The 72,089-nt window shown below is 36.9% G+C and overlaps 1 protein-coding gene across 1 annotated transcript; it reads right to left on the bottom strand.

Annotated features, from left to right (window-relative positions):
• Positions 1–14,156: 14,156 nt before the first annotated feature.
• LOC127074925 (alpha-glucan water dikinase, chloroplastic) lies at positions 14,157–43,885 on the bottom strand. The gene is made up of 34 exons (XM_051016345.1): positions 43,624–43,885; positions 43,243–43,524; positions 41,729–41,770; positions 41,520–41,629; positions 41,324–41,402; positions 41,118–41,209; positions 40,858–41,011; positions 35,796–36,050; positions 35,310–35,669; positions 35,102–35,212; positions 34,884–34,982; positions 34,653–34,790; positions 34,462–34,550; positions 33,409–33,543; positions 33,015–33,177; positions 32,822–32,911; positions 32,548–32,733; positions 31,987–32,049; positions 31,832–31,894; positions 31,680–31,739; positions 30,285–30,437; positions 30,091–30,174; positions 29,311–29,487; positions 29,132–29,238; positions 28,776–28,989; positions 27,724–27,827; positions 27,398–27,536; positions 27,106–27,231; positions 22,230–22,340; positions 21,250–21,348; positions 20,747–20,920; positions 20,534–20,626; positions 15,093–15,208; positions 14,157–14,649 (listed from the first exon to the last, which is right to left on the bottom strand). Exons 2-34 carry the CDS (start codon positions 43,492–43,494, stop codon positions 14,445–14,447), a joined length of 4,443 nt encoding a protein of 1,480 aa, XP_050872302.1. The 5' UTR covers positions 43,495–43,524; positions 43,624–43,885; the 3' UTR covers positions 14,157–14,444.
• Positions 43,886–72,089: the final 28,204 nt, after the last annotated feature.

The following is a 72,089-nucleotide window of genomic DNA, read 5'->3' as shown; positions in this document are numbered from 1 at the left end:
GATGAAGTGTTTGATCGGAGAGAGCAATCTCCCATACCTCATATGTCCCCTCATCACCCTTCACCACCACACACCGCACCATCTTCCTCTTTTGCAGGTTCTGCTCCTGGATTCTATATTACAGAGGAGATGTGGCGCGACCACATGGCTAGAAAACAAAGGTGTGATGACCTACTCTCTACCATTCAGCAACAACTGGCAGACAACATGAGCTTCATGCAAGAATCGCAGCGGAGGACAAATCGATCCTATGAGACTGTTGCATAGACCCTACTTGCAATCACAAACGAGCAATCTCGTCAGCAGAACTACCACCGTCAACATTTTACGCTGATGGAGGCCACTCAGGGTTCCATTTTAGGCAACCTTCGAGAAGTGAGGACTGCTCAGGATGCATTATCGGCCAGGATGGATCAGAGAGACCGTCGTCGCAGCTGATCCCGTCGTCCACCTCAGGATGGCGAAGGGACCAGTGCTCAACAGTAGTATGACAGGTTACTCTCCCCTTATCTTATTTCGAAACATTGGGGACAATGTTCTATTTAAGTGTGGGAGGAGATTTTATCGCTTTCTATTTTTCTTTGCTGCTTTTAGTTAGATTGTTTATTTTTATTGCTTTTTAGTTTTTTTACTTTGTTTTATTTTGCTTTTAGTTAGAGTGTTTTAGAAAATGCACGTGTCTGACGAGTCACCAGTATAGTGTATCTTTAGCACATCCTAATCTCCCCATTCCTTTAGCCTTACCAAAAATTTTTGCAAAAGAAAACGGTGTTATTCTGAAAGTTTTTGGGCTTTAAAGACAGGTTTGAGTTAGGATGTGGTGACTTGGGAGAACTTTTTGAAACATCAGTATGGTTTTAGCCCCATAGACTTCATGAATATAGGAATCACTCCCGAAACCCCATATACCATGGCCTTAATTATCATTTCAGTATAGTCCTCAGTAGTTTATTCCAAAAGTCAGCTCCGGCCTAAGCATCCTCTACGTAGGGGACCGATGAACATAAGTGAATGATCCAGTGAAATAAATAAAAGAAAAAGGCAACTCCGGTATAGGTGACCCTCACAAAGTCATTTAAACCAAAAATTTGTAAAAATTTGCTGAAAAAGAAAAAGAAAAAGAAAACTCACCCGCTGTTAGTTGGTTCAGAGGTACCTGGCGATGAACTAGGTAGGGCGGATTATGATCCGATCCCCCACAACTGCATTTGGGTCAAATAAAAGGGTTACACAGATTTATGTGCCAGAAACCCCATGTTTAGGATCAGAATCACTAACCGGTCACTCTGATATGAAGCATGTACGGATAACGGGCTTAATGTGATTGCGCCTAAATGAAAAGGACCCAAAAAGAGATGAAGAGGTAGGCCTAGGTATTATGGGATAATATGGGTTGGTTAATATAGGAATGGAGTTTATGTTCGTATCTGCGGATAAGTGTCATCACAATACCCTTAGTTCACTCAGTTAGTACCTATCACTGCATCCCGACTTAAACCTAGAAGCCTTTTTAGCCCGAATCACTCGGCGACACCAGTCTTTCTTCTTTGAGCTTTTAAGTGTCTTGCTTGAGGCAAGCAAGGGTTTAAGTGTGCGAGAATTTGATGACACTGAATTTCACTGTATTTTCGATTCCGATTTCGCATGCATTTTAGTTGTTTTATTGTTATTTTGTTATGTTATTACTATGTTTTTCTTTGTTTTCAGGTTTTCAGTCTAATCGGAGCCCCGATCGAGAAAAGGAGTGAAAATGAGCTAAAAAGCCTAAAAATCAGCATTTTACACTTGTGACTCCCACTGTGGTTGGCGCCATAGGTCCAGCCATGACGTGTCCCAGTTCAACTTCTCCTCAACTGCCACATCTTCCACTATCTCCACTTGGGCGCCACAATTTGCTCCTATGGCGGGCGCCATGATGTGGTGGTGGACGCCACAAGAACAAAGATGTTTCCCTCCCAAATTCAAACTTAGGGGCATCTTTGTCATTTCCATTATTTTCCTTGCCTATAAATAGAGCCTTGATTTTATTTGTTTCTTTATCCAAACTTAGATCAAACTTAGTTATAACTAGGCATATATCAGTATTGTAAAAGTGGTAATCGCCTCACATCGAAGTATTGCCACAACTGTGTAATCGAGTTTGGAGCACTTTGGAAGGAAGTTAATCCTGCCGCCATTTTCATTTCTGTTACGCACTTTATTCGACCCTCCGATTGGAGCAGGTTTTGTTGCTTTACCTTTATTTTGTTTACTTTCCCGCACTCGCACTTTACTTTATTTATTTCCCGCACTGCCTTTACTTTGTTTACTTTCCCACACTCGCACTTACTTTGTTTATTTCCCGCACTGCACTACTTTTATTTAATTTCCGCACTCGCACTACTTTTATTTAGTTTCCGCACTCGCACTACTTTTATTTACTTTCCGCACTACTTCTATTTACTTCTTGCACCGCACTACTTTTATTTAAATTAAAACACATATTTACTTTACCATGTCTAGCTAAACATATAAAGGTTAGAATGTAAGGATCGTAATTGAACCGATAATCCATACAATTGTTCGTAGAAACACTTAAGGGCTATTTTGACTTTCAACCTAAGTTTTCCCGCACTTAATTTCTGTTGGGTAAGATCGAAAGTCGTCCAACGTCTATTTAAACTTAGTTGTTTTTAACTATTTCAAATACAGCGAAAGCGCTTTGTTTAGTTCATTAGGAGTTTTTAACTTAAAAAGAAAAGTGATTTTAAAACTATTTTTGGACGCGTTTATAAGTTTAGAGTCTGGTTCATGAGAACCTCTTTTGGTTAAGAAAATCCAGGTCAAAATACTTTTCAACTTAGTCAAGACACTATATTTCTTAAAAATAGGTTTACTACTCTAACGCAATGCGCATCTTTTTATAAGTGACAATAAGAGGATTTGATTAGGGAGTACAACTCGGTTCTGAATACGCGAAAGCGACAGTTCCCGTTAAATTGGTTCTTTTCAAAGTAGGAAACACTGCCCATAAGTAATTCTATTAGCAAGTACTTGGATTATTAATTGATTATGTGAATTACATTCGAACATGTATTTATTAATTGAATTTAATTTAATACTTTATTTTTCATTGTGCACTCTTAAAAACCCTATTTCGATTACCTTAGATAATCACCGTAACAATAGATAACGATAGATTGACATTTGGTCTCTATGGATTCGACAATCTTTTATATTACTCTGACGCATTCGTACACTTGTGAAAAACCACGCATCAGTTGGCAATGGAGCAAAGGTTGTTGCTTTAGCCGTAGGAACTTATATATTGACTTTACCTAGTGGTTTAATAATTCAGTTAGAGAATTGTTATTATGTACCTGCAATTAGCAGGAATATTATTTCCGTTTCTTGTTTGGACAAGTTTGGTTTTTCATTTATAATAAAGAACAATTGTTGCTCAATTTATTTGAATCATATATTCTATGCTACTGCGCAAATGAACAATGGACTATATGTCCTTGATCTTGAAATGCCTATTTATAACATTAATACTAAAAGGATGAAACCTAATGAGTTAAATCCAACTTACCTTTGGCATTGTCGATTAGGCCACATAAATGAGAAACGCATTTCCAAACTCCATAAAGATGGATCTTAGACTCTTTTGATTATGAATCACATGAGACATGCAGATCTTGTTTAATTGGAAAGATGACAAAGTCTCCATTCACAAGAAAAGGTGAAAGAGCTAATGATCTTTTGGCCCTCATACATACTGATGTATGTGGACCACTGAACATACCAGCCAGAGGAGGTTTTCAGTACTTCATCACATTTACTGATGATTTCAGTAGATATGGTTATGTGTATTTAATGAAACACAAATCAGAGTCCTTTGAAAAGTTCAAGGAATTCAAGAATGAAGTACATAACCAACTAGGTAAGAATATTAAAACTCTTCGATCAGATCGAGGTGGTAAGTATTTAAGCCTAGAGTTTGATGACCATCTGAAAGAGAGTGGGATCCTATCCCAACTTACTCCTCCTGGAACACCCCAATGGAAAGGTGTATCTGAGAGAAGAAATCAAACCCTGTTAGACATGGTCCGATCCATGATGAGTCACGCCGATCTTCCAAACTCCTTTTTGGGACATGCACTATTAACAGCAGCTTACACATTTAACCGTGTTCCATCCAAAAAGGTTGAGAAGACACCATATGAGATATGGAGTGGTAAGAAACCACATATGTCTTACATGAAGATTTGAGGTTGCGAAGTTTATGTGAAACGACAAATTTCAACAAAGCTTGAGCCCAAATCTGACAAATGCTTATTTGTGGGGTATCCAAAAGGAACAATAGGGTATTACTTCTACAATCCTTTTGAGGGCAAAGTGTTTGTCGCTCGAACTGGAGTTTTCCTAGAAAAGGATTTTATTTCCAAAGAAATCAATGGGATGAAAGTAGAGCTTGAAGAAATTCAAGAATCACAAAGCATTGATACACCTATGGAGGAATTAGAGCAGGAAACGCAAGTAGTTGTGGAAGAGCAACCTGCTCAAGTAGAACAAGACCAGCGTAGGTCAAGCAGGATACGTCACCTACCTGAGAGATATGGATATCTCATAATTGATCAAGGTGATGTATTACTCATGGATCAAGATGAGCATGTGACCTACCAAGAGGCCATAACTGGTCCCGAGTCTGAGAAGTGGCTAGAAGCCATGAAATCTGAAATGGGTCCCATGTACACAAACCAAGTTTGGACCTTGGTTGAACCTCCTGTAGGAGTTAACCCTATAGGATGCAAGTGGGTCTTCAAAAAGAAGACTGGCATGGATGGTAAGGTACATACCTATAAGGTAAGAGTGGTTGCTAAAGGATATAAACAAATTCATGGGGTTGACTATGATGAAACCTTTTCACCAGTTGCAATGCTTAAATCTGTTCGGATTTTACTTGCTATCGTTGCATATCATGATTATGAAATATAGGAAATGGATGTCAAAACTGCTTTCCTTAATGGGAATCTTCTTGAGGATGTGTACATGACACAGCCTGAAGGATTTGACATACCAGAAGAAGCCCAAAAGATATGTAAGTTACAAAGATCAATCTATGGATTGAAGCAAGCTTCCAGAAGTTGGAATCTTCGTTTTGATGAAACAGTAAAACAATATGGATTAATCAAGAACGAAGATGAGCCTTGTGTCTACAAGAAGGTTAGTGGGAGCATGATCGTTTTCCTGGTATTATATGTAGATGACATATTACTTATTGGAAACGATATCCCTACCCTACAACAAGTAAAGTCTTGGTTGGGAAAATGCTTTTCTATAAAGGACCTAGGTGAAGCATCCTATATATTAGGAATCAGAATCTATAGAGATAGATCACAAAAACTACTTGGCCTAAGTCAGAGTACATACATAGACAAAGTGTTAAGACGCTTTAATATGCATGATTCCAAGAAAGGATTCATACCTATGCAACATGGTATGTGTCTATCAAAAACACAATCCCCTTCAAATAAGGAAGAAAGGGATCACATGAATAAGATTCCATATGCATCTGCAATAGGATCTATCATGTATGCCATGTTATGTACTCGATCAGATGTCTCGTATGCTTTAAGTGCAACAAGTAGATACCAATCTGATCCTAGTGATGCTCATTGGGTAGCTGTCAAGAATATCCTTAAGTATTTGAGAAGGACTAAGGACTCATTCTTGATATATGGAGGTCAGGAAGAGCTTGTTATAACTGGATACACCGATGCTAGCTTCCAGACAGATAAGGATGACTTTAAATCGCAATTTGGTTATGTGTTTTCCTTAAACGGTGGCGCTGTGAGCTGGAAAAGTTCAAAGCAAGATACAGTTGCTGATTCTACAACCGAGGCCGAGTATATTGCTGCCTCAAGTGCAACAAAGGAAGCTATTTGGATCAAAAAGTTCATTAGTGAACTTGGCATAGTTCCTAGCATTATGGATCCCATTGGTCTCTATTGCGATAACAATGGTGCTACCGCACAAGCTAAGGAGCCTAGATCTCACCAACAATCCAAACACATACTTAGGCGTTATCACCTCATTTGAGAGATAATAGATAGAGGAGATGTGAAAATATGCAGAGTACCTACACTTAACAATATTGCTGACCCACTGACAAAGTCTCTTGCGCAGCAAAAGCATGATGGCCATACTAGATCTATGGGCATTATGGGTATGCCTGATTGGCTCTAGTGCTAGTGGGAGATTGTTGGTGTAAGCCCTAGAGGCCAATACTTTTGGTACTTGTATCGAATTATTTATTAATAATAAAAGTCTTTTTTCTTTATTATGTTTGTTTAATAAAGTCCCTAGAATAGCTAGTCCGTTTAATGTATCAAGTTTGACTTAATCATGAGATCACATTAAACATAAGGACACTAATCTTAAAGTATTTGTAGTCGATCTTTATTGTGAAGTGGGATAATATTAAAGCATTTAGACTATTATGTATATAGACTGATGATCACATCTCATGGATCATGGATAAGGAGTTATCAAGTCTTAAACATAGGTATGAATATTAAGAGTAATATTCATACTGGATTGACCTGCTATGAGAATACTATATATAATGTTATGCAAAGTGTCATAAGTTATTCTCATGGTGATAATGGTGTATACCACCCTTCGACCTGAAACCACTATGGACCCTAGATGTAGAGTCGAGTGCCTTATTGCTGATCAAACGTTGTCCATAACTGGATGACCATAAAGACAGTTGATGGGTACTTCACGAAGCATGCTAAGGGACATGAGTGACCTAGATGGAATTTGCCCATCCTGCGTAACAGGATAAATGTCTATGGGCCCAATATTGAACTGGACAAGGATGACACGGTCTATGCCTTGTGTTCAATATAGACGACATAAGGGCAAAAGGGTAATTGTACACATAAGTATTATCACAAAAGGATTTGTCAGATCACATGACATTTTCGTGTCTTGGGTAGCAGTGATGTGTTGCTAGATACCGCTCACTGTTTATCATGTTAAATACGTGATTTAATATAATTGTCAATGTCGCGAAAACCTACAGGGTCACACACAAAAAGATTGATTGATGAGAGATAGAGTAACTAAGGAACACCGTAAGGTACGGTATACTTAAGTAGAATACGAAATATGGTAAGGTGTCACGCGCTTAAGTGATTTTGGCATATTATAAGATATGGGCCACATACACTTAAGTGGGCTTTTTAGCTTGCAGCCCACACAAGTGGTTCTATAAATAGAACCCTTGTGCAGAAGCATTGGTGTAGTTGCAATTTCGTTTCTCTCTCTCTCTCTCTCTCTCTCTCTCTCTCTCTCTCTCTCTCACTCAAAGCCTTCATTCGTATCAGCTATCACTGAGATTGAAGGAATCCGTTCGTGTGGACTGAGTAGAGGCGTTGTCATCGTTCAACGTTCGTGATCGCTCCGTAGATCTGCATCAAAGGTTACAATCTCCACAAGAGGTAACGATTCTATCACTGATCATGCTCATTCGTAAGGATCACTAAAGGAGAAATTTTTAAATTCCACGGCATTTTGGATTGCTCTTCTCCTTCAAGTCATCCTTGATATGTTTACCCTAACCGGTAATGAATGTCCCTCTATCTGAGTGTATTATCTTCTTACCCAGTAACTGGTAATAAATAATACTATTTTACTGGTATGTTAAAGTTTTTCTTCCCCAGTTGAGTTTGAGGTCGTATTTCTTTATGAAATCGAATTTACTTTTGCCTTGAGTATTTCAACTTTGTTCCGATCTACTCCCATCTCCTGCAGGTTCTTTCTCCCTAGTCCGAGTTTTTCCACTGATTTATTTTCATGGAAAATCCCCTCGTGTCTCCAGTAGTCTTTCAAGTCGTAGCATGGCTTACGCATAACTTTTATCCCCAGAGTCTATGTCTCCCCCAATGAGTTTTCCTTATGGAATTCATTATACTCTTGAGGACTTTCAGTCTCTCCGAATTCTTTTCCTTTATGGAAATATATTTCCCACAAAGATTATTTTTGCATATATATCATATGCATCATAAGGTCTCTTAGAGACCAAAATTTGTTTCTTGATGTTGTTATTTAAGTCCATTCTACTTAGTTGATACGAAGATTTTAACCTTCAAGTCCTCAGCTAGAATGTCCTTAAATAGGGGCAGTTGTAAGACCCCAATTTTGACCATAAGATCCCTCATGTTATCTCATCATTTGCATTGGCTTTGGGAACACACCTTGGTATCCTCCTCACCCCTTATTCATTGGGTTTGCATTGGAAGATATCACCAAGCACATTTGATTGTATCATACTTTATTTTTCTTTTTTTACTAACCAAAATACCAAAAATATGTCTAGCATAGTTTTATTTCTTTTGTAGGTAGTGTGTGCATCCACATATGCCTCATCAAGTTCATATCTAGGGTTTGAGACCCTCAATGAAAGAGATCAATCAAGGAAAGGTTCACGTTGTTTCTAAGTATCATATATGGATTCCCATGTTCTTTATTTGTCGTTTTGATCAATAATTCATCAAGAGCTTGAAGCTTGTTTGCCTTAGGAGCCCTAATTCATCTGGGTATCTTGTGTGACTTCCTCAGTAAGCTTCTTCATCATTTGGTCAAGGATATTAAGGGATACTTCATCATGCATCATCTCAAGCTTATATGATTCTCCATGAGCCCCAAATATCAAAGGAACCTCAAGTTTTCCAGTTGGTTCAAAGAAGTTGACTAGAGAAAGTCAACTAGTCAAATCTAGGGTTCCCTAGACCCTATCTCCTACAATTTTTGTCATATGAAAATTATTCCAAGAGAAAAGTTACTCTTTATGACACTTCAAACAACTTTCATGTTTGAATAAGGATCTAAGTTTGCTTGGAAAGTCATTTTTTATGGCGAAAGATTATAGGTCATTTTGTCTGTGCCCTAGATGAAAGGTCAACATCCAAGAACCATACCTTGCTCAATGTTTATGATATGAAGGTCATCCAAGTTTCATGATTAATTTCAAGATGTCTTATCCAACTTTGATTCTTTGAGAAATGTCAAAATCCACTTGCAAGGGCATGTTCCAAGAGGAAACATTATAGGTCATTTTGGGTCATCACCATTGAACAAGCAATTTTCCTCAACTTCTAAACTCCATAAATCCCTCATGCAAGATTAAAATGGTGTCAAATTTGTGACAAAATTTAAGAGGAATGAAAGAGCTACAACTTTGGTGAAAAAAACATTTTCATTTGAAGCTCATAGCAAAGGTTATTCAAGGTTATTCAACTGTGGTTGTGATAGAATTATTAGAAATTACACAAAATGGATATGGCATGATGAAGTGACAAAAAAAGACCTACGTCACATAGAGTTGAAGATGATGAATTTATGAATGATACTCTAGAAGATATGTTTCGTGATATTGGAGTAGGTGCTTTTAAGAAAGCATGTGTGAAAGATATTTTGAAAGGTTACATGGAAGATTCGTTATATCCAGAATTCAAAAAATTTACAAGATTTACAGATGTGTTAAGACTATTTAATCTTAAGGCAAAAGGTGGTTGGATGGATAAAAGTTTCACTGAATTGTTGCAAGAAATTCTTCCAGAAGATAACACGTTGTCGAACTGTAGTTATGTGGCCAAAAAGATATTGTGTCCAATGGATTTAGACTATGTCAAAGTACAAACATGTCGTAATGATTGTATATTATATAGGAAAGAGTATGAAAACTTGAAGGATTTCCCAAGGTGTAAGGAGTCACACTACAAGAAGAAGGACAATGGTGTTGAAAATGATGATGGTGTAACTAGAAATGATATTCCTTCTAAGGTGATGTTGTACCTACCGATAATTCAAAGGTTCAAGAGTTTGTTTGCTAATGTAAATGACACAAAGAATACTAGATGACATGCATATGAAATTTTATGTGATGGGAAATTTTAAAACTGTCAAAATGGGCTTAGCCCATATAGGCCGGTCCACCAGACCCGAAAAATTATAGGGTCTGGGCCTTAAAGTTAGAGCCCGTATTTTTCAGGACTTTTTTAGCCCGACCCTAAAAACCCTGTTACCCATTAGGGCTAGCCCATATGGACCATGGGTAGTCCATTAGATCCGCATAGCTATAAATTTTTAAAAAATTATATTAATATTCATATTGTCTTACTCCAAAATAATACATTGATTTTTCTCACCTCACTAAATTTTATCTTTATTCAATCTTTCTCTTTCAAGTTTTATACATTAATATAATCAACACTCTTTCTTCATATTCTATTAGTTTGTCTAATGTTAAATATTGGTTTGAATATAATTATACTAATTGACATTATTATTTGATAATTTATAAATGATTCAACACAAAGTATGTTGATCTCTATAAATGGATGTATGATTCAATAAAAAAATTGTAAAAAATTAAACCAAAACCCAAACTACATTGATTTGATTTAGTATAAAAGTCAACTGAACCAAATCAAATATTTTTTTCTTACAATTCGGATGACTTTTTACGTAAAAAAATGCTCAAATTGCAACGTGAAGACCTTAATTGAGAGGATCAAACATATTGAGGTATATTGTCAATTTGTTAAAAAGAATATCATATCATATGACATCCTTATAAACTTTGTCAACTTTAATTATTAATTGATAGATGTATTTACAAAATCCTTACTGAATCACTAATTATATATTCGGCAACCTTGATACATTTAAGTTATATTGTTTAAATTTGAGAGGTCGTTGATATTTGTATATATCTTAAAATAGATGCCTAAGTTAGATTTGTGTTGGTCAGGGATTTTTCTTTTATATTTTTTGTTCTTTAAATCGTAATGAATTAGAATATCCCTTGTATTCTTTATTAATATCAATTGCTTTTAGAAAGAAAACAAAAATCTTAGAATAGGAATATTCCATCTTTAAATATAATTAATACGATTGGCTTTATGTAATTAATAGGAATAGTTGTACAATTTCCTGTATAATACATATATTTTATCCAAATGTTTATGTTTCTCTCATATTAAAATTGGAGTATTTATCTTGACACCTCCTCACTGGAACCTAGTATCCCCATTGCGTCTAAAAAGACAATAATACTCTTGCAAAATTATTTCACTCATTTTTTAAATTTACAAAAATCACGCACAATTTTGAAAAGTCTATGGCGATATCGAAAATTTGGATTACACTACTGGAAATTTCAAAAAATAATACGTTTTATATCGTAAATGTCAAAATTATAGGATTTTGTACTTTTCCGGTATTATTCTAACAATTTAACCGGAAATTTCAAAATTTCCGGTACAAAATCCCATGGAAATTCTCATAAATTTCAGAATTTCCGATAGTTATAAAAACTTTGTTTTTTACCGGAAATTTTGAAATTTCTGGTATTTGCTAATTATTTTTAATATTTCCTTCTTTTGTAGTGAAATATAGAGATAGGGACGACACTATTGCAGGCAGAGCTATTGATAGAGCGGCAGACCAGGCTAGGACTACTGAGCCAGAGTCTTTCCAGATACAGACTGGACGAGTGGTTCCAACACATTCACACCGAAAACGGTTGGCTGAGCAAGATCAATTTCGCGCACCTCGTAGCACTCGACGTCGACAAGTACGATCAGTTAAGCAGCTTAGAGATGAGGTGGCATATTAGGCGGGAGTGTCAGATGTTGTTGTTGTAGATGAGGTTGTTGTTGGGGAGGTTGTTGATGAGGTAGTTGAAGAGGTTGTTGTTGATGTGGTTGTTGATGAGGTGGATCTTGAGGTGGTCCAACCAGATGTTGATGTTGCCGATTCGGTCCCATCTGTTATTGCTGACACAGAGGTTATAACTTCTTCGACCGAACCCTCTGTGCACATTTATGGAGAATTTCCTGGAGGACCCATTGATTGATCGGTGCTTATTGAGTATGTTGACCATGTGGAGTTACGACTATGGCGGAGAGAGGTATGTGTATTTTATGTTTAACTTTAACTTGTTTATTATTGTACCATGAAAGCTAACTACAAAAAAAATTATAGTTGTTTATCATAAAACCGTCCCATAGTGAAGGTAACGTCGCACGGGTCAAACTGAAGGACTTTCCGAAAATTTCGATGCCTGAGCAGGTCAACCGAATTATACGGGATTTCGAGCTCACTGATTTTTCCCAGTGCTCCCTCACCATGCTTGACATGCCACTACTTACTGTGTTTGTTGAAAGATGACACAAAAAGACATCTTCATATCATCTTCGATTCGGGGAGATAACTATCACTCTAGATTATGTCTCCTCTTTGTTCCATCTCCCCATCGACGACAGATTCTGGACGGCTCATGTTCTTAGCATGTCGCTTGCATGTATGATTGTTGCACGAGATTTGGGAGTTTTTGAGACGGACGTGCAAAAGGAGTTTGGCATCAACAGAGGTGTTCACCTTCGTATGTCTTGGCTTCGGAAGACGTACGACGAACTTGTAGCGACTAAGAGTTATGAGGTTGTCGCTAGGTTGTACATGTTACATCTAGTAGCATGTACTCTTTTTACGAACAAGTCAGGAGTTTATATCGACACTCATACATGTGTTTGTTCAGTAGCCTCGAGGTTACCAATTGGGCATGGGGGTGTGCTGCATTAACCATTTTGTATATATCACTTGAAATGGCGATAATATTTGAGATCAAACAACTTGTTGGTTATTTGAGTTTGTTACAAGTATACTTGAAACTATTATTTGTTGTTGATTTCTTATTTAATCGTTACGAATAACATGTCTTATTTATTATTTGTTATGTCTTTATTTTCATATCAGTGTTGGATATACGAGCATTTCCCCACCATATGTGATCGACCAGTGCAACATTCTTCAATGGATGCCCCATGGACAAGGAAATGGAAGGGGAGGCAGTCACATCCAGGTGGTGTTGTTGAGTATCGGAGGAGGCTCGATGTGCTGACTATAGATAATGTCATATGAACATCATACACTGATCATAGAGTCCACTGTGAGTTCGAGGAATCATCATTATATTTAGATTATATGCAGTGGGAGATCATGGTTGCTAGACACTATGCTAAGAGGTGTCTGTGATAATATGGTTATGTTTAGAGTATCCCACGACCAGTTTCTGATATACCATATGTGGCATTGATTGGTGGTTTCATAGTAACTTCATCATCTATGGTCGTGTCATTAAAGATCGAACAGTTAGAGTTTAGCATCCCTCGCAGTGTGAGGATAATTACTTAGAGTGGTACCTCATTGTATCACACCCTTGCATCATCCAACCTGTTAAAGATACAGGTGATATTGGGTCTTCTGATGTTGGGATACCTGTTAATGACGTGTCGTCGACGCCTCCTACAGCTGACGCCAATGACCAGCAGCATCGGTAGATGATTGTAATTACTATATTGTATCGCACAGACAACACAAATTGATTGCTATGAGGATTTAATTTGTCACCCCCCATTTATACCTAACACCCCTGTATAATTTCAAATTTCCAAAAGTATCTTTGTTATTATTTACCTACCAAATTTCAGATTTCTTTCAAAATTTTCATTGTTACTAACATATCAAAAACGAAAATTATAGTAATACAACCAAAAAATTTCGTATGCATTTCTAAAAATTCTCATTTATATAAAAAAAAAAAATTCTAATAAAAAACATCAGAAATTTCAAAAAATACCGAAAAAAATCCCATATTTTCATAGAAAATTATAACCCATATCAAAAATTGTCAAAATTTAAAAATAAAAAAAAACTTCCGCAACTTTAAAAATAATCGATAATTTTGCATTAAAAAACTGTAAATTTCTAAAATTTTCGATACAAACTGAAATTTTCAAAATCTAAAAATTTTAAAACTCATATATCAGTAAAATTGCTGTAAATGGGAGGTGTCCGATATAAGTAGAGCATGGCAATTTAAATCCTCGGTTAAAAAGTGGTAACATTGACAACAAAGTGGGTCAACTATGGAACGTACCAGAGTGCTCTGGTACCCTAAATAACTATGGAACATACCAGAGTGCTCTGTTACCAGTTTGAATCTGATGTTTTCCATATTATACCAGAGGCAAAGTAATTACAATCTCATAATATTAGAATGAGATTAATACTTTATAATCAAATCTAAGGATACTGTGAAATAAAGCAAATAATAAATGTTATATCAACAGAATCATTGCAAATTTAACATGGACAATAGACCTGAAGTAAAAATACAACATCATCGACCATGAAAAGAAAAACAGAAACAATGTACTGTTTCTATATTTACATTATTCTTTTGTTACACATAAATTACTCCTTATTTTCATAAATATTTAAACCAGAGCTCTCAATTTCGCAAGAACTCACATTTGATTTGAAATGCCATGTAGTATGGTGGAGAACTTAGTTGAATTGTGTGGCTCAACTGTAATGAGTTTAGAGACCTACACTTGTGGTCTGGTCTGGACAACATAGACTTTTCCATCCTTGATGACACCTTCAATGTCCTGAGGAGTGCCATACAATTCTTCGATTGCATTTCCTGCACTGGCAATGCTTGACAAGATTTTCTGGCGGAAACTAGCATCAATCATCAGTGGATCTGACGAATAGTCGAGCACCACTTTGTCTTCTTCATCCATTGGCACACTGTTCAGAAAGAAAACTTAGTTAACTACTACAGATAGCATGATATAGAATAGCAAAACGATTACTTCAAGGGGTTCACAGGACAAATCAATCTCTTTGTGAAATACTGAAACATCATACAGAAACTGAGAACTGCTAGTGAGGCTAGAAGCTTTCAAGAATAGATTTCATTTATAGTAATCGAAGTTTAAACCGGATGTATGTAGTATACCTTTCTTTTTCACTAAGGACGAGTTATGATGGATACGTTCATGTTTAACTTGTTTGGAATACGATGGCTGCATCTTTAATATATGTTTACCTCAATTTCATATTTATTACAAGGGTCAAGATATACTGAAAGTCACTTAATTAATATAAATTAAACATGGGGTTACATTAGTTCATCAAATTCTATTAGTTCTACAAAGGATGCTCATTGAAGAATAGATGTCTAAGTTTACCTGTCATAAAGACCAGCACCTGCATAACCTTCGAGATCTTCTCCATTGGAATCAGATCGAAAAATTATTGACCTTCTTATAAATAGCCCAATAGGTTTGCTAGGATAACCCAAGACCTAATGAAGCCCAGAATCATCAGCAAAAAATGGAAAAATTATAACAGATGCATAACTGGTGAAGGTAATTCCATCCGTCCACTATGGTGTAATAATACAACCCATAATTGTTAGGATATCTGAAAATATCTCGCCACGTCATTATTCTATTTCTATCATAAAATATATTAAGAGTATCTTCGACTACCGCTTTAAAATAATTTACATTTTTATTTTCATAATTTATTTTCCTTATTTGATAGGTGTTGATATTTGTAAATACATAGTGTTAGAATATTTGTATATAGAATAGTCTCACATCGACTATATCATGTAATTAGTTGTAATCTCTCTATATATAATAAAGTCTCCGTAGTGCTTTTAAAACACACGGTTTAACCTAAATGTCTCTTAGTCTCTCCTAATTCAATATGGTATCAGAGCCTACTAAGAGACAACTTTTTGCCGTGCTTTACCCGGTTGACCCACTGTCTTCCGGTGATAATTTTTTTTTCTTCTCAAATCGTGTCATCATTCCGGTTCGCCTCTAACTTCTCCGGTTTTGCTTCTAACTTCTCCGGTTTTGCCTCTAACTTCTCAAAATTCTCAGGTAAAACCACCCTACAACCCTGATTGTGTTTCTTTAAGCCATGGGAGATGTTGATGCCATCTCGTTTACTAAAGTTCCGCTTATCCCATGTGAAAAACTAACCGGATCAGCCAACTACAACGTATGGGCTCGTGCTGTCGATATGTGGTTTCATGGTCAGGGATATGAAGATCACCTAACCACAAAATTGGTTGATGTTGCCGACGCAAAACTCGCTAAATGGAAGAAAACGGATGCCTCTCTCTGTACTGTGTTATGGTTTTCCATCGCACCCAACCTCCAAGCGCAGTATAAGAAAGTCTTCTCCAACGACGTTCATTGTCTATACAGCGTCATCCTCAAACTCGACACACTGAAGTTGCAAAATATGGATATGCAAGCCTATCTGAGTAAGCTTGATGCCTTGAAAGCGAGTTTCGAAACTCTCATGCCTTATGCAAAAGATGCAACAGCTCATTCTGAACAACAAAGTAAATTTTTCATGGTCATGGCACTTAAGGGACTACCACCAGAACTCGAGTCCGTTCGTAATCAGATTTTATCAGGTACTATTGTTCCTAACTACGATGCAGTTAGTGAACAACTGTTGCGCTTGGCTACACCTCATGCATTTGGTCCGGTTTCCCCTCCATCTATTGTTGCTCCAACACCAGGTGACACTGCTGCCCTTGCATCTCTTGGCAACAATCAGAATCGCCTTCGAGGAGGGTCATCCAACTCCAAACCTCGTCCCAAGTGTGACCATTGTAACCGGCTTGGACATACTATCGACCGTTGCTGGAAGTTACATGGCAGACCTCCACGCCAGGTAAATGCAGCTCAAATTGATAATCCAAATACTATGCAAACTTTACCTTCTCTTCAGAGCCCTACGCCAAGCTACGAGGATTTTCTCAAGTGGTGTCAGAATAATCAGACCTCTGGTTCCACGGCTTCGGTTGCACACACTGGTAATTCATCTGTTTGCTTCTCTCAATCATCTCCTATTGGTCCTTGGGTCCTCGATTCTGGTGCGTCTGATCATGTTACCGGTAATAAAGGTCTTTTTTCTTCCCTCTCTACCTCTGGTTTCTTACCGAGTATAACTTCCGCAAATGGTTCTCAAACCCGATCCCAAGGGATTGGTACTGTTCAAATTTTACCGTCTCTCTCTGTGACTTCTGTCCTATATGTACCTAATTGCCCATTTAATTTACTGTCAGTCAGTCGTTTAACTCGTTCTCTAAATTGTTCTATCACCTTTACTAATAGTAATGTTACTTTGCAGGATCGGAGTTCGGGACAGACGATTGGCGTCGGATGTGAGTCTCAGGGCCTCTACTACTTCTCTATGTCATCTACCACATGCTCCACCACAGATTCTCCACTCATTATACATGCACAGTTAGGTCATCCAGGTCTTCCCAAGCTACAAAAGTTGGTGCCTAGTCTATCTAAATTGTCCACTTTACATTGTGAGTCTTGTCAGTTAGGGAAACATACTCGTAGTCACTTTCCTGATCGAGTCAATAAACGGGCTGCGTCCCCTTTTGCTTTAGTTCACTCCGATGTTTGGGATCCCTCGCGTACCGTGTCGACTTTTGAGTCTAGATATTTTGTAACTTTTATCGATGATTTTTCACGTTGCACATGGTTATTTTTAATGAAGAACAGATCTGAATTGTTTTCTATTTTTGAACAATTTTATCGAGAAATAAGAACCCAATTTGGTTTGTCTATTCGTACCTTAAGAAGTGACAATGCACGTGAATATTTATCCCAACAGTTTCAAACTTTTATGTCATCCAATGGTATTCTGCACCAAACATCTTGCCCTCATACACCCCAACAAAACGGGGTAGCCGAACGCAAAAATCGGCATCTTGTAGAAACCACTCGGACCCTACTAATCCATGGTAATGTTCCTCTCCGTTTTTGGGGGGATGCGGTGCTTACAGCATGTTACCTCATAAATCGCATGCCCTCATCTGTCCTTAATAATAAAATCCCTCATTCAATCCTGTTTCCAAATTTTCCTCTCCACCCAATTCCTCCTCAAGTATTCGGGTCAACGTGTTTTGTACACAATCTCTCCCCTGGTCTTGATAAACTAGCAGCTCGATCACTAAAGTGTGTCTTTCTTGGTTATCATCGTTCCCAAAAGGGTTATCGTTGTTATTCTCATACTCTACAACGATACCTCATATCGGCCGATGTTACCTTCTTCGAGTCTGTTCCATATTTCGGGTCCAACCCAGTATCTCCGGAACCTCTTCAAGAAAGTACTTCCACACCTTTTCCGGCAGTTATTAATGTCCCGCCTACCATTATCCCCCACCAGTCTATGGCTCCTGACCCCCCTACGTCTCGACCACTTCAAACATATCAGCGTCGTCGTCCAACGTCTGTCGTCCCCGTCCCTGAGGTCATACCTGTCCCTGAGGTCATTGCAGACTCTCCTCCGACGCCTCCGCCATCACCGGATCCGATCCTGCAACCTGAGTCCGATCTTCCGATTGCCCTTCGAAAAGGTATACGTCAAACACGAAATCCGTCTCCACATTATATTGATTTATGTTATCATCGTCTTTCCCCTTTGCAGTATACTTGTTTGTCTTCTTTGTCTTCTGTTTCTATTCCTAAAACTCCAGGTGAAGCATTATCTCACCCTGAGTGGAGGCAAGCAATGATTGATGAAATGTGTGCTCTTCAAAGCAGTGGTACCTGGGAACTGGTTCCTCTACCCCCTGGGAAATCTTTAGTAGGTTGTCGTTGGCTTTATACAGTGAAGGTTGGTCCAGATGGTAAGATTGATCGATTTAAAGCTCGCTTGGTAGCCAAAGGATACACTCAGATTTTTGGATTGGATTATAGTGATACCTTCTCGCCTGTAGCCAAGATGGCATCTGTTAGACTTCTTCTAGCCATTGCAGCCATTCGGCATTGGCCTCTTCATCAACTTGACATCAAAAATGCCTTTTTACACGGCGATCTTGAAGAGGAAGTATATATGGAGCAACCACCTGGATTTGTTGCTCAGGGGGAGTCATTGAATATGGTGTGTAGGTTACACAGGTCTCTTTATGGTCTTAAGCAATCTCCGAGAGCTTGGTTCGGCAGATTCAGCGCTGTAGTACAACAGTTTGGTATGGTCCGTAGTGAAGCTGACCATTCTGTTTTTTATCGTCACTCAGCCCAAGGGTGTATTTATCTTATTGTGTACGTAGATGATATTGTCATAACCGGTAGTGATCAGCAGGGTATACTCCAGTTAAAACAACATCTCTCGAATCAATTTCAGACAAAAGACCTTGGTAAACTCCGCTATTTCTTGGGTATTGAGGTAGCCCAATCTAAAGATGGTTTGGTGATTTCTCAGCGGAAATATGCTATGGATATTTTGGAAGAAACAGGTTTGTTGAATGCCAAACCAGCTGATACTCCTATGGATCCAAGTGTCAAACTACTACCCAATCAGGGGAGCCTCTATCTGACTCAGGAAGGTATAGGAGATTGGTTGGAAAGTTGAATTATCTCACAGTCACACGTCCAGACATTTCTTTTGCGGTTAGTGTGGTAAGTCAATTCTTAAATTCCCCTTGTCAAGAACACATGGATGCTGTTATCCGGATTATGAGATACATCAAATGTGCTCCAGGAAAAGGTTTAGTGTATGAAGATAAAGGACATACTCAGATAATTGGATACTCTGATGCTGATTGGGCAGGGTCACCCATTGATAGACGATCCACCTCTGGGTATTGTGTACTTGTTGGAGGAAACCTTATATCCTGGAAAAGTAAGAAACAAAACGTAGTTGCAAGATCAAGCGCCGAGGCAGAGTATAGGGCCATGGCAATGGCAACATGTGAACTTATTTGGTTAAAGCAGTTGCTCAAGGAACTTCAAATTGAAGAAGCAAGACCAATGACACTTATTTGTGATAATCAAGCTGCATTGCACATTGCTTCAAATCCAGTCTTCCATGAGAGGACCAAACATATTGAGATAGACTGTCATTTTGTTAGAGAGAAGATCGAGTCAGGTGACATCGTCACAAGCTTTGTCAATTCTAATGATCAATTGGCAGACGTGTTTACAAAATCTCTGAGAAGTCCCCGAACTAATTATATATGTAACAAGCTTGGTGCATTTGACTTATATGCTCAAGCTTGAGGGGGAGTGTTGATATTTGTAAATACATAGTGTTAGAATATTTGTATATAGAATAGTCCCACATCGACTATATCATGTAATTAGTTGTAATCTCTCTATATATAATAAAGTCTCCGTAGTGCTTTTAAAACACACGGTTTAACCTAAATATCTCTTAGTCTCTCCTAATTCAATAATAGGGATTGAGAAACTATTACAAGTATAGATAAGGATGAGTAGCATACGAAATGTCATGTGCATTACTGTCAACATAATGTTATTAGGGTAATGCTAACTTGTGCCCCCAAGGGCACATGTTAAACAATTCATAAATAGAAAGTTTATATTGGAAAAAATAATGAAAATATTAATCATAAAATTTTGATAAAGACCATACACAAGTTCCAAGAAAACATTTCTACAATTAGTTCTTAACATGTGCCCCTAGGACACAAGTTAGCATTACCCACGTTATTCTCAGTATTGTTCTCGTCCCTCTTGCCCAAATAGACTGGCCCTCTAACTTCAAAAATAATCATTACAAGAATGATAACAAGCACCAAACATAAACAACACTTAAAAAGATGCTATAAAAAAATCACCTGAGGAGAATTCAAATCATGTTTTTTGCAGATAAAACTCAAAGCACGGCCGGGATAAGCTCCAACTAGTGTTTCACCTAGTCCCTTTACAACCTATACCAAAAAAGAATCACACAAAAATGTTTCTGCTTATTGCCATAATCTCTTCAAATGGAGAATATGTTTTTTCAAATGTGAGGAAGCATAGGCAACTAATGAAATTATTAATTATACCTCGGTATATATTTCTGAAGAGTCTCCGGATGTCGGATTAGTTGTATGGATGACAAAAGCATAGTCAGCATTAATCACTTCCTGGACAAGGACGGACATGGAAAGATAATCGTGATCCAGTTTTACTTTTCTTGTGCTGAAGTACGCTCTTTCGTTCCACTTTGAGCCCCACACCTTTTTGAGAGTCAAACAAATTTATGAGCTAAAATAAGATTATGAGAGTACTGCAAAGATTTTTATTTCACTAAAATTAGAAATAAGATGTCCCACTGTAACAACTAAGGAAAATTTAAGAACATCAATGAGGAGTGAGAAAAAGAAGGGGACAATAGATTGTACATAAAACTGCATGGCTAAAGTAAATAAACTTTAGTTTTATTTACTCTAACCCATAGGCCTCCACTAACACCTGATTAACTTTTATGAAACTTTTTTCTTTTTGGAGCACCCCATATATACTTGAATGAAACAGGCACCAAATAGAGTATATGGAGAGAACTCACTTTTTTTATAGCCTTCCATGCCTGTCCCCAGCGTTCTTCACCTTCATCACCCGGCCAAGGCATCCCAGAACCCTTCATCGTAGTTTTCAACTCCTCTACCTGAAAAAATAAATTCATTTGTTTCATCTATAAGACCATACACAGCAAGAGGAGAAAAATACAAACAAAAGTACTGTGTCAAGGAGAAAGTGCACTCAAGGCCAGCTTCTACATTAAACAGCTAAACTAAAAATGAAAATTTTGAAATGACATATTTGAAAGGGAAATCAGTAACAGAAATGGTGAATACATGCTTAATATGGGATCCCCGTTAAAGTTGCATGACTGGAGTGAAGAAGGATTATTTATTCTTAATTTGGTTGTTTTCTTTAGTTAGTTTTTGGGCTGATATGTAGCTTTTTTTTCTGGTGAGATTTCTTTCCTTTTTGATATCTCTTGTGTGCTATAAATATGGACCAATATCTTGATCAGATTGATAAACAATAAATGCATAAATTAAGTTGTTTACAACAAAACCTTTACAGACTGTTTGGTTCAAAGAAGGGCAGAGGAGGTCAAAGGGGGGTTTTATGGAGTGCAGAGGAAGGGAGAGGAGGAAAATAAAATTAATTAACTATATGCCTTTATGGGAAATGGAAGATAGGAGGAAGCCAGAAATCATAACTTATATGGCTTGATGTTGGCATAAATAAGCTTAGAACTCAAATTCGCACAATGTGAAAGTGATTAAGTTAGAGGTGGCATTGGTAAAACGGGATTGTAAGAGATAAGAAAGATAAAGGCGGTGCGCACATGTTTTTCTAGGTACGGCTTAGTGTAGACATGTTTTTCTAATTCCCTAATTACACAAACGTCCCATACTCACAATCAAGGAAAGTAAAATACTTCTCTGCAATTTCATATGCAATTATGATAATCCAAGATAGAACTATATTTATTATATCAAGTCAATGTTAAGCCCAAGATTAAAAAGAACATACCAGCTTGGGTGGTGCATTCAACTGCAAAACTGTTTCACGAATCTCCTTGAGGGCACTGAAGTCTCCTTCAGTTAACTTCTTTTTTAAAATATTGATCTTCTCGGCCACAGCCTGTTTCGTCCAAGATTATTAAACTACAGGAGAAGCTTATACAAAGTAAATGAAAATTAAAGAACTAGTTACTGTCGCTACATCTAAATAATCTTTGAGATTGAATCCTAAGAACTAACAGGTTTTAATGTTCTCCTTTGCCAGAAGTAGGTACTTGGCCAAAACCTTAATCTATTACTTCCTGACTACTCTCTCTCTGCCAAATTATAAGTCACTTTGTCAAAAATATTTGTCCCTGTTAAGAATATGTTATCAATCAATTAGTATTGATTGATATTCAATTAGTCATAACTGTAATTGATATTATTTCCTATTGTATATTCCCTATTTGCATATAAATATACACCATGTGTGATCATATTAGACACACAGAGATACAATTACAATATGGTATCTAGAGCTGGTTGACCTACTGTCTTCCACAAAATAAAAATATATTTTTTTTTTTTTTCTTTTTTTCCGGCCACCCACAGCGCCGCCGCCGTCTCCGCCGTTCCTGTCGACTTTTCGGCGAGATTCCTATACGCCGGAATCGTCTCCTACAGATCGGCCAGATTCACTGCCTTCCGCCGCCGCACACGTCTCTCCTCCTTCATCGCGCGTGAATCTCACGCGCCGGACAATCAGCCGCGCATCCGCTGCCCCCAGCCGTCGCCGTTTTTCCAGATCTGCTCTCGGTTTTTCATTCCGAGCCATCAAATATCATGGGAGATACCGATTCCATCATGTTCACTAAAGATGTCACTATTCCCGCCGCTGATTACAATGATTTCCTCCAATACAAAGCAGCCCATCAACAATCATCATCTGCCGCTGCTGCTCAGTCGGGTAATCCTGTAGCTTTTGTCTCTACACCTTCACTTGGTCCTTGGGTCCTTGACTCTGGTGCATCTGATCATATGACTGGTAATAAATCTCTTTTATCTAATTTGTCTTATTCTGATTCTTTGCCTTCTGTCACTGTGGCGGATGGTTCTAAAGCCAAAGTTCAAGGCCTTGGTCAGGCACATCCACTTCCAAACTTGTCTTTAGAGTCTGTCCTTTACATTCCTGGTTGTCCCTTTAATCTAATATCTGTTCACAAGCTTATTCGTACTCTTGATTGTTCAGTTCTTTTTAATGCTAATTCTGTTCATATCCAGGATCGACGTACAGGACGGACGATTGGAGCAGGGAGTGAAGCTGGAGGATTATATCATCTTTCTCCACCGGTGGCCTGTGCTTCTATTGCTTCTCAAGAACTCACACATCAACGTTTGGGTCACCCTAGTCACAATAAAATGCGTCTTTTAGTTCCTAGTCTTTCTAAGCTTTCTTCTTTTGAGTGTCAGTCCTGTCAATTAGGCAAACATACTCGTAGTACTTATTGTCAACGAGTAAATAAAAGTGTTGCATCACCTTTTGCTTTAGTTCACTCTGATATTTGGGGTCCTAGTCGTGTGAAGTCTACTTTAGGATACTATTACTTTGTCACGTTCATCGACGATTACTCACGATGCACTTGGTTATTTCTAATGAAAAATCGTTCAGATGTTTTCCGTATATTCCAAGAGTTTTATGCTGAAATTAAAAATCAGTTTAATACTACCATTAAAATTTTACGCACAGATAATGCTCGTGAATATATGTCATCCCAGTTTCAATCTTTTTTAACATTACAGGGAATTATTCACCAATCATCATGTGCTCATACACCACAACAGAACGGTGTTGCTGAACGGAAGAATCGTCATTTAGTTGAAACTGCACGGACTCTTCTTCTTCACCACAATGTACCCTCTCGTTTTTGGGGTGATGCTCTCCTCACCGCATGTCACCTTATCAACCGAATGCCTTCCTCGGTCCTTCAAGATCAGATTCCATACTCTATCTTGAATCCGGAACACGATCTCTACCCCATTCCCCTTCGTGTGTTTGGTTGCACATGCTTTGTTCATGATCTTAATCCAGGTAAAGACAAACTTTCCGCTAAATCTCTCAAATGCATTTTTCTAGGCTACTCACGTATACAAAAGGGATATCGTTGTTTTTGTCCTCAACTTCAACGGTACATTGTCTCTTCCGATGTAACATTTTTTGAAGGTTCTCCTTTTTTCTCTGCCTCTTCGTCCTCCCAGGAGATTTGTAATTTAGATGATCAAGATATCCCTTCTGTCATCCCCACACCCATTAAACCTCCTTTGCAGGTATATCAGCGACGCACAACGCGTCCATCGGCAGTTAGAGATGATATTGATCCACCAACACCATCTCCTACTCCAATTGTTTCTCCAGCTACGTCACCTGAACTTGACCTTCCAATAGCATTACGAAAAGGTATTCGATCTCATAATCCAAATCCTAAATATGTCTGCGCTTTAAATTATGACCGTCTATCTACTTCCTATGTTTCTTTTGTGTCTGCTTTGGATTCCGTGTCTATTCCTAAGTCTACAGGTGAAGCTATGACTGACCCCAATTGGCGTCAGGCGATGGTGGAAGAAATGGCTGCATTGCATTCAAATAACACTTGGGACATTGTTCCTTTACCTCCAGACAAAACTACAGTGGGCTGTCGATGGGTTTATACAGTGAAAATTGGACTAGATGGTCAGATTGATCGTTTTAAAGCTCGTTTGGTAGCCAAGGGATACACACAAATATTTGGCCTTGATTATGGTGACACCTTTTCTCCAGTGGCCAAGATTAGTTCAGTCCGTCTCTTCCTTGTATTGGCTGCTATTAATCATTGGTCGCTTCATCAGTTGGATATTAAAAATGCATTCTTACACGGAGAATTGGAGGAGGAAGTGTATATGGATCAACCTCCAGGTTTTACTATTCCTGGTAATTCGAGATTTGTTTGTCGGCTCAATCGATCTCTTTATGGGCTAAAACAATCTCCACGTGCTTGGTTTGGTCGCTTCAGCTCTGCCTTGATACAGTTTGGTATGACTAGATGTGAAGCTGATCATTCTGTTTTCTTCCTTCACTCTTCCAACGGACAACACATCTTTCTTGTGGTTTATGTTGATGACATTGTTATCACTGGAGACGATACAGACGGTATTCAGCGACTCAAAACTCATCTTTTCAAAAACTTTCAGACAAAAGATTTGGGTCCACTCAGATACTTCTTAGGTATTGAGGTTGCACAGTCCTCATCAGGCATTGCAATTAACCAACGTAAGTATGCATTAGACATCCTAACTGAAACTGGTATGCTTGACTGTCGTCCGATTGATACTCCTATGGATCCCAATGTCAAGCTTCTTCCGGGTCAGGGGGAGTTGTTGAAAGACCCGGGAAGATATCGACGTCTAGTGGGTAGACTCAATTATCTTACCGTCACCAGACCAGATATTACTTTTGCAGTGAGTATTGTGAGTCAATTCCTTAATGCTCCTTGTGATACTCATTGGAATGCCGTTATTCGGATTCTCAGATATATAAAGAATGCACCAGGAAAAGGCCTATTATATGAAGATAAGGGTGATGCTAAAATCACTTGTTACTCAGATGCAGATTGGGCAGGATCACCGTCGGATAGGAGATCCACTTCTGGATATTGTGTTCTTATTGGAGGAAATATGATCTCATGGAGAAGCAAGAAACAAAACACAGTTGCATTATCTAGTGCTGAAGCTGAATATCGGGCTATGGCAGCAGCCTCAAAAGAACTTGCTTGGCTTAAGAATTTGCTCTCAGAACTTAGGTTCGGTGACCTTCAGAACACAAAACTCATATGCGACAATCAAGCGGCACTCCACATTGCGTCCAATCCGGTTTTCCATGAACGGACCAAGCACATAGAAATAGATTGTCACTATGTAAGAGACAAGGTACTGTCGGGAGAAATAACCACGGAATTCGTAAAATCTGAAGATCAATTGGCTGATATGTTTACCAAGTCTCTCAAGGGTTCTCGAGTGAATTATATTTGTAACAAGCTCGGATCATACAATATATACGATCCGGCTTGAGGGGGAGTGTTAAGAATATGTTATCAATCAATTAGTATTGATTGATATTCAATTAGTCATAACTGTAATTGATATTATTTCCTATTGTATATTCCCTATTTGCATATAAATATACACCATGTGTGATCATATTAGACACACAGAGATACAATTACAATAGTCCCAAATTATAAGTCACTTTACAATTCCAATACAATATTAATGATTTTTTCCCAACATACCCTCTATCATTTATTACTATTTCTTCTTACAATTCTTTAAATTTCTCTTTCATCTATAATAAATGAAAGGCAATACTGTAAAGTCATGCATAATTTATCTTTTTCATACAACAATCATTATGTTTTTTAATTTGCGTAAAAGGTGCAAAACGTCTTATAATTTGGGACGGAGGAAGTATATCACTTACAAAGCAACTTCAAGAAGCCAGGGGAACCTCATTTTACAAAAGGGTTACTTAGGACATTACAAAGAGTTCAGTTATCACCAAACTTATGATTTTTTTATAATAACCTTATAAGTTTATATTCAAATTTAGGCTCCGAATTCCAGTGAACATTTTTCAAAAATTATATAATTGCCCAGGATCGAATATTATAGGTTAGCAATTCGACAGCCAGAATCAGAAGTCAATGTCCGTGGGACTATGTATTACTGAAATGCTACCCTCATCAAATAAAAGACACATCAAACAAGTGGATAGGCAGAGTAAATCCTCACAAGAAATAACCACAGAATACGAGCTGCAAGGCTCATTATGCAACATAATAATGTACGGGATATAAGATATAATAAAACAGTACCTGATTTGACTTATCAGATAGAACATGTTCAAAAACTCCAAATGGTATGGCAACCGAGGTAGGAATTCCAACCCAGGAAGGCACCTTTCCTTTTAAGTAAGAGATATTGCGAGATTTAGCTCCAACCTGGAAAAACACAACCATGCACAAGTTATACCGAAGGAACACAGAACTAGAGCAGCGACAGTGTCTTGACACAACAGAAGTTTGGCCAAGTAATGGCTAGATAGACAGACGCAAGTAAAAACAACTATAACTGCTTAAATTTAACAGCGCAGTTTTAAAATCTAACCATTTCCCCAGTGAATTCTTCAGATGAGATTGCATATCTACCACTGAACTGCTTTCTGACCAAAGATAAAGGTGGAACAGAACCAACTTCTTTCAGGTCGATTGATTTGTCCTTTATATTCTCGCCCTCCTTGACCTCACTGTAAGAACCCCACAAAATGAAGCAAAATGGTGTTAAATTAACTAAACTGCAATTTAGGTTTCACCAGTTATAAAGTGAATGTTTTAGCAAAAAGGAATTCAACCATTACAGAAAATGATTATGGGTGCATAAAGTATAAACTAATACAACATCATTGATACCCGAAGCTAAAGCACAAATGTTACCTGTAAACTACCTCAGCAGACGTAGGCTTTAAGCACAAAAGCTTCCCTTTCTTTGCTTGGAGGTCAGCAAAGATATTGGGATCAAAACATGTTGCAAAACACACCTGGAAAACTTAAGACCTTTAGTATTTCCAATCAATGCATCAGAAAATCTCATTAGAAATAAATATATTGGCAATTATCACGCAACAACTAAGCCCTTTTCCACTAGATGAGCTCAGCTACATGAACCAGTCAACACCAGAGAGTCCTGATTATATCTTCTCATTTATCATGCTAAGACATAATTATCTTACTGTTATCATGCTCATAAGATAGTACATTAATTAAAACTTTGCTTTGAAGTATAGAGATATATCATCACGCATTCTATTTTCTTTAAGAACATAATAAAATATCACCATTGTTAAATGCTTATTATATCCAGTTTTTCAATAAAAGGTTAGTAGATGGTGTAGGTTTGTCAATTATTACAAGTTACAACATTGTTAATTGGTCAAGTTTGAATATGAAAATCTTATCTATTCACAGAAGTTCGCCATAAGGGTGTTGAATATAAGGATGTTGAATTTAATGATTATTAACTTGCAAATCAATCTGATTTGAAGAAAAATTGTATTCAACATTACTGTAAATAATTGCTTTTAAAAGTTAAAGTATGTTTGACTTGCAAAATAGGTACTAGAATATTTTTTAAGATATTGGGAAAATCATGTCCTCTCCAATATTTGGTGAACAATGGACCTCACAAACAAAATAATGTATGTAATATATAAGGATATTTTCGTCTTAGTGATAGTTTGTTTGTGCATGGACAACTGTGTGAAGTACATTAGTTTACGGTTCGAAGCTAGTTTAAGGTTTTATGAAGTGCATTAGTCACATACTAAAATATGTCATTATATTTGAGAAGGGACGGTGAGAGTGCCTTATTTGACTAAACATCACTACTGATCAAACACAAAAATAAACATTAAATACATAGGTCCGTTATTCAACAGAAGTAGCTTTAAATTTAAGCCAAAAAAAACAAGTTATTCAAAGCAGGATACCTTGCTATTTCTTGCTCGTACAGATACATGAGAAAGGACATCTGGCATATCAGGTGTCAGGACAGCAACTGTACCATCTGGAATTTCTTCCTCTCCCTTCACGCTCTTGGCTATTAAAATTGTAGGTCGCTCATATGATTTGTTTTGAACAGCTAGCAACTCATCCACAACCTCGACGTATCCAATGGTTTCAACTGGGCTAATAACCTGCCAACTGTTCCAGGCAACAAGAATTGTGTCAGAAGGCCATCAATATCAAAGCAATCAAATAATGAATGACGTGACAGTTTAAATGAGCTATAATATACTGAAGATGAAACCATGGACTCAAGTTGAGCAGGCATAATCAATCCCACCTTCCAAGATTAGCAGTCTTTCGGAGTACAGGATCTAGCCGATTTACAAGAGTAGACAAAGAAGCCGCAGATCCAGCACGGATAATTTCTTCAGTAAATATTTCCACCTGCAAGAGGAGATTTTCAGAAGAGAAACAAGAACACAGAGAAAAACTAAAGAAGCTAAAAAAAATACATACAGCCCAATTTTCCACACCAAGTGATGATCCAAGATATTCTGCCGACGGCTGAAGAATTCTCTGGTATGATTCTGCCTTATTTGTGAGTGCAAGGCGTGTTCTGTCAAGTACTGACTTTGCATACAATGCCCAATGAGTGTCTTTACCCTTACACATGCTTAAGGCAAGATTCCATCCCTATAAAAGGAAAAAAAAATAAGAAACATTAAATTATGATTTTGATTTAGCTAGAGGATAGACATGAACATCTACAACAGCTTAGACATTACTTCCAGTTAGCACCAATAAAGAAAATCACTTGTGGTCTTCTAGTATTATCATGAGCCCTTCATAATCAGTTTTGAGGTTTTTGATTTTGCACAAAGAAATTTCAAACTGATATGAAACAAGCATCAATAAACTTTTTCTTTTGAAAGAACTTTCGCATCATTTGACTAGCTATTTTAAATAATCATAAACTGTATAAATGACCAAGTCAAAAAAAATTCATATAATGAACAGCTGAAAATAATAAGATGTCAGGGCCGTGGATCTGTCCAGAATCAACCTCATAAGGCATCATAGATATAAACTTTTATGCTCATAACCGATCCTACTTTGTCACTGTGAATTAAATTCAGATTGCATTTAAAACAAAACACCGTTAAAGAAATGCAGAACTTAACTCTTTGTTGTTGGTGTGGTAAAGTTTTTTTCAGGTGAGAGAACAGCTTGAGGGTCTTTCTTGAAATAAAGATATGACTAGTGAGTACGAAATAAAAAATGAACATATCAATATACCTTCAAACAGTAGATGAGATCTTCATTGTCGTCCGATGAAAGTGCAAGGTTTTCGAGAACTAAGCAGATAAAGTACATTATTTTCTGCATAGTCCACACAATAGAATATCAAGCTTCATATCTTTGCATATGTGTAAATCAACGTATAATAAAAACAATGAGCAGCATTTAAGACCCTCAAAACAGGGAATCACCTCAGGTCCAGCATTGTTTAATTCCTCATATCCCCTTTCAACTGCTGTTCTAACCGCAGAATCAAGAGCAATATCCAAAAATAAAAGATCTTTCAGGCGACTTTGGGACTTATTGAGTAATGGTCGTAATTCCTGACGAGCTTCTAGCAAACCCTATTGCAAAAAAACATGCATACATATCAATAGCCAAAAGGTAGGGTATTAATGCAAACTACTAAGATATATTTAAAAAACATCTCAGTATTTTATAAGAATATGTTGAGTATATCAAATTATCCCTTAAGAGGAGGTTTTCCATATCTCAACATATTTTTTTATTTGTGATGTGTGAATGATGTGTTGTGAGAATGATTTGAGAATAAGTTGATTTGTGTTATGCAAATGATTTAAGTCTAAATAATGGTTACAAATGGTGAGCATCCCTCCTCACCTAACAAGCTAGTTTTGTAGTGTTCAGTTCGGTAGGCTCAATCCAAAGCCTAACATGGTATCAAAGTCTATCTTTGATCTGTTAGGCAACCTATTATCGCCTTATTGGGGTACCGAGGTCATGCTCGGTATGTCCAATCTTGGGTGTGGGGAGGTGTTTAGAGTCTTACATTGGATAGTAGGGCCTAAATAATGGTTATAAACGGTGAGCATCTCTCCTTTACAAATCACTTGTGTGTAGTTGAGTTAGGCCATAAGCCCAAATTCTAAGATATTATCACAGTCTATCTTAGATCTATTGGACTACCCGTTATTGAATCACTCAGATCGCGCTGCTAATGTCCAATATTGGGCATAAAGGAGTGTTATGAATAACAGACTAGATATTGATATGGACTGAATAATGATCATAAGTGGTGGACATTTTTCACCTTATAAGACAGTTTAATGGGGTTAAGTTAGCCTTAAGCTCAAACTCTAAGATGTGTACCAGATGTGAGGGGCATGTTGAGAGCCTAATCATGGACAGTATTAGGTGTGATGGGCATGTTGAGAGTCTAACCTTGGATGGTATTGGGTGTGAGGGGCATGTTGAAAGTCTAAACTTGGATAGTGATATGAACCGAATAGTGGATATAGTATAAATCAGTAACCCTTATTTATAGTAATACTGGAATGGTAAGATATAATATCAAAAGATATTATCAGATATTTCATATATTCTAACACTCCCTCAAAAAACTTGTTACAAATATTACCGTTTAAAATGGAAGATATAACAAGACAGAAATACCACTTAAATCTTAAGGCTAGTGCTACGTATTCTAGTATCACATCAAATCAATATCAACTTAATAATACTTATAAGCTTATTCTATCTTCTCCTTATTTTCTACGGAAACTGCATAATTTCATCACTCATCATAAATAAAAAATGATCATTGATTAGATTAAAGAAGCATATACCTCAAGCAGCGGTTCAACATTCCTTTCTTCAACATGTTCCATGACAAACCGAACTAATTCCTGCATGAGATGGATCACACAAATAATTATTGTAGTTCATGAGGTATAACACTATCTCAAAAAAAATATCACATAAACTAAGAAGACATTACAGAAAAACCAGATGGCAAACCAGGCACCGGATTTATCTGCACCCCAACCATGAAGCCCTGACCCTGAGGAATAATAGATTACAAATTTTATAGCATGATCCCTAAAATTATAAGAAAAGTGTCCTTGGAAACAGAAGTCTTAACAATATTGTTACCTCAGTTTTGTAGCCTAAGCAATTTGAAATAGCAGATTCAAGATCTGCACCTGAATGAACTGCCTGCATATTATATAATCAAACCAAAATCATCATCTATAAACATAAATGACAAGTTGGCCAAATATGTTAAGGGTACTGGTAGGCAACCCATGATTTAATACACTTCCGTAGAAGACCATCTAAAGAGGGAATGAAAGCAGAAACAAATGTTCAAATAATCTGTTGAAACAGTGAGTGGCTAGGCTATATAATGCAAGATAGTAACTCAAGTGAACCTTACCACTCCCCATTGCAACTTATCATTAACAACGACAAACTTTATCCGGTACAAATTTACCTCAATTGTTTATTTTCTTATGGTATCAGGGGTATGGTGCAACACATCTATTGTGATCATACAGCAATGTATATGCTGGCAAAACAATAAGGACCGTAACAAAAGAGAAAAATATTGAATAGAAGCCAAGAACATTTTCAACAAGTGTGCAACCACTAACTGGAAAAGAAGAAAAAGCAAACAAAATATAACTCAACTTAAGCTATGTATATGAAACCAACCTTCAACGTCCTCATGTAGTGTCCCAGATCTCTCAAAAGACCTTCCTTCTGATCTCTACGGAAATTTGGTTCAGAATGGATGGCACGGTCATAGCTTAGAAGACGTTCTTTTGTTATTCCATTGTCATTCAATGTTTTCCAATAAACACCAATATTAAAGTCACTATTTATATAATCAATTAGTGCCTGCGGATATATTTTTACTGAAACATTAAACGTGGTGATGGCATGGGAAACCATATGTATTTCAAAGAGATCAACAATAGCACATTACCTGACAGATCACAACATCATCAGGGCTAGTATTATTGTGTAACTTCTGATGCCATTCCTCCATGATTCCACCCTTGCAATCGTTATTTCTCTGAAAATCAAACAGAAATTTTCCATGTAATTTAAGATCAATACATGTAGAGATGAGATAAATATGCAGAAACTAAGGAAAAGCAAATAAGAAACATATCTACCTGGATGACAAGGATTTCATCTCGAATACGCTGTCCCACATCACCTTCACCTCCACGACCAACAGTGGAAAGGATCATCCTAACAACTTCCCTGTACTGTGGATAACTTGCATAAACATTCTGGAGCAACTCTGTAAGCCTATCCTGGGCTTTACTTATCTCACTGTTCCAACCAGTAACCGATTCTTATGATCAGAAGAGATTAAGCATAGTCAAATAGACATATTATAACAAATGAATTAGCCTGTTCACAAAAGAAAGGCAATAAGCTGTACAAATTTGAAGCAGAAAGCAAAATATTGCAAATCATAATTTATATTTTCTGGAAGGCTTAAAATATTTAGTGTCTGGAGGGCATAAACCAAGAAATACTAAGCATTTATAGGAAGTTCACCGTGGTTTGACGTTGTAATTTTTGTTCCATATGAGCTGTCTCGTAGCCATAAATCTCATCCATACCAAAATACCCGCAAGACCCAATTGACCAGCATTTTTGGCTTGGTCTATCAAATCTGCTGCAATATTAAATCTGCAAAAACAGATGTATAAGTGACTTACCAAGATTCTACTGAACAAAGTAAGATCCTATAAAGTATTTTGGTGAGTACACTGAATCAACATAGGCTACTTCAGATCCAAGAATATATTGGTAAACTCACAGCAAGCAGTCGAGGAATAAAAAATGCCAATAATGCGGACCTCATACATAGATTAAGATCAATGATAAACCATTTACCTCTAAATTGTTCTTAATAGTGGGGCTTAATAGTTTTTCTTGGTTTGCCTCTATTTATAACTATTGCTTTATATTCCATTTTTTCAACCCTTCTTACCCATGCTTCTCTGAGTCTTCTCCATTGATAGGAACCCGAAATTAAAGAGAGGAAGAAATTGTATAATTGAATTGACAACTACTATTACAGAGACTGAAATCCCTATAATCCCATACCGAGCTCCTCAGAGAAGAGACATTTCTCTCTACCCAAACCATATGGTTCCTAACTGAATACTTAATGCCTCATTATTCTACCCTCCATTCTATACAACAAACTCAACCTTCTTTCTCTCTCACATAACTAATTTTGCTGACTTTTCTAATTTCCCATTTAAGGGGGGTCTTTGCACAAGTGAGCATATGGCTATAGTCGGAACATATCATTTATACATACCCAAATTACTTAAGACGAGACTCTACCATCTTTTTTACAATGGGAGGTACCACAGTATTTAACCTAATGTATATATGTATCTGAAATGTATCGTATCCTGTATTTTTCAGTGAATGGTGTATCGTCGTAACAGATCCGATACTCACAACAAAAGCAATAGCAAATCATGTTTTCTCAAGATTTTGTATGAAAACTTCATTTCTAGTACTTATACATAATGACAATGACAGCTAGCAACAATTCAAAAAAGAAGTAAAACTTTTTTAGGGATAACGTACCTATGCATAAAGGACTTTTGTGCCTCACTTTCCATATCTGCTATTTTATCCAGCAAAAACTTAGCTGTACCTTTGCCATCACCAAAATCCTTCGATGGAAAAAAAAGTCTCATCAATCAAAATAACATTGTGAAAATCAACTAATATACGTCGATTTAGGGGAATCAATAATACAATTTCATAAAGTTAACCTTCTGTATCTGCTTCTTCCCACCAAATTCAATACAAAAATCTGATCCACTGTTCTTGAACCACTTTCCGTCTGATAGAACGACAAAAGTTAATCCTTTAAATGTGTCATCATTGACCTCTATATCTAAGGACTGGACCTGAAAATTGTATTACTATTATCAGAATTTTTAAACTCGGATTTCAAAGGCCTAAGAGATTAAAATACAACTTCGTATTGTTGTTGTAGAAACCTCGGGAGAAGGATCAGATGAAGAACCAGCTTTAAAAGGTGTTTCTACAGCCTTATCCATAATAACAGACCCCGGGGGTAGAGAACCTTCTGGTGGTACCTAAGATTGACATTAGGTTCCATGTTAGTACAAACCCAAAGAGATATACACGCCACAGATACGTCAATTTAAACATTCACAGTCTGCTGTCAGATTTTGAATTAATATTATACACTCACCAACCATTCTCCAGGTGTTGTTTTAGATAAGGCCCAGTGAAGTGTAACAGGTATTTTGTAGTCCGTAGCCAGGTGAACCTTAATCTTACCACCATCTTTGGTAATGAGGACCTTAAATAATGAAAGAATTAAAATTAGGATCACAGCCAAAAGAATACCAGCTTGCAAAAAGAGATGAAAAAACTGCAACTTGATGAAAGTGTCTCACCAAAAGATCCTTATCAGCAAGCTTATAAATTTTTTTATTCAAAACACTACCAGTATCATATTCTTCCCTTTCTTTGGCATATCTTTCAATTACTGACAAAGTCTTTGGAGCATCTACAAATTGTTGGTCTACATCTACAAGTTGCTGGTCTGTGTTTTTAGCAGCATTACTGTTAATAAGCTGCGTCAAATCTCTTTTTTTCCTTTGTATTCTTTCAGCTTGGAAGTATTGTTTGGTTTTCAATTGCTTGGAAACTTTAGTTTGTATCTCTCCATTGGTAATCTTCCTACGTATCTCATCCACCGAAGCACCCTTCTCAAGCTCAGATAGCAATTCTTTTCTTGCTTCCTCAAATTCAATCTAAATCAATTAAGGAAAGAGAGCGAAAAAGCCATTTTAGATTAAAATGAAGATTATAATGTTGAGAATCTAAGTAATTAAAGTTCAGGGGATAAGGGGATATCAGAAATTATTTTATAAGATTACAAGTTGTTGTTCGGGAGAATAATTAGGCTTCCCAGCTTTTTCCCAGCGTATAAATGCTTGAATCTGTACAAGTTCATCAGGGATGGTCTTTGTTTTCGAAACAGAAGGCTCCTTTACTTCAGCAGCATTAGGTTTGTTAGGCTCCTTTACTTCAACATCACTAGTTTTGTTAGTCAACCTTGCACGAATATCTTGTACAGAGGTACCCCTAGCTACTTCTTCCAATAATTCGCGCCGGGCCGCTTCATATTCCTCCTAAAAAAGGAAAAATTTAATAAAAATAATGCACTGGAAGATAAAATGCACTAGTTTTGACTTTAAAATTGAAATGCATCTAGCCAACACTTTTTTGAACTCAAAATTCCAAGTTCCAACAACTAGAAGATAATGGCAGCTGTGTGATAAGAACCACTTCCCAGATTCTGTTGCATAATCTACAGAACTAAATGAACTACACAGGAACTAGAGAGGGGAACTTAAAACCTATTACAAAGGATCCTAGAGTCATTTTAAATGAGGACCAGGACCACAGTAAAATAAAGACATGAACCAGGAAGGGTGGTTACAGAAAATTAGCTAGAGCAGACATAAGCATAACAATAATAGTAGATTGCAGATACTATTCTCTTTTAGAGGTTGTTATGCTGTGTTGTATCAAGGACTTGTACCCTGGATAGATCAAAGGAACAGATTTGATATACTCTCTAAAGACAAAGCATCAAAGCAGAGTGACAATGAAATTGGAGAGTAAAACAAACCAAATAGAAACCATGAAAATCATAAAAAGAATCAGCTGAAAGAAACATTGCAGGAAGCAAAACTTTGCATCTAAACGCTAGAGTAAGACATGAACACTACTTGATTACTGACCTTCTCTTGCTCTGGGTTGTATGACTGTATTAGAGTTAAAGAATCATGAAGGGGAGAGAGAGATTCTACTATGAATCAGAAATGAGTAAAGTGAATATTGATTGTTAGAATTAGTTACAATCTAAGATACATAGTTGGTTAATCTAACCAACTTGTACCATAATACGATTATGAATTCTGACAAAAAGGAAATTCTCATTACAATGGGAAGCCCGGTGACTATTCCTAATAGTCCTCTTTCTATTTTAGGACAGTTGACCAAGCAAAAGCTTGTCAAACACTCTTTGTTTGTCCCTCAGTGCCACAAATATGGAAGTAGATAGAGGCTTCGTTGACACATCATCCCACTAGTCCTGAGCTGGAAGATGTGAAACCACTAGTCTTTTGTTGATGACTTCTTCTCTGACACAAAATGTCCAACTCCATGTGCTTGGTTCTTGAATGAAGAGAAGAATTGTGTGATAGAGAAACAGCACTCAGGTTATCACAAGAGTATTCTTGGAGTTTGATGCTTGACTCTGAGCTTTTGTAGGAGTGACTAGAGTCATAGAATCTTGGCTGTGGCCTGAGCTAAACTTCTATATTCAGCTTCAGTACTGCACCTGGCAACCCGTGTTTGTTTCTTGGCCCACCAGGCCACCAAATTGGGGCCTAGGTAGATGTTAATACGTGAAGTGGACCTCCTATCATCTAGGTCAGAGGCCCAGTCTGCATCACAAAAACCAATGCTAGTGATAGGGTTGTTAAGGCTTGCAAGTGCAAGAAGTAAACAATGGTTGATTGATCCTTGTAGGTACCTTAGTATACGCCTCACTGCTTTCCAATGTTCTTCAAGAAGATTAGATAGAAATTGGCACACCTTGTTCATAGCATGGAAAATCTAAGATCTAGTAATGGTATCGTATTGCAGAGCTCCTACAATATATCTGAACACCGTTAGGCAAGTGACATTGTCTGAACCATGGACAGTTTGGTGCAAGAAGCCATAGGAGATGCAATGCCTTTGGTAGTGGCCATATTGAGTTTGTGAAGAGACCCCTTTTGTACTTGCTTTGAGATAGAAAAAGAGACCCGCTAAGAAGATGATGAACTTCAATTCCCAATAAATAGTCTAGTTAACCAAGATCCTTTGGGGAAAGGGAGATTTAGCTTTATTTAATCAGTTGTTGAATGATATTTTTGTAGGTGCCAGTGACAAAAATATCATCCACACATACTAGAACAAATATGCAATTGTTCGAGTTGTAAAGCAAGAAGCAAGAAGAGTGAGGAGTCACGTTTGCCTGCAGGGAAGTTGAAGGAGATAAGAGCATTCTTCAGCCTTTCAAAAACTAGTCTCTTGGTGTTTGTTTTAGTCCATACAAAGCTTTGTTAAGCTTGTGGGACTAGGTTAGGATTGGTTCCCTCAAAACCAAGAGGTTGAACCATATCAACCTCTTAATTTAGGATCCAATTGAGGAATGCAATATTATTGTCTAGCTGCTGAATTTTCCAGTGCTAAGAGAATTCCAATATTAGTGTTAAGAAATGTGGTTCGGCCTAACTCAACCCTTCAAACCGGCTTGTAGAGTGAGAATTGTCCCCACTTACAAAGACGTGGAAATAAATATTGGATGACCCGATAGCGTAAACCTGGTAGCAGGTGGCCCACCGGATCTTAAACAAGGCTCTGATACCATGTTAAGGAATGTGGTTGCGTCCAATTCAATCCTTCAAAACTGGCTTGTAGGGTGAATAATGTCTCCACTTATAAAGACATGTTCAGGCCAAACTTTGTCCCATGTAAGACTCTTAACAATTAGAACAGTCTTGACAGTGATGGTTTTAACAATTAGAGAGAAGTTTTTTGTCTAGCCAAACTCTTCTATTTAATGAAATCCTTTGGCCACAAGTCTAGCCTTACATATCGATACTATCATTCAGGTTCTTTTTTATTTTGAACACCCATTTGCAACCAATAAATTTCCTATGAGTGGGTGGAGAGACTAAAGTCCAGATGTTGTTTTTCAACAGCCACCAGTCTAGCTTATACTTATTGATACTACCATCAGTGTTCTTTTTCATTTTGAACATCCATTTGCAACCAATAGATTGCCTATGAGTGGATGGAGGGATTAAAGTCCAGGTATTGTTTTCTTATGAGTATTGGGTTCAAGGTGTGTGAGAAGTTAGGAAGGGTTGAATTTGGGTTAAACAACAATACCATCTTCGGCTCTAGTTTTCATGGGGTGACAATTTTGGGGATGAATTCTTGGAATGGGTAGGGAAGTATTAGATGAGTTGATAAGAGATGATGAGTTTGAGGATGAAGTTGAAGGCATGATTGTGATGGTAGGTTCTTAAGGAGAAGATATAGGTGACTCGGAGTTTGTTCTATACTCCCTCCGTTTCTTTTTAAGTGTCGTTTTCTTTTAAAAAAATTGTTCCTTTTTTAATTGTCACCACTTCCAAATTCCAAAGTTCAAGGTAGTATTTTCTACACTTTTGTCAAAATTACCCCTAGGTAATTAATACAGAGAGAGAGAAAGTAAAATGAATGTAATAAATAATTAAGGGTATTATAGGTAAAATGAGAATTATTTTTTGAAAAATAACAATAATGATTAGCTTTTTTGGTATGTGTAAAAAGTTGGTAACGAGTATGCGGAAAGACAGAAAAGAGTCAAAATTGATGTACTAGTAGATGACATAGGTGATGAATATGTAGAAAGACATAGAAATGTGTGAAAAGTGATGTAGATGACATGGATGAAGAATATGTGGAAGGATATAGAAAATAGCCAAAAGAAACACAAGGGAGAGGTATTTGTGGAACATAGAGATAGGCACCTTGAGTGAGGTTTACAGAGATAAAGTCAAAAGAATTTTTTTTTTATTTTCAATTTGAGACTTAGTAGGAAAAGAGATTCTAACCCTTCAAGTGAGACAAAATAAGACCTGGTGTTTACAGCAGTAACAACTCAATCATATTCACCGGGAAGTGCTTCAAGAATGAGTTTGATTTTGATCATGATGCAAAACTAAATCTCCAATGGACATTAGCATATCAACAATGGCCCGAATACGCACAATAAACTCAGCAATAGTTATTGTACTTTTTGCAAGTGAACGAAGTTCAAATTGAAGTTCTCTTTAGCGTGTTATCATTTGTGTGTTATGCATGAATTTCCTCTCAAACGTGTCATGAATACAAATAGGACGAAGCGAGATAGAAGTGTCGGAATCGGTGGATAACAGCTAAGTACAAGGCAAGGAGTCTTGCTCCTCCCAAGTTGTGTACGCATGATTCTTAGATGCACTATCACGATCAACGACAGTGAGGACTGGTTCGGGAATTTGAGGTGAGAGTATGTATATCATCATTTTTTTGCCTCTAAGGACACCTTCAACTTGTTGCTTCCACTGGAGATAGTTTGTTTCATCCAAGTTTATAGAAATTTGTTGTTTGAACGTAGATTTAGCAGCGGCAATGACTTGTTCGTGTTCAGTAGTAGCCTGCAACACGGGAGAAGGAGTCCCCTTGGTAATAGGCTAAGGACTCACTCTTGTGAATCCAAAAAAACTCTGATACCCATATTAGAGTTAAAGAATCATGATGAAGATGAGTGAGAGCGAGGGAGATTCTATTATGAATCATAAATGAGTAGAATGAACTTTTGCTAGAACTAGTTACAATCTAGAATATCTAGGTGGTTAATCTAACCAACTCATAACAAAATTCAGTTATGAATTTTGATTGGAAGGGAAGGGAATTGGGTCAAGACCCAATTATCATTATAATGGGAAGCCCACCTACTTAAAACCCGTTACAAAGGAGCCTAGAATCATTTTAAATTGAAGACCAAGACTACGGTAAAATTAAGACATGAACCAGGAAAGGGGGTCATAGCAATTTAGCAAGAGCATACATAAGCATAACATTAATAGTAGACTGTAGATACTATTCCTTTTAAGAGGTTGTTATGCTGTGTTGTATCAAGGGTGTGTACACTGGATAGATCGAAGGAAAGGATTTAATATATTCTCTAAAGACAAAGCATCAAAGCAGTGCACCAATGAAATTGGAGAGTAAAACAAACCAAATAGAAACCATGAAAAATCATAAAAAGAATCAGCTGAGAGAAACATTGTAGAAAGCAAAACTTTGCAGCTAAATGTAAGAGCAAAACATAAACACTACTTGATTACTGACCTTCTCTTGTTCTGGGTTGTATGACTGCTTACCCTTTCGTTCCCATCTAATATATGCTTGAATTTGTACAAGGTCTTCAGGAACGGAAACTTGCGGAACTGGCTTATCTTTTACTGGTAACTTGATGTGAAAGTTATCACCATGGTTTTTATACCTTTACTTCGAAAAGAAAAGAAGAAGAAGAAAGTAAATAACTGATCAATTTCACAATAACATTGTGGGTTAAATATAGGGTAAAAAAGAGACTATGATAAGCACACCACTTATTCTGAGATTCGTCAATTACAAGGAACTCGATGGCTTGTGCAGCAGGATCATCAATTTCAATCCTAACTGAGGATCCTGAGCCAGACTAATAAGAGTAAATAAAAGGAAAAAATCGTCAAACAATAAGTAAATCAATATTTGAACCACTCAAGAAAGTTTAAGAAACATTTTTTCATTTGTAGTTTTTATTGGAACTTACTTTTACAAAAGCAGTTCTGAGAGCTCTATTCTTATAAACTTGAGTTCCATTTGGGCGACGAGAAGGAAGTACCCACTTCCTGGAAACAAAATAGTGGAAAAATTCATCCTTCAAGTAACAAGGTATATTGCAATACAAACACCTTAAACACTTGAGGAACATTGAAATAAATTAAAAGCTCTGATACTAAACATACCCTTTACTTTCACATATAACTCCCCAGTGTAAGACCATAGATCCCCTACTATTTGAAACCTGAACATCTACTTGTGTTGCAGCTCCTGATCCTAAAGAACTAAGACTGACCTGCTCCATCACATCAAAGCAACCATTAGCTAGTGTATTGCTACAATACCTCATTTATTTTTCATATAAACAATTTAATTCTTCAGGCCAGCTGAATACCTGCATTTCAATATTTCCATCCAGGTTGAACTTCTCTGAAAGCTGCTCCGGCCCCCAAAATAACCAGTCAACACACGATTCCAAGTTCAAGTTAAGAATGATAGACAAACAAAGACTCGTTGAATCATTGATTAAAATTTACATTGCATAGTTAACATATTATGCATCTCATTTTTAAGTTACGAAGCTATTGGACAAACTATATAGTCACAAGTTAACATGTATCCAAATAACTAGTAAATATACAAGCAACTATTGATGCCCGGATATTTTAACATTGTCAAGAGAGAAGAGTGAATGTTTGAGTGAAAATGGTTAAAAAGAATTTACAATTTTACAATTCAGTTAAATAAAATGAAACACCCAATTTTACTTTAAGACATTTTAACAGAATTGCATTCAAGGTTACCAGAAAAGAACAAAAATAGTAATCACATTAAAAAAAACATAGAATGAGTTTGGATTCTACTAGAATAATAATAATAATAATTAAAAAGTCATTTTGCTTATTGAAAGTGTGAAGTTGGCTATGTAGCATATACTCTCTAAATTCATCAAAATTACAATTTCTCCGATCTCGCATTGCTACGACTTACAAAGCACGGGCAAATACCAGACACAATACAAATACATCGGTAATAATTTAAATAAATAAATAAATTAAACACAATCAAAATTAATCGATGTAGCACCGACACTTGACACTTGTCGATGCTATAGAGTTAACTTTGACTTCGAATGTGTCTTAGTTAAGTCCTCAACGCGATACTGGTACATCGGAAATAATTTTAAAAAATAAATAAATTAAACACAATCAAAATTAATATATGTCGGTGCTACAAAATTAATTTTGACTTCGAATGTGACTTAGTTAAGTCCTCAAATAGATACTATCAAATATTTTGATAGATACTCTGATTCATGAAATTAATAACATATGATATCTATAAGAGATGTTTAGAGAATTTAATAATTAATAATAATAATAATAATTATTATTATTATTATTATTATTATGACTATAATTAATAGTAATTAATAATAAAAAGAATTATAATAATAATAATAACAGATTTTAATGGATATATATATTGGATAATTAGAAAGTAATGAGAAGATATGTACTCCCTCTATGTTTTATAATGGATGAACCATTTAAAATAAAAGAATATCTTAAAATGAATAATGATCTATTTTAATTTTTAATGCATTTTTTTATAATTTTATTTCCTAATTAATATTACTTTTATCATTTTTATAATTTATTATTATTATTTTTTAATCGTAAAATGGCCATCTATGTCCCTCATTTTAGAAAATGAGTAAGTAACTTTAATCATAATCATAAATAAAGTCCATATTACATATAATAAATAATAATAAATAAAAATTAAATTTAATAGTAATGCACTAAAAAAGTATTATGCACCATTTGATGTTTCCATAATAATAAAAATATGGCATTTAAAGAAACCGAAGCGATGCGATAATGATCAAAATGTTTCAGCGCATACCTCAGAAGCCGCATTTGATGTTAACATAGCGCGTGAAATAGACTGGTTCTTCCCCATGGTTACTCTGCGTTTCCTAACACACAATCTGCTCCCGCGGAAATTTGTAGAGAGCAAAAGCTTCTTTTCTTTATCAACACTCTGCGATTGGAATAAAGTACTGCAAACAATTCCACGAGAACCAAGCTTACTTTGATGCTCAGCAACCGATTGCGTTTGACAAAGCAAAGTTTGGTGAAAGATGCTATGGCTCATTTTGATGGATCCACTCACTCTTTCTTTCTTCTGTACAAATCCGAAACACAATCAGTGAACACTACGATACAAAAAAGAAATAATTGAAAAATTGATGATGACGACGACGAAGAAAAGAGTGAAAGGAACCTTTGATGAATCGGTGGAATGGGCGAGATTGGAAGAATCTCGCGAGAATTGGACTGGAAAATGGAAATATCTACGTTGGTGAGAGAGAGAGCTTTGAAGTGTGTGTCAGTGAACGATAGCGGTTCATTCGTGGAAGGTGAAGGACACGTGGCGAGATGGCATTGGAGAGGGGTTATATTAAAGAGGTTGTCACGTGCTGAATCGTGTGGAGACACGGCTCTTGGAGACAATCCCGTAGGGTCCGTGGGAGATGATACTTTCTTTTTTTGCTTTAATTTGTTGCACACGTTTTACTATTTTATTTCACAAATAGAAAGCCTTGGAAAAATCAATTTGGATTTTACATCAATATAATATTAATTAACTAATTAATATATATATATATATATATATATATATATATATATATATATATATATATATATATATATATATATATTTTATGATGTATCTCAAATTATCTTTAACAATTTTATATAAATTATAAAGAATAAAACTAACATTATATGAAAGAAAAAAATCATGAATAACTTTGCAAAAATATTAATTATATAGAAACTAAATTAAAAAATTTAAAAGGATAGAGTAATTTATTTTGAAGAGCATAAAGGATAAATACATTAATAATATTTTGATAGAATGAAATAACATATATTTTAGAACAATTACTTTTTCTTTTGTTAAAATGATATAATTTGGAATGAAAGGATCATTAATTATAACATTTCACTCATCATTTCGCTAATTATGTTTTGTGTATTAAGAACAAAAGTTTTAAAAAATAAAAAATAATATTTTTAAGACACAATATTATTAGTTGTTTAACATATATTATTAGAGTACAAATTAGAATTCTTTTTAAAATAGTATTACTATCTTTATTTAATTTTTAAAATATATAATTATAACAAAAATAGTTATTAAAATATATAAAATTTATCACTTATTTACATCAAGTGATAGCTTTGATTATTTCTTACAAATTAAAAATTAAAAAAATGAAAGAAAGAAAATATGTGTTAAATATTTGAGAAAAGTCTAATAGTATTGTAACTTTGTAAGAAGGGTCGGTGATCGGGAACTTCAAATTAAAAGATCTTATTTTATTTTAGACAAATAAAATATATATTAAATATTATTAAATAAATTATAAAATAGAAAATAAGTATAAATTTGTCATTGGCCAAATGATATATGGTTAATTTTTAAATATATTGGTAACCGTTATGGATTTCATCCTCCTTGTAATTTTTTAATTACTATTGCATAATATTTTTTATTATTTTGATAAATATTAATGATTTAAACTATTTAAAAATTAATAAAAAATATAAAAAGTAAAATAAAATCAAAGATTTAGTTTTTTTTTCCTTTCATTTTTTAATCATTGACTCTTTTTATTTTATAATTATTAATTTCTCATTTTTTTAATTTTAAATTTTATTTATCAATTGTTTAATAATCTTTTGGAGACACTAAAATATAATGACTTAGTTGATGAATCCGCTTCAAAAAATATTTGGAGAAAGACTCTTTAATGTATTAAAAATTTTAAGTTGTATGAAATGTTTTTTTATAGTTTAAACAATGCTGAGTTTTTTTTGTTATTTCACTTGGTTAATATATAATTGTATTTTTAATACATTATTTTTAATTTTAAAATTATATATATTTTTAATGTAGGCCTACTTTTAAAATTAGAACATGGTGTTCGAATTGATTGGGTCGGTCTGGGATAGTGAAACGTGTGACTACGTTTAATTTATTTAATTTTTTAAATTATCATCATTGTTGACGTGACAATGTCGTGTACGATGTTTGTATTGTGTACGATGTTGAAGGCGTGCATACCATTGAAGCTCTTGCTGGTTTTGTAAACATGGAATGATGTATTTATGTGAACTGTATATAAGATTATTGTATGTTTTTTCAAGAATCTTTAGCATAAGATCGTGCTTTCTTTGTTAATTTCATCATTTTATACAAAAAAATTACAATTACTTGCTTTTACAATTGTGAGTAATGTTACGAACACTTAGCAGTTTAATTTAACCACCCCATGTTGTTTTTCAATTTTATTCATATCTTATAGATTGTCACTATTATAGTATATATTTCTTTGGTAGTTAGTCATCTATTATGTTCTTCGTATCATTTTGAATGTTTTTAAACTTCATTTCGTTAGCGTTGATATTTTATATTATTTCATTAGTATAAAATATATTATTAATGTAGGTACGTAGGTACCATCATAAAGATATTTTCTCTTTCATCTAGTGTGGTAGCTTTCTCCCCTGATAACTTTGATAAGGTTGTCTTAGATGAAACAAAAGATGTTCTAATGGAGTTCTATGCATCATGGTATATATAGATTAACGCGATCTTCAGTAACTTTATGATATGGTGAACTTTTTACATTTTCGATGTTTCTAAACCTTATTTTCTTGACAAATTCATTATTGTATTTATGTGTCGTCATTGCAAGGTTCTTGCTTATGTAAGGATATTCTCTTATCTAAGATTTCTACCATACCTAGCTTATAATCTTAATTTGGTAATCTTTATTTATGATTAACTACATCAAGATTGATCCTTATATTGTTTATACTATTTATTTAGACTTGTGAAAATGTTTTCGCAATATTCAGGTTGGAGGAGGAAATATATAATGTTGACGCTGCCGAATACAAGGATTTAGTAGAGAAGTGACTGCAATAATATCTTTTTATTTGACAAATACAAGGTTGTTCTTTTTTTTTTAAAATTGTATTTTATATTAGAGGTCAATTTTTATTATTTTCCCTGGGCCTCTAAAAAGTCAGGATCGGGTCTGGTTTTAAGATTTTCTAATGCAAATAATTAAAGAATTTGAGCAAATGCTCTTAAATTAACATAAGAACAAGAAAAATTAAATTGCAAAAAAATGATAGAAAGTGTTTAAATTAAAGATGGGACATAAGTTCATATATTTCTCACAAACTCAAGATCTTAGTAAATCGAATATGGGAGTTCTAAAGAGAATAAAATGAAAATGTGAACCCCCATTACAGAAATAAAACATACTTATATATTATGTATATCAATAATTGTCAATAATGGTTATATCTCCATAATTTGACATGTATCTTTTACGCGGACTTTTGTCTTCTAATGTGTTTACATGTGTCTTTGGTTCTCGAACCGCTCTAAATTGTTACTACTGTCGAAAACGTCTCCAAGTTACCAACTCATATCTGTCAAAAACTCCACTTGTCGAATTTACAACTTGGTGTTGACAACATGACTTAGCTACCTACACTTAGTATTTTAGAGACCTCGTATCTCACGTTCATGTAGAAAAGGCTAAGTCATAAATCTCAGGCTAACTGATGCCCTCCAAAAATTTCATTTTCGATCATATTTGCAATATGGCAGAAAAATGACATTTTTTAGTAAACACTATTCAAACTACTATGCGTACGCCATCATCATCATGACTCATATTACCTAGTCTGCATGTCAGTAGCGTGCGTGTACCTGCCATTATGGCTCTTATTTCCAAGGTCATCATGGGCCACAAAATTAACTATATTAAATAAAAGGAAATCACTAATTATTAATGATTGAAATCAAAAATCGAAATGTTAATGTTTTAATTTTAGGGGGGAAACCAATTATTCTCATTCCAACAGCTATATAACTGCATCTCTTTTTCTTCCTTCTGTTTCACCACTTTACTCTTTCTGAACCAACTTTCATCTTTCAACACTCGAATAAGGTAATAAATGGCTCTTTCAACGCCATCATCATCCTCTTATGATAACATAATTCCTATCGTCGAATCTGATGCAAAAATATATAACTTCATTAGTTTTATCTTCTCAGGAGGAAAAAGTATAAGAGGATTCGACAAGTATATGTTGATCTCCTCAAAAGCTTTTCGATACTCTGGTTCCCACCTGAATCCTTATTCCTTCTTTAAACGTGGCAAAGACGAAAAAACTTTTGTCTTGCCACTTAGATTCGAGATGAACCTCATTAAGAAGTTTATCTCCCCTAACAAGGATTGGAGTTGCTTTTTGTTCGGCGGAGGCTTGGTGTCGCATATAACCTTGGTTTTGTTCTAGCTTATCGTTATGCCCTTTTTGTGAACCATAAAGCCTAGAAAATCACATGCATGAATAACAAAGCACACTTTAATGTATTCATTTTAAGTTGAATGTGGTTCATATTACCATTTTTTGACGGGGATTTAATGACTATGTCATCAATATATACTTGCATAAAGGTTTTGATGAAATCATGAAACATGTGATTCATCACCCTTTGGTATGTTGCACAAGCATTCTTTAGGCCAAAAGGAATTACCACCCACTCATAAGTTCCTAAGGCCCCAGGGCATCAAAATTCTATTTTCGACACACCTTCCTATGCAATAAAGATTTGGTTATATCAAGAATAACCATCTAAAAGACTTAGATACTTAAAGGCTACAGATGAGTCAACTACAATTTCTGTCACAGGCATTGGGTATTCATCCTTTAGAGTGGCAGCATTTAGGTCTATAAAGTCTATACAAACTCTGAGAATCCCATTCTTTTTAATTACAGGAACAATGTTTGCAAGTCATTTAAAATACTTGGCAGTCCTTATGAACTTATTCCTAAGAAGCCTTTTGATCTCTTATTTTATTTTAGACATTATCTCTGGTGCAAACCTTCTTGGTGTCTACTTCACTAGTCTCTTGTCAGGTCAAATTGGTAGCTTCAACTCCATCAAATCCTGACTTAGCCCTAGCATCTCACCATAGTCTCAAGCGGAGTAGTCCTTAAACTCTATTAGCAAATCGACCATCTGAGACTTCAGGTTTAGCTCAATGTTTTCACTAATGAAAGTTTCCCATTTGGTTGTGCCATTCTCTAAATCTACCTATTATATAGGATCTTATGCATGGATCCTTTTGGTCGAAGTTAAAGGGTATTTCTTAAACCCTAAAGGCTCGTCATCATAGATACAGTCGAGCCTTTAGCTTTCAGAAGTTATTTATTGGCCACTTTGGCCATATTATATCATTTCAACTGTTATGGCTTTGATAGTCGCCTTTTGTTGGGGTTCGTCCTCTAAGGTCACTCTTATTTTATTTCTCAGCCACATAGGCCAAAATTCGAGCAGGTGTGCTTGACTCAGTCATTGTTATCTTTATCTGCCACTCACCCAGTTAGTGCAATGGTAGCTTATTCTACATCCCTATCTATCATTATCTCATGATCCCATATGAAACTATGGTTGGGTGCAACTTCAAAAAATAATAAGTGTTTTCTACTTGCACAAATGTTTTTTTAGCAGGCTGACATGGTGGGATGTTTTCCAAATTTTTGTTGAAATTTTTCTTATCAACATGATTGACCTCAGAAAAAAAAAATCTTTGATCATCTTTAATGTTTTCAATAATACCATATGGCCTCCAAATAGAGAGTATTTGTTGGAGAGTCCACGACACTGCTCATATCCCATGTATCCATTCCCGCCCTAATAACAAATTTTAATTTGCTTTGGACGATTTAGCCATAAACATGGTTGGTCTTGTCAATGTGCCTACTGAGATATCTACTTGGACTATTCCCAAACTATGGCTTGTATTCTATTCATAATTTGACAACACCATGTTATAATGGCGCAGATCAGTGTCAAACTTTCCAATCCTTTTCAACAAAAAATTGTGGCATTAAGTTCATTGTAGCACCTCCATCAACAAACACCTTGTTGATCCATATATTGTCGACCTTAGCTTATATGAAAAGAGGCTTGAGGTGGTTCATTATGCCTGCATCAGGTCTCTCAAACATGGCTTATTGTTCCTCGACATAGTCATTATTCATTATGTAATAACACACTGGTTTGTGGTTTGTCGTTTCTTCGGCAAAATACTCATGTTATGTCTCAGTAACTTATGTAACATAATCATATTCTACAAGTAAGATGGAAACAACGTTACAAATAACATTAAAGTCTTCTCCTGATCCAGAGTCGGAGTTATCTATGACCATTTCATCATCCAGTTGTAATATGGGATCATTAGGATTGTTCTTCGCCACTGGTGGCAGAGCGGGAAAAATTATCTATTTTACTGGCCTTTTAGCCACTTCGCCTACTGTTGTTGTCGATGCTTCGTTATTGACGCTAGACTATGCAGCTTCAAATGATGCTTTCTTATTTCTCTAATTTCTTCGCCATTGAGTCCTCGTCATGAGATTTTTTCCTAAATAATTCTAAGAATTTTGTTTTGACACATGGGAATTGTCGTGATAAGAAGATCAAGTGCCCATCTCGGACATCTTCCACTTTTGCTGACTAGCATTACGCTTATCCAGCGGTTGGATCCATTCTCCCTCAGGGACATTAAACAAGGGAACTTAGGTTTTTTTATAATTTCTAAACTTCTTAGAAAACTCGTGTTATTTTCTGTGTGCAATGCCCCTCTTGTCGAAGGTAAACTGAGGTATCTTCTCGCCCCATTTGCTCTTCCTCGAATATGGAGGCCTGACACCTTTAAGGCCCTTAGTCGCCTCTTGGTTTAATACATCCCTACACCTAAGGCATAACATCACCTCAAAATATTTCAGCTTACATCAATTCAAGATATAAATAAGCTCATTTTCGGCCCATGGATACACCATTTTCATCTTCCCTTTGTACTCGTATGCAGCAACCTCTTCGACTTCCATGTCAAGACCATCGGTAGTCTCAACCATCATAATTTGAATAGGTTCAACAAAATGTGAGTCCTAGACTTTAAGGGGTTTAAATTCCACTTGCATTGAAGTTTTATATTTATCCCCAAATTGCAATCTTCCTTCCTTAAACGTGTTCTACACCAAGTCCCCGAAAAGCACAAATTAAGAAGTTTTATGACCCAATATTTTTTGATACTTACAGAAACCTCTCTTTATTCTCTATTTTAATAGGGGAGATTTTAGGCCTTTGGCACTATTATTTTCCCACCAGTAACTAATAAATCGAAAATTTCGTCATACTTTATAATGTCAAAAGTATGTGTTTTTGTAACGAACTTTTTCGTTTTTGTTAGGTTCAACGAGATTTTTCCTGTTCAAAGGTTTTAACAGTTTACAAACATATGGAAATCCTGGTTTTAACTCTGTCACATTGACCTCACTTTCTTCTACATGTTCATAAGCTATTCTTGATTCATGATCATCTTTGTCTGCTTCGACATAAATAATTTTTTTTTTATTATTATATTTGTTCAACCTAGCCTTCTCGATTATCAAATGTCCGACTTCTTGAACCTTGTCCTCCAATTAGGCCATGTCTCTTAAATATTTGGTATCTAACTTCTTCCTAATGATTTGTCTAAACCTCATGCAGCCATTTCGACTAACTCATGTTCAGGCACTTGGGTAAATCACCTTGCTTTCAACAACCTAAATCTATTGAGACAGTCCTTTAATGATTCAACAAACTTTCACTTCACACTATCCAATTCCTTTAGGCTAATCTTGGATTGCCCCATATAAAAATGTCCGTGAAAAACTTTCTCTAGTTTATTCCAATTATATATGAAATACGAAGGGAGTGTGGTAAATCATGTGAAAGTCTTTTTGGTTAGAGAGTTGTGAAATATTGCAGCATTAGATTCTCATTGTTTGCCATACCATCAGCCCCGGTCTGATATCTAGTGATACGTTCGACTGTGGATTCACTAGTTTCGTCTACAAACTTGGTGAAATTAGGAACTTTCCAACCTCTGAGAAGTTCAATTTACATCACATATTTCGATAACGGAGAGACGTGCTTTGGTCCATGGAGGACAATGTTAAGGCCATTTTGTGGCCAAATTTGTTCAACCATATTAATTATATTATTCTACCATCCCCCCCCCCTCTAAAAGAAGTTGATTTGCTGGACATTTCTAATTATTTAGTCAGCATCTTAGTTTCTATGTACCAACACTAGCTCAGGGCCATTTTGGTCTACATTACCTTTGACTACCCTAGGTATGGGTGGTTCAACAGGTATCACCTACTGCGGTATCTGATTATTAGGCACCTGCTGAATAGGCATTTGAGACGCACCAAAGAAGTCAGTAATTCGACCCATTTTGTGTGCCAATTTCTTGTAACTATGATTGGTGTTCTAAATAAGAGGATTGAACATTGTGCCTATTTTGTGTGTTAGCATGTTGAATATTTCATGATTACTCTCATCCATTTGTTGCCTTACCGACTAGAGAGAATCAATAATTAAGGATGACATACTTGAAGGATTATAGCCTAACCCTAACCCTAAAAAAGGAGACAATCATATGTCACCTATATGGAGGTATCGCCTTGCCCCAATTACTTTCCTCTTGCCCAGACATGGGAAAATCTAGGAAAAGATATTCCATGGGCATAGAGAAGTCATGGACAATAGCTAGTCAATAAATCCCTATGAAATATGGATTCAACATCCTACAATTGCCATAGTGGGTGGTAATCCTTCCCAGGTAACGCTAGGCCCAATGCCTCTATAAATACTTCTCTAGTAACAGGAGAAGAGAGATCATAACTACCCATAACACCTAAAGCACAACGCTCATACACAGAGCCTCTCACCTCACGAGAGTAGGTAACCCCGGATTTTCAATTAATTATTTAATTTAATTTTTTAATTTACTTTTATTTATTTATTTATTTATTTATTTATTTATTTTTGAGTATTGGTGAATTTATATGATTTATTTGTTTTATTTAATTATCGGTGTGCTTGGATATTTTGTGGGATTTATGGAGAGTGGTGAGAATTATTAAGAATTTTAGCTAATTTTAAATGATTAAATAATAATAAAATAGGGAATTCATGAGATTTAGGTGTAAATTAGGATTATTAGAAAAATAAGGGAATGAGGTGAAAATAAGAATAAGTTGGGGGAAGAGTGGAATAATTAAAGTATGAAAATTAGGTTAAGGTTAAAAAGAGGGTTTATTAGAGTTTTTGGTTTTTATCAATACCTGAATTAGAGAGAATATGAGATAGAGGAAAAAAGCAAAATCAATGGTTTGTGAGGAAGAGGAAGCCAAAGTTAAAGCTTGGAGATTGCTGGAAATTAAGGTAAGGGGGGATTGCTTGAATATAGGTGTCAATTGCATGAAGGGTAGAGAGGAATCCTCACACTCTTCTAAGTTTTTCTTATATGTTTCTCCATTATTGGTGTTTTATGAGTTTTGAATCAGATCGTGTGAAACATATCATGCTTATTATAATTCATACGAAATTTGTGCCCTGTTTTATTGATGAATTTCGTGTATGATGTGTATGTGCAAATCTGAGTTTGAATATTTATGTTCATGGGGTTTTGGTTTGATAAACATGTTCTTACATTTGGAATAGATTGATGCTTTTATGATAAATCGATGTTAATATGCCGAATATATGTGGTAATTGGTTTGTTATATGAGTAGGTGTGACTACTCGTGTTCAAACTGAAGCGGAATAAGTTTAGGTTGGAGAAATTGGGTTTAGGAGTGAGATTCTCGTGAAAATTTAGCAGAAAAATGTTGCAGCCAGGTTTGATTTGAATCAGTATTACAACATGATTTGAATCAAAGGTTAAAATTAGAAAGAAAAAAAAACACGTTTGGCCCATTTTATTAGAATTAGGAAAATAACATGATTCGAATCAGACAAGGATGATTTTGTTCGGATACTATTCTCATCATAACTTGAGTTTCATGACTTTGTTTTAGGCACAATTTGAAGCGTTAGAAAGCTAATGCATAATAACATCTCATAGTAAGGTCCTAAGAGGTAAACATTGTACATGAGGATGTGACTATATGGTGTTACTTGTTGTGTAACACTAATTTATGGTTAATGACGATGAAAATACTTTGTTTAGATTATTGTGATTATTGAATTAATGATTAGCCCATAAGAAGGGATGTTGATGTTGATGTTGACGTTGAGATGATATTATTGTGATAAAATATTATGAGAAATTTAATAACATTTGGAATGTGTATATGATTGTATGATTATGTATTGTTGAGTATATTTGCATATCATACTTGTTGTGTTGAGTTAATGGACTTATTGGTGGTATACACGGTCATAAGTGGGCCGACTATAAATCATCATATTTGCATGTAGTTGTTGAGTCCATTCATAATGGTGTACAAACTTCGGTTATACGGTGAGCTCTGATTCAGAAGTGGGTACCGGGAGGGAGTAGTTAATTTCAGGAATGGGATCTATGAATCGTTATTGATTCAGTAATAGGGATCAATGATGATTATGGCGATCCCTGGTTCAGAAGTGGAGACTGGGAGCGAGTAGCTGATTTCAGTAATGGGGTCAGTGAAATGTTATTGATTCAGTAGTGGTGATCGGTGACAATTATGGTGGGCTCTAGTTCAGAAGAGGAGACCAAGAGTGAGTATGAACGAAAATCAGTAACATACCTCTGATGTCCAAATTGGTACCACATGCATTGAGTCGGGATTGTTGGTCAGATTGCATACATAAAAGCATTGTGAAGTTTTTCATTTTTGTGAATATGTGATGTGTTTGTTAATTTGTATGAATATGACACCCTTTCTATGTTTTGCACCATTAATATATTTGAGCTTATTCTCACCCCTATTTGTTTGTTGTGGTGTCTATGCTCCTCCGGAGTATATAAAATCTGGTAGAGGAGTGTCTCCTTAAGCTAGAGGGCAACTGATCGGTCACCTTTTCCATTGAATTTTCGCCGTTAATCCGACATGTTTTCATCCCTTTGGTAAGATTTATGTTTGTTTTTAGTTGTTTTGGAGTCATTTATCATGTTTTGTTGGTTTGGTATCGCATTGCATTTGATTACACGTTTATGTCAAAAAGATCTCGTTTATGCTTCGTTTGGTAGTGTCATTGTTACAGGCCATTGCACAGGTTTAAAAGCAAAAATGGTGAAGTTATGGATACTCAGAAAGGCAAAAATATGAAGAAACAGCAGGTCAACACGGGCACCCGTGTGCCACAACATTGCCCGTGTTGTTGATCAGGCAAAGCAGAATGGGAGCAGAAAAACAGAGATCAACACGGGCACCCGTGTGCCACCACATGGCCGTGTTGATTAAAACAGTGCATTAACACGGGCACCCGTGTGGAGGAACACGGCCCGTGTTGTTGCCTCTGTAGCTTATGCTGAAAATAATTAAAACAGAGGATCAACACGGGCACCCGTGTGGTGACACACGGCCGTGTTGATTGGGCGCAGCTTGGAAACCCTAACTTTTGTTTTGTGAATCGATTCTGCTCATTAAGGGTAGTTTGGACCTTTTGCTTGGAGGAGATTCATCTGAAGCTATAAGAAGGCTTGGAAGAGAAAGAAGAAGGCACTTTTTGACAGACGAAAGAAAACATTGCATTGGAGAAGATAGCGAATACGAAGGATTTGAAGACGACAAGATTCAAGGGCATCAACCATTGAAGATCGAAATCTCCTAATTCTTTGTAATGTCTAATCTTTACATTATGCTTTCTTTGAATACTATGAGAGGCTAAACCCCCTATGTTAGGGGGGTGGTCCTGATTTGATCGTATGTTATGAATTTGAACAAATGGTTTCCTTATTGCTATGTTACTTATTTCAATTCAATTGTGTGATGTTATTATGCTTTTGTATCGGACAAATACAAATTGATCCATGACTATCAATAACAGGATTGTGATTGTTAGGGTTTTCACACAATTAGGTTTATGATTGCATCATCTAGGACTAGTAACTTTTGTAAACCACCGCAAACCTTGATATTATTTATGATTAAAACCAATGATTAATTGAATGGACATTTGAGTAAGAATTGGTAGTTTAATAGTTTCTTCCTTAAGGACTTAAGGAAGAACATTCTAAGGTTAGGTAATTGAATGTTTCATATGTATTAAGGAAATCTTGACTGAATTCATAACTGGTTAAATCAACCACTTCCCCTAGCATATTTTATATTAATCAATTATATTTTACTGTCTGTTGTGTTTATTGTTAGAATTCCAAAACAACCAAACCATTATCTTTTTGTTCTGATAGAATCAAAGTAAAATAAGTATTTCCTACGCAATCCTTGAGATCTATACTTGGAGATAAAACTCCTTATTACTACATCGGTAAAAATAGTACACTTGCTATTTTTCCGATCAAGTTTTTGGCGCCGTTGTCGGGGATTGCCAAAATACCTATTTTAATTTTTATTCTATTGAAATTTGGTTGCTCGTCAACCAAAATTTTATCTGTGACGACCTTGTTATTCAATTCAAATATTTGTCTAACTTGTTTATGCGAGGTAAGTCCTCAGTGAATTTTTCTTTTGACGCAGATCCAGAAAGAACTCTTCGTGCTAGACTGAGACAAGCTAAGAGAAAGAAACTGGAATTAGCAGAGTAAGCAGAGGGAGAAGTTGTTTCAGTGCACTCAGAGAATTCAGATTCAGACACGGAAATAGTTCCTGAAATCATGGCTGCTAATCCACCACCACCACCACCAGAGAGACTTCTCGGTGACTATGGCGGAAACAACACTTCGGGTGGTCGTATGACAATTGTAAACCAACCGGTAAATGTCGACCAATTTCAGCTGCATCCCAGCACCATTAATCAACTTGAAAGGCGGTCCTTTTCTAGAAGAGTGAATGAAGATGCCAACAAGCATCTTCAAAGGTTTTTAACTATGAGCACAACGCTGAAAATGCCTGGACATAACGAAGTAGCAATAAGGCTTCGTATGTTCCCATTCACTTTAGCAGATGAAGCCGAAGAGTGGTTCTATTCCTTACCTGCTGGCAGTATCACTACATGGGAAGAGATGGAAACAACATTCTTGCATGAATATTTTCCTGCATCAGTGTTGTAACGCCCCGATTTAAATAAGAGAATTGTTTAATTGAGTTAATAATTATTTTATTAATTTAATTAAATAAGGTTGAATTATTGGATTATTTTTATTATTATTATAGATGTTATTTATTTTAATAATAATTAAATAAATAAAATAAGTGGAATATGAAGAGTGGAAGGGTAAAAGTGGAAATTGGATAGAAAAAGGTCCAAAGGAGAACTCAGAGTTGGTTTTTCACGTATTGTGTCTCAGAGTCAGAGGAAAAGGGAAACGCTGAAGAGAAAGAGAAGGAAGAGGAAAAGGCCAAAGATTACTCGGAGCTTCCTTCAATCCAAAGAGGTAAGGGGTCTGAACCTTATTAAACAATAATATGCTGAAAATGGTGAAACATTGGATAAACGAAATTGGGATTTTAATCGAAGGAATTCGTAGAAATTATATGCAATGATGTTAGGATTTGTGAAATCGAATAGGAGACTAATTGTATTAGATGATATGAGTGATTTTGTGTGAATTTTGGACTGTGGAGGGATGAATTTGGATAGATCTCGTAGCAGAGGGAGCCATTGCAGATCTGGAAATCTGGTTTCTGGTCATACGCGTATGGCACTAGGCAATACGCGTATGAGATGGCCTGGTACGCGTATGGCACTAGGCAATACGCGTATGGAGGAGGAAGATGGAATTTTGAACGTGAAATGGTCTCTGGTGGTACGCGTATGGGGAAGTGATACGCGTAGCATACGCGTATGGGAATGGCCAATACGCGTATGGATTTGGTCAGGCGTGGGCAATACGCGTATGAGCATAGGCAATACGCGTATGGGCAGACTTGTGGTCTTTCCTGACTGTTGTTGTGCAGTTTCGGTTGTTTAGGCTGAGCGAGGTAACTTAGCTGATGCATAGTATACGAGGGATCAATTCCCGTTGCTTTGAGTGGTATAGATATTAGTAGAGTGTGATAATACTGTGTTTGATTATGTGGCATGATGTGATATGCTTTTATGATAGAATGTGTTAATGATGATGATAACATGACTATATGATGCTGTTGTTGCTATGTTGATTATGATGCATGCTTGGTGTGCATGCATTCATGAAAGGCCGATGCCTAGTGATGAACGGACTGAGTTCCAATGATGTTGTTGACTCCGGGCTTGTTGAGAGGCTTGGTTCCTTACGGGGAACTCGGATTCTATGGTGATGAATCTGGGAGTGGTGATCCTGTAGTTGGTCACAAAATGGGTATACCGAGTCGTGTTGAGTCATGCATGGGTGTGTGCATTGCATTTGATGTGTTGTGTTGTCGATGTTCATGAGTTTATGGATTATGATGATTATGATGAATCGTGTTGGCATATGTGAAATATATTTATGTTTATATTTCTGTCGTTATATTATTATTTAATAATGTAATTCTCACCCCTTCTGCATGTGTTTATGTTCATCTATGATGAGCAATGTGCAGATAAAGTGGAGTAGCTATTGTTGAGGTTCGAAGAATAAGTGTAGAGTTATTCTACAGAGTCGAGTCAAATGCTCTGGTCATGTGACACCGGGGATTATGGGATTCGGTAGCTAAATTATTATTATTATTTACGTTGTTTATGATGACTAATTTGTTGAGATAATGTTGAAACATTTTTATAATATTTATGTTGTTGTCCGCTGCGAAGTTTTAATAAAATAAATAATATGATTTATGTTGTGATGCGATAAGTGTTATGTTTTAAGAAATGTAAACTCTTCTACATGTTGTACTCTGATAATCTATTTAAATATGTCGTTTGGGGTAGAAGGGTGTTACATTAGTGGTATCAGAGCATGGTCAGTCCAGTCGAGTCATAATGTGAGGTTTTCCCTGTTGGTCGACTAGTGTAAATGACACTGTCAATATTTAACGGTTGTGGTTGTGTTGTGCAGAGTATGGCTGGAGAAAATGACCGTGCGATTGCTGAGGCTTTGGCTGCTATGGCGCAGGCTATGCAGGCGCAGCAGAATCCGCCGGTCGACGAGTTTAAGAATTTGGGAAGGTTCCTGAAGAATAACCCTCCTACATTCAAAGGGCGCTATGATCCAGATGGTGCTCAGATTTGGCTGAAGGAAATTGAGAAGATTTTTCGGGTGATGACGTGTACTGAAGCGCAGAAGGTGCAGTTTGGTACGCATATGTTATCTGAAGAGGCTGAAAACTGGTGGGATAACACCCGACAGAGGATTGCAGTACCAGGTGCTGAGATGACTTGGGAAAGGTTCAAGACGGCCTTTCTGGAGAAATATTTTCCTGCTGATGTGCGATGTAAGAAGGAGATGGAATTTCTGGGACTGAAGCAGGGTAACATGTCTGTTGCTGATTACGCTTCGAAGTTTGAAGAGCTGGTGCAGTATTGTCCTCATTATAATAATGCTGATGCTGAGGAATCCAAGTGTGTCAAGTTTGAGAATGGGTTGCGTCCAGAGATCAAACAAGGCATTGGTTACCAGGAGATTCGTAGGTTTCCTACACTGGTTAATAAGTGCAGGATATTCGATGAAGATAGCAAGGCTAGGACTGCTCACTACAAGAGTCTTAGTGAGAAGAAGAATAAGGATCGTGGTAGTCCTTATGCATCTCCGAATGGTAAAGGTAAACAGAAAGTGGTAGATGAGAAGAAGCCAAGTGGGGGAGGATCTCCCATAGCTGGTAAATGTTTCAGGTGTGGCGAGCCAGGCCACCGTGCTGATAGCTGTACCAAGAAAGTGCTGAGATGTTTCCGATGCGGTCAGGCTGGTCATAGAGTTACGGAATGTAAGGATGCTGGTCCGACATGTTTTAATTGTGGCGAGAAAGGCCATATCAGTTCGCAGTGCTCGAAACCGAAGAAGGCGGCTACTGCAGCTCATACTACTGGTAGGGTGTTTGCTCTGAGTGGGACTGAAACTCCTAAAGAAGATAATCTGATTAAAGGTACTTGCTTGATTAATAATGTTGAATTGCTTGCCATTGTTGACACTGGTGCTACTCATTCGTTTATTTCGTATGAGTGTGCGACTAGGATTGGTGTGATTATGTCATCCCTAGGCGGAAGTATGGTGATAGATACTCCTGCTAATGGTTCTGTGAAAACTTCTGTTGTCTGTCGAGGTTGTCATTTGACGATCTTTGAGAGAGAGTTCGTGGTTGATTTGGTGTGCTTACCCTTGCACCAAATTGATATTATTCTGGGAATGAATTGGCTAGAATTCTATGGCGTGTTTATCAACTGCTATAGGAAGACGGTGCGGTTTTCTGAAGTTGGTGAGAATGATGAGGCAAGATTTCTATCTGCTAGGCAGGTGGGGGAATTTGTGAAAGATGAAGCTCAGATATTCGCTTTATTTGCGTCTCTGCAAGCGGATAAGAAAGTGGCGAGTGGAGATTTGCCTGTTGTCTGTGAATTCCAGGATGTGTTTCCGGAGGATGTAAGTGAATTACCTCCAAAACGTGAAGTCGAATTTGCCATTGACTTAGTACCAGGTACGAGTCCGGTGTCGATGTCTCCTTATAGAATGTCAGCAACTGAATTAGTTGAATTGAAGAAGCAACTTGAAGAATTGCTTGAGAAGAAGTTTGTGCGTCCAAGTGTTTCTCCTTGGGGTGCACCAGTATTGTTAGTGAAGAAGAAAGAAGGTACGATGAGGTTGTGTGTCGATTACCGGCAGTTGAATAAGGTGACTATCAAGAATCGGTATCCATTGCCGAGGATTGATGATTTGATGGATCAGTTGGTTGGAGCTCATGTTTTCAGTAAGATTGATTTGCGGTCGGGTTATCATCAGATCCGAGTGAAGTCAGATGATATTGCGAAGACTGCTTTCCGTACGAGGTATGGTCATTATGAATACACTGTGATGCCGTTCGGTGTGTCTAATGCTCCAGGTGTGTTTATGGAATATATGAATCGTATATTTCATCCGTACCTTGATAATTTTGTTGTGGTGTTCATAGATGATATATTGATATACTCTAAGACGGAAGAAGAGCATGCAGGACATCTGAGAATTGTTTTGCAGGTGTTAAGAGAAAAGAAATTATATGCAAAGTTATCTAAATGTGAGTTCTGGTTGAAGGAAGTGAGTTTCCTTGGCCATGTGATTTCGAGTGGTGGGATTTCTGTTGACCCGGCTAAAGTTGATGCTGTATTACAGTGGGAGACTCCGAAGTCTGCTACTGAGATACGCAGTTTTCTGGGGTTAGCTGGTTATTATCGCAGATTTATTGAGGGCTTCTCTAAGTTGGCATTGCCGTTGACGCAGTTGACTAAGAAGGGTCAAGTGTATGTGTGGGATGCAGCTTGTGAAGCGAGTTTTGTTGAGTTGAAGAGGCGGTTGACCAGTGCCCCAGTGTTGATCTTGCCTAATCCTGGTGAGTCCTTCGTTGTTTATTGTGATGCTTCTTTGATGGGTCTTGGTGGTGTTTTGATGCAGAACGGTAAAGTTGTAGCTTATGCTTCTAGACAGTTGAAAGTTCATGAGAGGAATTATCCTACGCATGATCTAGAACTTGCAGCTGTTGTATTTGTGTTGAAAATGTGGAGGCATTATCTGTATGGTTCCAGATTCGAAGTGTTCAGTGATCACAAGAGTCTGAAGTATCTGTTTGATCAAAAAGAGTTAAATATGAGGCAGAGAAGGTGGTTAGAATTACTGAAGGATTTTGACTTTGAATTGAGTTATCATCCCGGTAAGGCTAATGTAGTTGCAGATGCGCTGAGTAGAAAGTCTCTACATATGTCTATGATGATGGTTCGGGAGCTTGAGTTAATTGAACAGTTCCGTGATATGAGTTTGGGTTGTGAAGTTTCCGCCAATAGTGTAAAGTTGGGTATGCTGAAGTTGACTAGTGGAATTCTGGAAGATATTCGGAATGGCCAGCAAGTTGATGTCGCTCTAGTCGATCATATTACTATGATTAACCAGGGTAATGGTGGTAATTTTGAGATTGATGAGAATGGCATACTGCGATTTAAAGGTAGAGTTTGTGTTCCTGAGGTGTCTGAATTGAAAAAGAGTATTCTTGAAGAGGGCCATAGGAGTGGATTGAGTATCCATCCAGGTGCAACTAAAATGTATCAAGATTTGAAGAAGTTGTTTTGGTGGGCTGGTATGAAAAGAGATGTTGCTAAGTTTGTGTATGCCTGTTTGACTTGTCAGAAGTCAAAAATTGAACATCAGAAACCGGCAGGTATGATGCAACCTTTGAAGATTCCTGAATGGAAGTGGGATAGCATTTCCATGGATTTTGTGACGGGATTGCCGAGGACGGTGAAAGGTAATGATTCTATTTGGGTGATTGTGGATCGATTGACTAAGTCGGCGCATTTCTTGCCGATGAAGATTAATCACTCTTTAGAGAAGTTGGCAGAGTTGTATATTGAGGAGATAGTGAGGCTGCATGGTATTCCATCCAGTATTGTGTCTGATAGAGATCCCAGATTTACTTCTAGATTTTGGGAAAGTTTGCAGAAAGCGTTGGGAACTAAGTTGAGGTTGAGTTCAGCTTATCATCCTCAGACTGATGGTCAGACCGAAAGAACTATCCAATCCTTGGAGGATTTGTTGAGAGCTTGTGTGTTGGAGCAAAGTGGTTCTTGGGATAGTTATTTGCCGTTGGTGGAGTTTACTTATAATAATAGTTTTCATGCTAGTATCGGTATGGCTCCATATGAAGCATTGTATGGTAGGAGGTGTAGAACTCCATTGTGTTGGTATGAATCAGGTGAGAGTGTTGTACTCGGACCTGAGATTGTGCAGCAGACGACTGAAAGGGTTAAGATGATTCAGGAGAAAATGAAGATTTCTCAGAGTCGTCAGAAGAGTTATCATGATAAGAGGAGAAAGGCACTTGAGTTCCAAGAGGGAGATCATGTGTTCTTGAGAGTTACTCCGACGACAGGTGTGGGTAGAGCTTTAAAGTCTAAAAAGCTTACTCCGAGGTTTGTGGGTCCGTATCAGATTTTGAAGAGGGTTGGAGAAGTGGCGTATCGGATAGCTTTACCGCCGTCGCTTTCTAATCTGCATGATGTGTTTCATGTATCTCAGTTGAGAAAATATATTGCGGATCCTTCGCATGTTGTTCAGTTAGATGATATCCAGGTGAGGGATAATTTGACCGTTGAGGTGTTGCCTATTCGGATAGATGACCGAGAAGAGAAGACCCTGAGAGGTAAGAAGATTGCTCTAGTGAAAGTTGTTTGGGGAGGTCCAGCTGGTGAGAGCTTGACTTGGGAGCGTGAAGATCAGATGAAGGAGTCGTATCCGGCTCTATTTGCTTGAGGTATGTTTTCGAGGACGAAAACTCTTTTAGTGGGGGAGAGTTGTAACGCCCCGATTTAAATAAGAGAATTGTTTAATTGAGTTAATAATTATTTTATTAATTTAATTAAATAAGGTTGAATTATTGGATTATTTTTATTATTATTATAGATGTTATTTATTTTAATAATAATTAAATAAATAAAATAAGTGGAATATGAAGAGTGGAAGGGTAAAAGTGGAAATTGGATAGAAAAAGGTCCAAAGGAGAACTCAGAGTTGGTTTTTCACGTATTGTGTCTCAGAGTCAGAGGAAAAGGGAAACGCTGAAGAGAAAGAGAAGGAAGAGGAAAAGGCCAAAGATTACTCGGAGCTTCCTTCAATCCAAAGAGGTAAGGGGTCTGAACCTTATTAAACAATAATATGCTGAAAATGGTGAAACATTGGATAAACGAAATTGGGATTTTAATCGAAGGAATTCGTAGAAATTATATGCAATGATGTTAGGATTTGTGAAATCGAATAGGAGACTAATTGTACTAGATGATATGAGTGATTTTGTGTGAATTTTGGACTGTGGAGGGATGAATTTGGATAGATCTCGTAGCAGAGGGAGCCATTGCAGATCTGGAAATCTGGTTTCTGGTCATACGCGTATGGCACTAGGCAATACGCGTATGAGATGGCCTGGTACGCGTATGGCACTAGGCAATACGCGTATGGAGGAGGAAGATGGAATTTTGAACGTGAAATGGTCTCTGGTGGTACGCGTATGGGGAAGTGATACGCGTAGCATACGCGTATGGGAATGGCCAATACGCGTATGGATTTGGTCAGGCGTGGGCAATACGCGTATGAGCATAGGCAATACGCGTATGGGCAGACTTGTGGTCTTTCCTGACTGTTGTTGTGCAGTTTCGGTTGTTTAGGCTGAGCGAGGTAACTTAGCTGATGCATAGTATACGAGGGATCAATTCCCGTTGCTTTGAGTGGTATAGATATTAGTAGAGTGTGATAATACTGTGTTTGATTATGTGGCATGATGTGATATGCTTTTATGATAGAATGTGTTAATGATGATGATAACATGACTATATGATGTTGTTGTTGCTATGTTGATTATGATGCATGCTTGGTGTGCATGCATTCATGAAAGGCCGATGCCTAGTGATGAACGGACTGAGTTCCAATGATGTTGTTGACTCCGGGCTTGTTGAGATGCTTGGTTCCTTACGGGGAACTCGGATTCTATGGTGATGAATCTGGGAGTGGTGATCCTGTAGTTGGTCACAAAATGGGTATACCGAGTCGTGTTGAGTCATGCATGGGTGTGTGCATTGCATTTGATGTGTTGTGTTGTCGATGTTCATGAGTTTATGGATTATGATGATTATGATGAATCGTGTTGGCATATGTGAAATATATTTATGTTTATATTTCTGTCGTTATATTATTATTTAATAATGTAATTCTCACCCCTTCTGCATGTGTTTATGTTCATCTATGATGAGCAATGTGCAGATAAAGTGGAGTAGCTATTGTTGAGGTTCGAAGAATAAGTGTAGAGTTATTCTACAGAGTCGAGTCAAATGCTCTGGTCATGTGACACCGGGGATTATGGGATTCGGTAGCTAAATTATTATTATTATTTACGTTGTTTATGATGACTAATTTGTTGAGATAATGTTGAAACATTTTTATAATATTTATGTTGTTGTCCGCTGCGAAGTTTTAATAAAATAAATAATATGATTTATGTTGTGATGCGATAAGTGTTATGTTTTAAGAAATGTAAACTCTTCTACATGTTGTACTCTGATAATCTATTTAAATATGTCGTTTGGGGTAGAAGGGTGTTACAAGTGTCACTGAGAAAAAGATACGAAATCCTAAACTTCAAGCAGAAGGAGGGTGAGTCACTAGGAGATGCCTATAAAAGATTCAAGAGAATTCTAGTGGCTTGTCCTACTCACAACATGGATGAAACTGAGCAGATGCAAATGTTTGTTAATGGTCTTCGAATTCAAACGAGACAAATCCTTGACTCAGCAGCTGGTGGCTCAGCTAACTTTGCAACAGCCACCAGTATGAAGAAGATAATTAAAGCAATTGCCTCAAATGAGCATCTGGAGTTGTATGATAGGGTGTCAAGCAAATCTACGGTAATTGATTTGAAGCTTGAAACAAACAAACAGGTAAAAATTGAAGAAGCAGTTGCTGCAGAGGTGGAGAAAAGGTTAAAGGCACTAAACATAGGTGCTCAGAAAGTGGCTCAAGTACAACAGGCACCAAACGATGTGTGTGGCATTTGTAATGGACCACACAATACTGTTCATTGCTTTGCAACACCACAACAGATAGAAGATATAAAGTTTTTAAAGCAAAACAATCCCTACTCCAACACATACAACCCGGGGTGGAAGAATCATCCCAACTTTGCATGGAAGGATCAGAACGGGAATGTGCAACAGCAGGTACAAGGTCAATATCAAAACCAATATCAGCAACAGCAACAACAGGTCCCTAAGAAGGCAGATTGGGAGATCGCAATTGAAAAGATGGCAGCTCAAAATATGCAATTTAAAGAAGAAACTAGAAATAATCAGAAAAATACCACCGCCTCCCTAAGGAATCTCGAAGTTCAGCTGGGGCAGATAGCACAGCAACTGGCAAGTTCTCGAACACCAGGTTCCCTACCAAGTGAAACAGTTCAAAATCCGAGAGGTCAGAAGAATGTTAATATTGTCACGACGACAGAGAAAGAGGTTGCTAAAAAGAAAAAAATTATATCACCGAGCGAGCCGACTAAAGAAGAAACTACAAAAGGAACTAAACCGGTGATTAAGTTGCCCTACCCTCAGAGAGTGACAAAGAAGGAACCTAGTGAGTCAGACTTGGAGAAATTCATGACAATGTTTAAAAGGATTGAGGATCATATGGCCTTGTTTGAAGCACTTGAAAGGATGCCCATGTACAAGAAATTCGTGGAAGAGGTAATGGCTGAAAAGAAACCAACCACTGAAGAACAGGTATCTGGTAAGGAACAATATAATGCAAACTCCCTGGAGCAGAACATTCCTAACAAACAAAAGGATCCAGGAACCATCACAATACCTTGCATAATCAAAGAAAGAACCTTCAAAAAGGTACTGATAGATTCTGGAGCTAGTGTGAATCTGATGCCATTATCAATCTATCACAGGCTGGGTATTAAAAATATCAGTGATATAAAGACCAATCTGAAGTTTGCGGATCACTCAAGAAAGGATGCGTATGGTATAGCTGAAGATGTGCTGGTAACAATAGCTGACTTGACTTTCCTAGTCGATTTTGTAATCCTGGACATACCTGAAGACAATGAGGCACCCATCATTCTAGGTAGACCTTTCATGAAGACGAGTCGATGCAAGCTCGACAGGGATGAGTGCACGTTAACCTTGAAAGTTCACAACAAGGAAATAACATTGAATGTTATTGAAAACCAGGAGATGGAGGAAGATACAAAAGCTCAGTATCAAGTAGGCTTAATCAGGACATTGAATACTATCAAAGTCTCACCACTGCCAGTAGCCACCCTAAAGGGAAAGATTCCTAACACTGAAAGGATAGTTAAAAAGGAATCGTGGCACAAAGGAGTCCACACTGATAAAAGAGACAACGTCCGAGTTGTAGACAAGAGGTGCAACAAGGTTTTGAACCTGAAATACCCCCCATGATAAGGGAAATGAACCGTCGAGCCATGCGATGTTAAACGAAGCGCTTTGTGGGAGGCAACCCACGCGTTTGATTTCTAATTTATTTTGTTTTTCTTTTTCTTTGTGTGTGCTAAAATTTTGTGTAGGGGAGGAGGAGAATTAAAAGGGAAAAGTCACAAACACCTCCAAATGGAAGGAAACTACACAAGTGCAGTAAACCAACAGTAGTCGCTGTGAGTCCTTGTATCTGGATTTAAACATTGAGGTCAATGTTTAGTTCAGGTGTGGGGGGGTTTTTCCTTTCATGTTTTATTTCCATTGCTTTTGTTTTTGTTGTCGTCGTATTGTTTTTGTTTGTTTTCGTTGTTGACTTGTGTGTACAGAGTGATGAGAAATGGTTGGACGAATCTGGGATAAATGGTAGTGGATGAAAGACACCCCTCAAACTTAGGCTGATAAGGCACCCTGGAAGTTGATGCAACCTTGAGAAAAGAAGTCGGACACAATTTGGGGACACCGGACCAAGAGAGCGGTATGGAAAGACCAAGTCAGAAAAGAACCACATAACACGAGGAGACTTCAGAGCTTGCAAGCTAACCTACATGGTGAGATCATAAAAATCCAAACACGAAATATCAACATGAGAGTTCAGCCAGGTATGACTTTATCACTCTGATTTTGCGTATATCCTGTTGCCACGTCACAGCATGACAACACACACTGAGGCAAGTTGTTTGTTTAGCCAGGGCCTTTCTAACCATCCCTATCTGTATGTTTCCCTTCGTAAACCCCGTTGAGCCTTAGCCATTTTATTCATCGTAAACCCCAGGTTAACTTTTAAGCATTATTCATCATAAACCCCCTGTTAATTTTTAATCATTCATTTCCTTTTGTTTCATAACTCGGTATGATTGTGTGAATTGCGAGATGTGCAATAAAACTAAGTTTGGGGTGGAAATCTTGAAAGAGAAGCAAGTGCATAATAAGAGATCATACAAAAAGAAAAATAGTATGTATTGTCTTTAAAAGAAAAAAAAAAGAGAAAAGAAAAAAAAAGAAAAAAAAATTGCACTTGCCGAGACTTAAGACTCTAACACATATAAAATGCTCGAAAAATTTGAGTAGAAAAAGAGTCAAAAGAGTGAAATTAACCCCCAGAGTATACGTGATGCACGAGAAAAAGAGAAAGAAAAATCACACAACATGACTACCGAGTTCAAAACCCTTTGTTATCCAATTTTTTTGTTTATCCCACCGTACCCAAGCCCCGTTACAACCTAAAAAGACCTCGAAAAGTGTGTGGAATCTGCTGTGGTAGTGACATTAGAATGTATTCAAAGTTAAGAGTTTGGTATTGCATACTGTGCTGTGAGTGTACACACCTAACCCTGAGAGATATTGTGAGTGTGTGAAAAGCTTGCAGGTGAAGAGGTTTCTGATGTGGAAATGTGGTAAACTGCCTGAATCGGAGAGACCTGAAACTCGATTGGAAAGGAAGAACACAAATGGTGAAAGACTAGGTTGCATTGTGGAAAATGAATTCGGGGGTGACCTTTGTTTGGACTCAATACATCACTTGAGGACAAGCAATGAGACAAGTTTGGGGTTGTGATCGGTCACCTTTTCCATTGAATTCCCGCCGTTAATCCGACATATTTTCATCACTTTGGTAAGATTTATGTTTGTTTTTAGTTGCTTTGGAGTCATTTATCATGTTTTGTTGGTTTGGTATCGCATTGCATTCGATTACACGTTTATGTCAAAAAGATCTCGTTTATGTTTCGTTTGGTAGTGTCATTGTTACAGGCCATTGCACAGGTTTAAAAGCAAAAATGGTGAAGTTATGGATACTCAGAAAGGCAAAAATATGAAGAAACAGCAGGTCAACACGGGCACCCGTGTGCCACAACACTGCCCGTGTTGTTGATCAGGCAGAGCAGAATGGGAGCAAAAAAACAGAGATCAACACGGGCACCCGTGTGCCACCACACGGTCGTGTTGATTAAAACAGTGCATTAACACGGGCACCCGTGTGGAGGAACACGGCCCCTGTTGTTGCCTCTGTAGCTTATGCTGAAAATAATTAAAACAGAGGATCAACACGGGCACCCGTGTGGTGACACACGACCGTGTTGATTGGGCGCAAGTTGGAAACCCTAACTTTTGTTTTGTGAACCGATTCTGCTCATTAAGGGTAGCTTGGACCTTTTGCTTGGAGAAGATTCATCTGAAGCTATAAGAAGGCTTGGAAGAGAAAGAAGAAGGCATTTTTTGACAGACGAAAGAAAATATTGCATTGGAGAAGATAGCGAATACGAAGGATTTGAAGACGGCGAGATTCAAGGGCATCAACCATTGAAGATCGAAATCTCCTAATTCTTTGTAATGTCTAATCTTTACATTATGCTTTCTTTGAATACTATGAGAGGCTAAACCCCCTATGTTAGGGGGGTGGTCCTGATTTGATCGTATGTTATGAATTTGAACAAATGGTTTCCTTATTGCTATGTTACTTATTTCAATTCAATTGTGTGATGTTATTATGCTTTTGTATCGGACAAATACAAATTGATCTATGACTATCAATAACAGGATTGTGATTGTTAGGGTTTTCACACAATTAGGTTTATGATTGCATCATCTAAGACTAGTAACTTTTGTAAACCACCGCAAACCTTGATATTATTTATGATTAAAACCAATGATTAATTGAATGGACATTCGAGTAAGAATTGGTAGTTTAATAGTTTCTTCCTTAAGGACTTAAGGAAGAACATTCTAAGGTTAGGTAATTGAATGTTTCATATGTATTAAGAAAATCTTGACTGAATTCATAACTGGTTAAATCAACCACTTCCCCTAGCATATTTTATATTAATCAATTATATTTTACTGTCTGTTGTGTTTATTGTTAGAATTCCAAAACAACCAAACCATTATCTTTTTGTTCTGATAGAATCAAAGTAAAATAAGTATTTCCTACGCAATCCTTGAGATCGATACTTGGAGATAAAACTCCTTATTACTACATCGGTAAAAATAGTACACTTGCTATTTTTCCGATCAGCAACGTTGAGGCCTCTTTAGTTATTTATCGTTTGGGTCTTTAGTGGAATCTCTCTAATATGTAACATCGGGGATGAGTTGTCTATATTTCGTTGTTACATGTCTTATTCACTTTGAAGTTGTCGAACCACTTTGTTATGCCTTTGTTATTGAGAAGTTATATGTCAAGCTTTATTATGTCCACTGCATAATTCACATGATTATATTTTGTTGGTTTTTATGATTGGTGAAACATGCATGACACTCTAAGTGTTGAGTTAAAACTGAATTATTTTACTAAATGTTGACTCGGGGAATTAGGATGTTACATAATGGTATCATAAGCTGATGTATCCATTCGGCCTAGGATTTGTGAATTTGTTTATTTACCTGGCATACGACATGCGTGTGAACATTGTCGATGCTCACTTTTATTTCCTAACCGCTTGCTAGTGAGAGCGAGATTGAAATAAGTTAGGGAGGAGATTCTATTTCTTTCAGGTGTTTCATGTGTGAAGAGTTGGTTCATCGTGTTGTTGATTGCTAGAGTGCGAGTTTTTGGAAGAGAATGTTGATGACACTCTGTCATTGCATATTTTCTATCGAAGAAACGAAGGAAAACTTGTCAAAGATGAGAAAAAATGAAGAATAAAGACCAAAGAAATATGCAAAAATGACAAAGTATGAAGAAATAAAGACTTAGTGAAAACTGATGGAAAAAGGAGCAAAAGCGTGCCGTTGTTGTTTCGTCAACATTCTCTAGCCTTCCTATGAGAGGCTTACTTGTAGGACCGACTACAAAGTTCTGAACTTAGTGTTTGAGCGTATGATGTTTTGGCAAGCAATGTCTTTGAAAGGTTTAAAAAGCGTAAATGTAACTCTTGATGAGTTATGGATATGGTAAAAAGTAAGACAAACGGGAATGTATTGAAAGTAAAGCAATAAATCAAAGGTAAATTTGGTAAGATTAAATGACTTATAAGTGTAAAATGGAGGCAAAGTACATTTATGTAAGGAGATTGACTCTTTTCTCGTAAACGCTTTGGTACTTCAAGTTTTACTCCTACTGCAAATGTTCAAAATGCCACCTCTAGAATCTCCTCTAACATTTGTTTAAATACTAATTAAAAGTAACCGTCGGGGGTTGCAAAACCATCTTGTGATGACACGTGTTGGTCCACTTCCCCCATGTTTGTAAGTAACTACCCACATTCTTTGATTGTCCATGAATGCCTTCACCATTCAAGTATTTCGACTTCGACCAAACCTACAAATGTCGGCCCATGGATGCGTTCACCTTCCTATCGATGCTGCTTTGACGGGTTCCTTAGTTGACCCGATTTTCTTCTTTGGCCGAAATTGGTCAGCTAACAAATTTCCCCCTGAAAAGTTAGTTTCGACATGAGCTCGTCGATCAAGGAACTCGCCTTTTGATTCCCCAAATTTCAGCTAGTCATCTTATCACTTCTCATGACCTATCACGTGATGATGATTTTTTCGGCCGTGCAGTTCCCTAGGCGCTCCACCATCATTAGCAGTTATTCCTAGGTCGTGGGATTCCAACCGAACCCACTAACTTCTTCTTACTACTTTCTAGCCAGCCATTTATCAATCACTTAGTGCTCGACTGTTCACCTTGCCAGCCTATAAATAGTTCTCTCTTCTTCCTCAAACGCTTTTTTGCTTCCATACCCAAGTATTTTTCTTGCTCATATCTTCAAACAACCTCTGCATTAAAACTCGTCACCCAGAATCTCAAAACTCTAACCATTTCCTTCATCTTACAGAGGCTTCATCTTCTCATGTAAAAGAAATCACCACTTATGCTAATGGCCACAAACACATTGCCTTCAAACTCACTGCTAAAGAGGGTATAAATCGCATTCCTCAACCCACATCTTCTGAGGAAGCCTTAATGAAGAACTGGAAACACCAGATGTTGATTGCTTTCGTGGTTGATAGGAAATTGTTAGTGTTCCATGGGCCTCTTGTGGAAAAAAAATCTTTCCTAAAGGATGTTGTAGCCTTTTTACCTGGATACAAACCCGTTGCTCCTCCTTCCTTCGACAAATCTGTCGTACTCGACGTCAGATTCACGGAGACGAAAGCCAAGATCTTTAGGTTCATGCCTACTCCTGGCAACAAAGAATACCTAGCATGGCTTAATAAAATCCAACGAAAGCGTCAAGACCAATGGAGGAGTGCAGGGATCTATGACCTTATTCAAATATCAAGGTACGCTCACTGTGTAAATCCCTGCATGTTGTTGGCGTCCCTATACTTCTGGGAAGGCTCGACCAACACATTCTAGTTGCCTTGTGGGATGTTAACACCCGCCATTTTCGACGTGGCGGCGATCACCGGCCTTTCGCCTTTGGGGGAAGTCTTTGATCTCGCCCTTTCGACGGAGAACACCTTCTTGTTTGGTCGGGCCAGCCTTCTGAACTACATCGAAGACCACAACAAGAAGGATTCCGTCGAAGTGTCCGACGAGGAGCATATAGCCTTCCCCACTTTATGTCTTTCATACGACGTGTTCTGTCATGGTTCCTTGCAGATAGTGAAGAGCTATATTGCCCTGGCGATCCAGACTCATGAGGGTC

This window comes from Lathyrus oleraceus, chromosome 4 (assembly GCF_024323335.1).
Source record: "Lathyrus oleraceus cultivar Zhongwan6 chromosome 4, CAAS_Psat_ZW6_1.0, whole genome shotgun sequence".
Taxonomy (NCBI): Eukaryota; Viridiplantae; Streptophyta; class Magnoliopsida; order Fabales; family Fabaceae; genus Lathyrus; species Lathyrus oleraceus.
The sequence above is the reverse complement of the archived record's forward strand: the minus strand, read 5'-3'. Positions and strand labels throughout refer to the sequence as shown.

What these genes read in the sequence shown, in the direction of transcription:
- LOC127074925 (XM_051016345.1), bottom strand. Translation starts at nt 43,494, where the DNA reads ATGAGCCATAGCATCTTTCACCAAACTTTGCTTTGTCAAACGCAATCG. An exon ending in CATGGAAGGCTATAAAAAAA is followed by an intron (nt 20,921 to 21,249) that starts GTGAGTTCTCTC and finishes ACTCTCAAAAAG; the next exon opens with GTGTGGGGCTCAAAGTGGAA. An exon ending in GGTGCTGGTCTTTATGACAG is followed by an intron (nt 14,650 to 15,092) that starts GTAAACTTAGAC and finishes CTTTCTGAACAG; the next exon opens with TGTGCCAATGGATGAAGAAG.